The 71,923-nt window shown below is 44.9% G+C and overlaps 3 protein-coding genes across 4 annotated transcripts in view; 1 reads left to right on the top strand and 2 right to left on the bottom strand.

The window, feature by feature from the left end:
* The window catches only part of LOC129859550 (eIF5-mimic protein 2-A-like), a 9,582-nt gene extending 2,846 nt beyond the window's left edge, over window positions 1-6,736 (top strand). For both annotated transcript variants that reach the window (XM_055929441.1, XM_055929443.1), the window contains 5 exons: window positions 3,279-3,449; window positions 4,582-4,728; window positions 5,356-5,494; window positions 5,706-5,828; window positions 5,949-6,736. In XM_055929441.1, the coding sequence (XP_055785416.1) occupies window positions 3,279-3,449; window positions 4,582-4,728; window positions 5,356-5,494; window positions 5,706-5,828; window positions 5,949-5,980 (612 nt within the window). In that variant the 3' untranslated portion in view covers window positions 5,981-6,736. The remainder of the gene's footprint in view (window positions 1-3,278; window positions 3,450-4,581; window positions 4,729-5,355; window positions 5,495-5,705; window positions 5,829-5,948) is intronic.
* A 1,986-nt stretch (window positions 6,737-8,722) lies between these two features.
* On the bottom strand, window positions 8,723-9,662 carry si:ch211-246m6.4 (basic helix-loop-helix transcription factor scleraxis). Its single transcript, XM_055929444.1, has 2 exons — window positions 9,118-9,662; window positions 8,723-8,891 (listed from the first exon to the last, which is right to left on the bottom strand). The coding sequence occupies exons 1-2, from the start codon at window positions 9,616-9,618 to the stop codon at window positions 8,859-8,861; spliced, it is 534 nt and encodes a 177-aa protein (XP_055785419.1). The 5' UTR covers window positions 9,619-9,662; the 3' UTR covers window positions 8,723-8,858.
* Window positions 9,663-16,350: 6,688 nt separating this feature from the next.
* On the bottom strand, window positions 16,351-64,947 carry si:ch211-246m6.5 (von Willebrand factor D and EGF domain-containing protein). The gene is made up of 35 exons (XM_055929440.1): window positions 64,565-64,947; window positions 58,020-58,204; window positions 57,178-57,406; window positions 56,917-56,982; window positions 56,559-56,794; window positions 54,798-54,887; window positions 54,044-54,185; window positions 53,402-53,631; window positions 52,603-52,676; window positions 51,524-51,671; window positions 47,867-48,025; window positions 47,073-47,275; window positions 46,344-46,803; window positions 45,938-46,216; window positions 45,432-45,687; window positions 44,174-44,310; window positions 42,958-43,122; window positions 42,087-42,191; window positions 40,982-41,096; window positions 39,118-39,383; window positions 38,134-38,353; window positions 35,670-35,807; window positions 32,574-32,822; window positions 30,557-30,736; window positions 26,753-27,727; window positions 25,315-25,410; window positions 24,956-25,051; window positions 24,245-24,340; window positions 21,617-21,712; window positions 21,297-21,392; window positions 20,270-20,365; window positions 19,443-19,538; window positions 18,796-18,891; window positions 17,061-17,158; window positions 16,351-16,844 (listed from the first exon to the last, which is right to left on the bottom strand). The coding sequence occupies exons 1-35, from the start codon at window positions 64,662-64,664 to the stop codon at window positions 16,824-16,826; spliced, it is 6,294 nt and encodes a 2,097-aa protein (XP_055785415.1). The 5' UTR covers window positions 64,665-64,947; the 3' UTR covers window positions 16,351-16,823.
* Between the last annotated feature and the right edge of the window lie 6,976 nt (window positions 64,948-71,923).

The following is a 71,923-nucleotide window of genomic DNA, read 5'->3' as shown; positions in this document are numbered from 1 at the left end:
GGTGCCTTGTGAGGATCAGGCGAGGAGTGGCTAATCTGCCTTTGCCATCCGTACTATTAGCCAATGTACAATCGCTGGAAAATAAATGGGATGAACTAAAAACATGTATATTCTACCAACGGGACATTAAACTGTAATATCTTATGTTTCACAGTCGTGTCTGAATGACGACATGAATAACATACAGCTGGCGGGTTATACACGCTATCGGCAGGATAGAACAGCAGCCTCTCTTAAGACAAGGGAAGCGGTCTATGTATATTTGTAAACAACAGCTGGTGCGCAATATCTAAGGAAGTCTCAAGGTTTTACTTGCCTTAGGTAGAGTATCTCATGATAAGCTGTAAACCACACTATCTACCTAGAGTTTTCATCTGTATTTTTCGAAGCCTGCATACCACCACAGACCGATGCTGCCACTAAGACAGCACTCAATGAACTGTATACCACCATAAGCAAACAGAAAAACGCTCATCCAGAGGCGGTGCTCCTACTGCCGGGGACTTTAATGCAGGGAAACTTAAATCAGTTTTACCTCATTTCTATCAGCATGCTAAATGTGCAACCAGAGAGAAAGAATTATATCCTCCTTATTCCTGCGTACAAGCACAAATGTAAGCAGTAACCACCAGTGACCTGGTCAATAAATAAAATTACAAAAGTGGTCAGATAAAGCAGATGCTAAACTGCAGGACTGTTTTGCTTGCACAGACTGGAATATGTTCCGTGATTCTTCCAATGGCATTGATGAGTACACCATATCGGTCACTGGCTTCATCAATAAGTGCATCGACGACATCGTCCCCACAGTGACTACGTACATACCCCAACCAGAAGCCATGGATTACAGGCAACATCATCACTGAGCTAAAGGGTAGAGCTGCCGCATTCAAGGAGTGGGACTAACCTTGAAGCTTATAAAAAATCCCGCTATGCCCTCCCTCCAAACAGGCAAAGCATCAATACAGGACTAAAATCGAATCGTACTACACCGGCAGGGCTCGCAAACTATTAGACTACAAAGGGATACACAGCCGAGAGCTGACCAGTCACACGAGCCTACCAGACGAGCTAAATAACATATATGCTCGCTTTGAGGAAAGTGACGCTGAAACATGCATGAGAGCATCATCTGTTCCGGATTACTTTGATCACTCTCTCCGCAGTCGATGTAAGACCTTTAAACAGGTCAACATTCACAAGGCCACAGGGCCAAACGGATTACCAGGACGTGTTCTCCTAGCATGCGCTGACCAACTGGCAAGTGTCTTCACTGACATTTTCAACCTCTCCCTGTCCGAGTCTGTAATACCAACATGTTTTAAGCAGACCACCATAGTCCCTGTGCCCAAGAACACTAAGGTAACCTGCCTAAATGACTACTGACCCATAGCACTCACATTAGTAGCCATGGAGTGCTTTGAAAAGCTGGTCATGGATCACATCACCATTATCCCAGAAACCCTAGACCCACTCCAATTTGCATACCGGCCCAACAGATCCACAGATGATGCAATCTCTATTGCACTCCACACTGCCCTTTCACACATGGACAAAAGGAACACCTATGTGAGAATGCAATTCATTGACTACAGCTCAGCGTTCAACACCATAGTGCCCTCAAGGCTCATCACTAAGCTAAGGACCCTGGGACTAAACACCTCCCTCTGCAACTGGATCCTGGACTTCCTGGTGGGAAGCCCCCAAGTGGTAAGGGTAGGTAACAACACATCCTCAACACGAGGGCCCCTCAGGGGTGCATGCTCAGTCCCCTCCTGTACTCCCTGTTCACTGATGACTGCATGGCCAGGCACGACTCCAGCACCATTAAGTATTCCGATGACACATCAGTGGTAGGCCTGATCACTGACAACGACGAGACGGCCTATAGGGAGGAGGTCAGAGACCTGACTGGCGCAAGGACAACAACCTCTCCTTCAACGTGATCAAGACAAAGGAGATGATTGTGGACTATAAGAAAAGGAGGACTGAGCACGCCCTCATTGATGGGGCTGTAGTGGGTTGAGCGCTTCAAGTTCCTTGGCATCCACATCACCAGCAAACTAACATGGTCCAAGCACACCAAGACAGTTGTGAAGAGGCCACGACAAAATCTATTCCCCCTCAGGAGACTGAAAAGATTTGACATGGGTCCTCAGATCCTCAAGGTTCTACAGCTGCACCTTTGAGAGCATCCTAACTGGTTGCGTCACTGCCTGGTATGGCAACTGCTCGGCCTCCGACCGCATGGCACTACGGAGGGTAGTGCGTACGGCCCAGGCTTCTAAACAGCTTCTACTTCCAAACCATAAGACTCATGAACATCTAATCAAATGGCTACCCAGACTATTTGCGTTCCCCCCCCCCCCCCCCCCCCCCCCACGCTGCTGCTACTTATTATCTATGCATAGTCACTTTAACTCTACCTACATGTACATATTTCCTCGACTAACCGGTGCCCCCGCACATTGACTCTGTACCGGTGCCCCCTGTATATAACCTCACTATTGTTATTTTACTGCTGCTCTTGAATTATTTCTTACTTTTATTTCTTATTTTCTTTTCTTAACTACGTTGTTGGTTAAGGGCTTGTAAGTAAGCATTTCACTGTAAGGTCTATCTATACCTGTTGTATTTGGCGCATGTGACAAATAACATTTTATTTGATTACCCTGTAAGCTACATGTCATACTAATTCCACGGACACCTGCAGACACGCGGCCTTTCGCCTCTCCGTTGTACTTGATTGAATTAAGGTCACTAATTAGTAAGGCACTCCCCTCGCTTGCTTGTCTAGGTCTTAATTTAAAGGAAAAACCAGCAGGCACTAGGCCCTACTAGGCCCTTTTCCATACGATAGCATTTGTGGCATATCCCATTTAGTCGTGGGACCGATATTAACTTTTCAAATCATCTGTAAATGACTTTAAGCTTCACAATCATTTTTAGATACTTTTGGATGATTTGGACATGATGTGTGAAGAATGCTAATCCGGTCCCATGACTTTAATGCTGAAATGTTAGCATGTTGTAATGGTGTGAAGGATACTACACCAAAGCATGGATATCTGTTATACCTTATCTGTAGACTGCTTACAGGGTAAGGAAGCAAGTATACTTTTGTAATTTGGGTGAACTATCCCTTAAAGACTAGTTGTCTAAACCTCTTCCATGGAGATTGTCTGTTAAACCAGCTTAAGTTTAAATATAGGCCTTTAGATTTAAAACAAAATAAATATTGAATGGGAACTAATTACTTGTATCAATATCTGTCACAGGAACTCTTTCCTGCCAACAAGCGGAGCTGTGAGTATTTTTCAAAGTACTTCACTGACGCGGGACTGAAAGAGCTGTCAGACTTTGCCAGGAACCAGGAGGCCATCGGGTCCCGTAAGGAGCTGCATAAAGAGCTCCAAGAGATGATGGCCCGTGGGGACAACTTCAAAGATGTGAGACTTATTCTTATACCGTGGGTTCAAAGTATTGGGACAGTGACACATTTGTTGTTTTGACTCTGTACTGCATGCAGGACTTGGTATTTGAATTACAATGACAGGTTCAAGTGCAGACTGTCTGCTTTCATTTGAGGGTGTTTTCATAGATCGGGTGAACCATTTGAGAAATTACAGCACTTTTTGTACATAGTCCCCACTTTTTTTTAAGGGACAAAGTGTTGAAACAAATTCACTTGTGTATTAAAGTAGTCAACAATTTAGTATTTGGTCCCGTATCCCTAGCATGCAACGATTGTAGCGTAATATCCAAGTATCCTAGAGGCTGTAATCTCTACCAAAGGTGCTTCAACAAATTACTGAGTAAATGGTTTAGTAACCAGTTTTGCACTGTACAGTTCGTATAAGGAAATCAGTCAGGAAATTGAAATGCATTTTAGGCTTATCTATGGATCTCACATGACATGGGGCGCAGCCATGGGTGGCCCTGGGAGGGCATCAGCCCACCCACGAGCCAGGCATACCCACTGGGGAGCCAGACCCAGCCAATCAGAATGAGTTTTTCTCCACAAAACTACTTTATTATAGACAGAGAAACTCCTCAGTTTCATCAGCGTTCCGGGTGGCTGGTCTCTACCGATCCCGTAGGCGAAGAAGCCGGTTATGGAAGTTCTGGGCTCTAAAATGACTTATGGTAGGGAAATTAACTTTCAATTCTCTGGCAACAGCTCTGGTGGACATTCCTTTAGTCTGCATGCGAATTGCACGCTCCCTCAACTTTAGACAACTGTGACGCTGTGTGACACAACTGCACATTTTAGTGGCTTTTTGTGCTCAGCACACGGTGCACCTGTGTAATGATCATGCTGTTTAATCAGCTTCTTGATATGCCACACCTGTCAGATGGATTACGTTGGCAAAGGAGAAATGCTCACTAACAGGGAAGTAAAGAAATAAATAAAAATGTGGGTGCGTTTGGAGAATATCTGGGATTTTTTATTTCTGGCTCATGAAACATGGGACCAACACTTTACATGTTGCGTTTTATATTTTTGTTCAGTGTGTATATATATATATATATGCTTGATAGCTGGGCATTGTTCATTGACATGTTCCCTGCTGTGTTTAGATAATTGCCTACGTCAGGGAGGAGATGAAGAAGACCAGCATCGCTGAACAACTGATGATCGGCATCGTGTGGTCCAGTGTTATGAGCTGTGTGGAATGGAACAAGAAGGAAGAGCTGGTCTGTGAACAATCTATCAAACACTTGAAGGTAAATGCTTTGTAACTGTAGTCTTCTGCGGTCTTGAACAGGTCTCTTGCCAAAAAGATTTCTCAATGAGACAAACCTAGATGAAGGTTAAATTAGTTGCTGCTTAGTTAACTTCAGATTAGTGTTTTCTGGAGCTGTATTGGAAGAGGAGGGTGGGGTGGTACTAATATGGGCCAGATTGGAGCGTGATTAGGTTTTAGTTGGCTGGTTTTAGTCCAGTCAACCACCTTGTGCCCCCTCCTGTATAACGATTTAAGATTGTTGGGCCAGTAACTGGAAGTTCGCTGGTTCAAATCCCCAAGCCGACTAGGTGAAAATACTGTCGATATGCCCTTAAGCAAGGCACTTAACCCTAATTGCTCCTGTAAGTTGCTCTGGATAAGAGCATCTGCTAAATGACTAAAATGTAAATGTAGGTGCTTATATTGCTGCTATGCTTGCCCCTGACATGTCATTGCAACTAAGGATCTGTTCCTCATTGACTTTACTATTAGTAAATAAAGATTGGATGAATGGAAACGAATTGGGCCTCTCCTTACAGTGTTCACCTCCCAAGGAGCCTCTGAGATCCTCTAGTCTCTAACCCTCCTGTACCCTAACCCCCTTGTCTTTCTCTCTTCTCCACAGCAATACAGTCCTCTCCTGAATGCATTCACCTCCCAGGGAGCCTCTGAGATCATCTTGCTGGTGAAAATCCAGGAGTACTGCTATGACAACATCCACTTCATGAAGGCCTTCCAGAAGATTGTGGTGCTCCTCTACAAAGGTGTGAGCCCTGGTTGAAAGTAGTGCACTATAAAGGGAATATGGTGCCATTTGGGATACAGCCTGTGTGTGTGGGGGGACAATGGCTCTCATGTGACATGTCATTTAGGTACGTTCATTAGGTACCATGGTGTGCCCTTTATGGTGTGCTCTCATTACCTTTGACCCGAACATTCTTATGTCCCTTGTTCTTGCCCCCTCTCCCAACACAGCGGATGTTTTGAGTGAAGAGGCCATTCTTAAGTGGTACGCAGAGGCCCACGTTGCTAAAGGAAAGAGTGTTTTCCTCGAGCAGATGAAGAAGTTCGTTGAGTGGCTGAAGAATGCAGAGGAAGGTAAAAAAAGAAACAACGTTTAATAGTAAAGAGTCACCTGTTTGATAAAGTCATCTTAATATTCATGTTGCTGTAAATTGTAATGTTCTGATTTGTTTCACCTCTTTTCTGTTTTCCCAGAGTCTGAGTCCGAGGACGAGGAAGAGAACTGAGAACTCCACCCTCCACGTGTGCATTTTAAACAGCACAATAGGAGCAGTAGAATGTTTTTGTTACTGGAAGTGCTCGTCTCTCCCAGTCCTATTTTCTTATTTTACCTGTTTTCTTTCACCCCTCTCCAACGTCAACATTTACATTTTAACTCAAGGGCTGTGGTGTGAACAGTACATTCCTTATTACATTTTTTTTTTTAACTTACCCTTAATAGTTCACACGTATTGTGAATTAAAACCTCAATCATAAGATTAACAAATGAAGTGTTGATTTGTTTGGAAAGAAGCAGAACTGAACTCCCTTTATTGGTATTACTATTATGCCGTCTGTGTTTTGGAAATGGAACATTCCACTTGATAAAGATCCTCTATTGATCTTGCTGCATCCAGTCTGATAACCATGATATCCCTGATGCTGCTGTATCTGTTAATATTGCAGTAGTGCGTCTTCTTGCTATGTGACTTAAAGGCACCCTAAAATGACAAGTCATTGCCTTCTCGCCAAAGGATTTACCGGTAGCCCTATCCTCATGTTAGCTCCTTTCCTGACCTTGGCCTTTTGGACAAACCTGTAATGAACAGTTGAATTGGTGATCGGATGAACGTTGTGCAGTGACTCATCTTGGTAGAACCACCTCTTGACCTGACTGACATCCTCTCTGGAAGATGCAATGCCAGCTAAGTAATATTGGTTAATTTCTTTAATCTGATTAAACCAATTCTTTTTTTTAAAGAAATAAAGATGACTAAAATTCATATTGTTCTGATTTATTTATGGTATACATTTCTTGTATGTTTGGTGTGTAGCATTGCAATCAATTACTAAACTTAGGTGCCTGCTGTACTAATACAACTCCACCTGAGGTCCCAAATGCACACACAGCTTAATGTTATTACTGGTTAAACCGGATTTAATGTACTACACAATTCACAGTAAATGTTCTTGAGTGATTTTCTAAGGCTCTGTTTAGACAGGCAGCACAATTCTGATCTTTTGCCCAATTATTGACTAAAGAGCTGATCTGATTGGTCAAGTTAGGGAGTCCACTTCTGAACTTCTCCTACTATGTAAACTTGGCCTAAGAAGGTATTTTACATGCACATTCAACTCATCAGTCCAATATTTATTTTGAAAGTAGTTTAATGATTGTGTTTACAAGTCAAATATATTTTAAACTTATTGTACAAAAATACATTTTTTTTTCTCTCCTTCAAACAGCTTCTCATTGTTTGCTATGTGAAGAGAACAATTGTCTTCCATAAGTTAGGAGAAATTCAAGTATGTTTACAACAATGTTACACATTACAATAGACTTGGAGGTAGGCCTATAATTCTATTAGGTTAATACATTCAGAGGTCTTCATTGAGGTAAAAGTGTATTGCAGTCAGTGTGAAACATCGTTATTTGTTTTGGATAATTCATCCAAATAAGATCGTATTTTTATTTCGCATGATTTTGAAGTAATTTATTATATACGCAAATCAATGCAGTCAATTCTGTTCCTGCCTTTTAAATTATATTGTGCTACGGCTGATGAAATGAACACTGTAAAAGTGTGAAAACATTTGATTAGAGATATTTCCTGATAGTTGCTGGTTGAAAATACAATCTACACAGGCCCTTCTAATCAGCAGGTTTCCATGGGTGTGAGTTTTTGGTTTCCATGGTGACAGCACTATGTGGTTAATTTGTTAATAAACCATGACCAATAAGAGTTCCAAATCCCTCTGCCAATAACGGCTAGTTTTCAGTTTACCCTTCCCACTCAGACCACTCCCAGACAGTCCTAGCAAAATTCTTGCTTGAGAAAGTTTTGTGCTAAAAAATGTCTTTCCCCCCCCCAATTTTGATGGAAATATATTACAGTAAGGTATTTTGTTAACTATAAATGATTTGATGGTGATATAAAAACAGTTGCATTGGGCCTTCAAAGGTGCAACCAATACTGCACAAACACACGCAGAGCTATTGTGTGTTTGTGAATTGTGGAAAGGCTTGTGCAATACATGCAAGTAAACATTTCTCAACATACGGTATAACATTGAGCTCCCAAAAGGAGTGTTTACATATGCATGTTACGTTTTCTTTTGATATACACCATGTTACATTTGACATGGAATATGACTTGATGTTGTGGTAAAGTTTGTAAACACCAAGTCTGGTTGCTTCTGCTGTACAAGTGGGCGGGGCCTACATATAACACTTCATATTTGGATTTAAGCACATTTTATATTTTGTATATTGTTGTTTTGCCTCCCCCATTTAAATTAAGACTCCCTCGAAAGAATTGGCTTATACTCATTTACTAAGTGTACTATCCTGGTTAAAATGAATTTAAATATTACTACTACCAAAGTATATTTGGGACTATTGAATTGAGCTTGAATGGCAGTTAGAATTCATAATTGTCAAGCACGGCACCCTCTCCTCAGTTGGCAAAAGATGAGTCAGTCAGGAGACAAGCCAACCAGTCCACTACTCCACTGACGAACCGCTGCATGGCCTAGGCTTGGGTTACAACCACGTGACTGGCTGCATGGGGGAGGCGAGACTTTTTTTTAGGAGCGCGACACTAGGGCTTACTATTTCTGATACTGAAATAGCCCACTGCCAGGTGGAACCTTACACATTGCGCTCGAGTTACAATTTTACCAAAACACGGTGGAAAAGACGCACATGTAGTGAACGGAAAGTGGGTGTGGGGTGGGGTGGGGGGGGGGGGGGGGGGGGGGGGGGTTGTCCTAAGATTTTGCAAAAATATGTACAAGGTTATATCGTTTTTTTCCCACTCGTAGGTACGTGTAAACATCCGTGTGACTTGGTATACATCCTTGTTGCTTGTTGCGTCCTTGTCTTGACAGTAGTGCGTGCCCATGTCAGATGGCTGTGTGCTTTCCTCCATCTCTGAGCTGTGAGGGTAGAGACATTTTAGTAGTTTACATTGAAATAAAACCATTGAAATACTATTGATTGGGATGGCTGTTATGGAATTGCTCCAATCTTAAATAAAGTACTGACCCATTATCTAAATGTTGCCAAATCCCATCCATTTTATTTTATAGAGATTACATGAAGCCTTCTATGATAGCCCACAGCCTGTCAACCAATATATACTGATTTATTTTGAGGACTCACCGTTTTCCTCTGGTTACTGAGACAGAAAGTGCATATGGGCCTGAGCGGGGGGCTGCTGCTGTTGATGTTGGTGCTGCTCTGCAAGATGCTGTGGTACCCGAGACAGGGCTGTCCATCCAAACACTCGTCCCCCAGCAGCAGCACGTTGGCAAGGTGGGAGATGTAGCTGGACGCCAGGCGCAGCGTCTCGATCTTGGACAGTTTCCTGTCGGCTGGTTCTGTGGGAATGAGGGTGCGCAGCGCGGTGAAGGCCGTGTTCACGCTGTGGGTCCGGTCCCGCTCCCGCGCATTGGCTGCCTGCCTCTGTTTGCTAATGCCCTGCAGACGCCTGCTGCACCCCCTCTCCCTCTGCCTGGCCCGCTCCCGGCCCCCTCCCTGGGGGCTACAGCCGCCGCCCGTCGACTTGTTGTCGGAGCTCTCCTCGCTTCCGCTATCCAGTTCGTCCAGGTCGGAGGGGAAACCGTCCGGCACGGCACCCTGTTCGCTCCCTGTGGACTTCATGGTGGACCTGGCTGGGTGTCTGAGTTGGGGTCTGGGACTGGTTCTGCTCCCGTGTCTGTTTCATGGCGACTGCTTTATAAATGCAGAGTGAAAATAGCACCTGGGACCAGCTGCCGCCGTGTGATCCGGTGACTGGGGGTGCGGGGATCCTGCGCTAACTGGGCTCACGCCATCCCCTTGGCAGAGCATCATGCCATTTCTTGAATAACGGATCCTTTCTGGGCCCGGTCACCATGCATGTGGTCTCTGGAAAAGGAAAGACAGGTGGAGGCTGTAGAGGAGAAGCCACCGGTCGTGGTTCTTTGGGTGCTTGAGGTTTATATATATATAACCCCCCACAGAGAGCCAGAACACTCCCACTTTGCTCCTAACCCCTGCCTCTTGACCTCTAACCCTTCCATGTTTGCAGATCTGTAAGGTGGAAGCAATATGGTGTAAGCTTGACCATTACACTGCTTATACTTATCCAGCCCCTTCAGGTCTGCAAGCATTGAGGGGTCAGGGTGTGACAGTGTGACAGTGCAGATGCACTACATTAACCTTCTCCCACTCTCAGCCCATGTAAACACATGGTCGTGCTGTGACTCTCTACTCCCTCCATCAATAACCTTCCTTTTCTTATCTCCTGCTTCCTGGAAGTCTTTCATCTTCTCCCGCTGATTCAAACTGCCGGTCTAACTAGCCTCAACAACATACACACATTCGCACAAACTTTTATTGCACGCTGTGCAAAGGTCACCAAAGGTCACGAAAAGATGATAATGCAAATCTTGACAGTGAAAACATTCCTCCGGTTTACGCTAGGCCACTGTGTCAGTCAAATGACTGATATTTAGAACATGTTGCATAGTTTCACAATAGGATGTGTGTTCCTAGAAATCCTGTCCGTATTATTTGGGGAAGTGCTACTTCGTTACAGCATGTCAACAACTCTCAGAACTCAAATTCAAACACAGTTCAAACCCCAGTGAAGGAATTACTCCTTGGTCTTAGAGTCATGACACCAGCTTCAGTGCTCTCCGACCAGGACCGTGAGTGAATAGTCCAGGTGTATCAGTCACCCTCCAGCTGTTCCTCCACCCCATGGCAGTCCCCCCATAACTTGTGCCCTCTTTAGCCTTGATATAAATATCTGTGAACGTACAAGTCACGTATATAGTGTTACTTCAGTCAACGTTAAGATCATCGTACCAAGATTTTCATCACGATACCAACAATAGTTTTAGTGTTCCTGAGAGCAATGGGAGTTGTGTGAAAAGAGAATTATACCCACAGCAATTACATATCAATAGGTTTGAATGATTTCAAAGGGCCAACTGAGCTAATCAATGCAACCATATATTGTGGAAATGAAAATATTAAACATTAGTGGAGTTGATTTGCATGTCCTTTGTCAAGTTGTTGTTTTGGTATTTCAGGTCTACACTACGGGTTGTATAGCAATAGACTGCATGTCACCACTAGATGGCAATATAGCACTGGTGTGGAATTACTATGAGCCATTTTGACAGAAGTACTTTTGACAGCCTTTTGTGTAGGTGGGCACCGGCATACATCCACAGGAACGGAGCTGTGTCAGCCGTGTGTGGACTGTGTGTGTGTGACAGCACATTGGAGACTTACTAGTGACAAGTGCGTGACATGTTTGACGTAGCAGCTCTGTCACTAACACCGCTGACAGAGGGAGAAGGGCGAGAGGAGAGGGAACGATAGGTGGGAGAGAGAGGAGAGCGAGAGAGGAGGGAAGCGAGGGAGAGGAGAGGAGGGGGCTGAGAGAGGAGAGGAACAAGGTGCAGGTCTACATGCTTGTCTGTCTGTGCTAAAAGAGGGGTGTGGTTAGGTGTAGCTCCGCTTCTTCTTTCATTTAGTAGGGTAACATTAGCAGCTGCTTCTCCCCTTTGCTTCTGGACCATTATGCAACATTGGGGAACTTTGCACTACCCAAATCACTTTGATTACCACCCATAGATGTGTACAGGCACACTTTATTGGTAACTATGGAGCGTTTAGAAAGATCAGACAATGAGCCTGGGGACTAACAAAGGACAGGGTGAAAAGAGAGAGAGAATAAAATAAAATACATTTGTATTTGTCACATGCGTTGTAAACAACATGTGTAGACTAACAGTGAAATGCTAATTTACGGGTCATTTTCCAACAATGCAGAGTTAAACATAAAAAAGAAATAAAATTGTGACACAAGGAATATATACACAGTGAATAACGAATAACAATAACGAGTAAAAATGACATGGCTATTTACAGGCAGTACGAGTACAGAGTCGATGTGCAGGGGTAAAAAGTAATTGAGGTAGCTATGTATATATAGGTAGGGGTAAAGTGACTAGGCAACAGGATAGATAACAGACAGTAGCAGCAGTGTATGTGTTTAGTGTGTGTGTGTGTGTGTGTGTGTGTGTGTGTGTGTGTGTGTGTGTGTGTGTGTGTGTGTGTGTGTGTGTGTGTGTGTGTGTGTGTGTGTGTGTGTGTGTGTGTGTGTGTGTGTGTGTGTGTGTGTGAGTGAGGGTGGCGTCAGTATGTATGTGTACGCATGTTATGTGCGTGTGGGCGTATGTAGTGTGTGTGTGTGTATGTGTGTGTTGGGGTTTTACTGTAAGTATGTGTGAGTGTGTGGGTAGAGTCCAGTATGTGTACATAGGGTCAATGCAGATAGTCCAGGCACCGATTTGATTAGCTATTTAGCAGTCTTGTTTAGCAGGCTTATGGCTTGGGGGTAGAAGCTGTTCACGGTTCTGTTGGTTCCAAACTTGGTGCACTGGTATTACTTGCCGTGCGGTTGCAGAGAGAACAGTCTATGGCTTGGGTGGCTGGAGTCTTTGACAATATTTTGGGCCTTCCTCTGACACCACCTGGTATGGATGGCAGGGAGCTCAGCCCCAGTGTTGTACTGGGCCGTACTCACCACCCTCTGTAGCGCCTTGCAGTCGGGTGCCTTGCAGTTGTCGTACCGAGTGGTGATGCAGCCAGTCAAGATGCTCTCGATGGTGCAGCTTTTGAGGATCTGACAGAGACATTCAGACAGACACAGAAAGGTAAATGAAGGTTGTAACTGAATTTGTTGGCAAGGAAGATACATTGTCATTGCCGTGACAAAATGAACAGCGTTTTTATTTGATGTGAGCAAATCCGTTATTCCAAAATAAACACATTACCATAAACTAATATCTTTCAGCATCTTGTGAGGGATAAACAGCAGAGAATACAACAGTCATTTCCCTAACAAAGTTTGTTTCGCTTCTCAAAGTTTTAACCGTGAGAGACAATCACTGAGGGTGGATCTCAGGCTTTCCCGTGATATTTACCATCCAGGAGTTGGTGAGGTTGCCACAGAATTATTCTGAACACTATTTCAAAAGCAGAGGCTGCTTGCTTGGGTTGAACTAGAATTAGCTGCCAGTATGCAGAGTACGGGGGATTAGAACAAAGCTACACAAACATCAACTGACTTGCAAAAAGACTAATCCTACTGAGCTCAAACAGGGCAACTAAGACTGATTTTAATGAGATTTGAAAACCAAAGACAAAAGGCTGCCAGAGCAGAATAGCCTGTCATAATTGGCTCAGAGGTGATGCAGTTTGGTGATGGTTTTATCTGTTAATCCTCATTTCCTCCTCATCCTCCACCTCCAGTGACTCACACAGTGAACGTCTGTGGCCCCTGGGCTAGGTAGGCATCTCTCTAACCCCTGTCCTCCTAACTCCTTCACTGCATAATTACCAGGGGGCTCATTTATAAATGGTTTGGTATGCACGTATTTGATCATAAATTGTTCATGGATATTACAAAAGGTGTACCCCAGGGGTCAGTACTGGGACCTGTACTCTTTACTATTTATATAAATTATAATGGTATATCTGTTAAAACTTGTAATATTCATCTATATGTAAACAACACTGTTATAAACTCAGCAAAAAAATAAACGTCCTCTCACTATCAACTGCGTTTATTTTCAGCAAACTTAACATGTGTAAATATTTGTATGAACATAACAAGATTCAACAATGGAGACATAAACTGAACAAGTTCCACAAACATGTGACAAACAGAAATGGAATAATGTGTCTCTGAACAAAAGGGGGAGGGGGGGGGTCAAAAGTAACAGTCAGTATCTGGTGTGGCCACCAGCTGCATTAAGTACTGCAGTGCATCTCCTCCTCATGGACTGCACCAGATTTGCCAGTTCTTGCTGTCAGATGTTATCTCACTCTTCCAGCAAGGCACCTGCAAGTTCCTGGACATTTCTGGGGGGAATGGCCCTAGCCCTCACCCTCCGATCCAACAGTTCTCAGACGTGCTCAATGAGATTGAGATTGGCTCTTTGCTGGCCATGGCAGAACACTGACATTCCTGTCTTGCAGGAAATCACTCACAGAACGAGCAGTATGGCTGGTGGCATTGTCATGCTGGAGGATCATGTCAGGATGAGCCCGCAGGAAGGGTACCACATGAGGGAGGAAGGGTCTTCCATGTAACGCACAGCATTGAGATTACCTGCAATGACAACAAGGTCAGTCCGATGATGCTGTGACACATCGCCCCAGACCATGACGGACCCTCAACCTCCAAATTGAACCCGCTCCAGAGTACAGGCATCGATGTAAAGCTCATTCCTTCAACGATAAACGTGAATCCGACCATCACCACTGGTGAGACAAAACCGTGACTCGTCAGTGAAGAGCACTTTTTTGCCAGTCCTGTCTGGTCCAACGATGGTGGGTTTGTACCCATAGGCGGCGTTGTTGCCGGTGATGTCTGGTGAGGACCTGCCTTACAACAGGCCTACAAGCCCTCAGTCCAGCCTCTCTCAGCCTATTGCGGACAGTCTGAGCACTGATGGAGGGATTGTGCGTTCCTGGGGTAACTCAGGCAGTTGTTGTTGCCATCCTGTACCTGTCCCGCAGGTGTGATGTTTGGATCGACCGATCCTGTGCAGGTGTTGTTACACGTGGTCTGCCACTGCGAGGACGATCAGCTGTCCAACCTGTCTCCCTGTAGCGCTGTCTTAGGCGTCTCACAGTACGGATATTGTAATTTATTGCCCTGGCCACATCTGCAGTCCTCATGCCTCCTTGCAGCATGCCTAAGGCACGTTCACACAGATGAGCAGGAACCTTGCGCATCTTTCTTTTGGTGTTTTTCAGAGTCAGTAGAAAGGGCTCTAGTGTCCTAAATTTTCATTACTGTGACCTTAATTGCCTACCGTCTGTAAGCTGTTAGTGTCTTAACGACAGTTCCACAGGTGCATGTTCATTAATTGTTTATGGTTCATTGAACAAGCATGGGAAACAGTGTTAAAACCCTTTACTATGAAGATCTGGATAGAAGATTATCTTTGAAAGACAGGGTCCTGAAAAAGGGACGTTTCTTTTTTTGCTGAGTTTATACGTCATTGCCCCAACTGTTGACCAGGCTTTTTTTTAGAGCTGCACAAAGCAAAAGGGACCATCGCGCTCTCCCAGAAGCTTGGCTGGTGTGTAAAACCCGTGAATTCAGACAAGCAAAAGATACGACGGTACGCACTCAAAAAGATGTAGCATTAAGCTGACTTATTTTCTTTCATTATTTTCACTGAATCAGGGATAGCCTACACATACATTATGGCTTTGCAGCCTTCTTCAGTGTGTAGGTACAAAAAAGCTGCAAAGTGCGGACCCATCACACCTTTTGTATGTTAGAGCTGCAATCTGACCTTGTTACCTTACAGAAAGCCCTGGTCGTCTTAAAATGTGTACTTATTGCGGGCAAGGCTAAACATATGTTGTTCTCTAGTTCTCACAAGAATGTTTCAGATGGACTACATATTTATTCATTGGACGGTTCTCCCGTTGATCCGGTTCCCGCCTACAAATACCTGAACATTTGAATTGACCAAGTGTTATTGCTTAAAGAAACATACGGACGAGCTCGTTCAAAAGCTAAGATTTAAAGTGGGCTCCTTTTTTTTAGAAATAGATCTTGCCTCTCCCTAAATAGCAGGAAGCAGGTTGTACAGTCAACCTTCTTGCCAGTTCTTGATTACGATGACACCATTTATCAGATTGCAGAAGCCACTACTCTTAAACCTTTGGATGTCGTCTACCATAGCCCCATTTGTTTCTATCACTGGTGACAGTTTTAATACTCACCGCTGCATCCTGTATCAAAAGGTCTGGCTAGTCCTCATTAAAGTCCCATAGATCAATTTATTACTCCCTATTTGTTCACAAATTCCTACTACACAAGCTTCCAACTTACCTAACTTTGTTGTTAACGTATATATATATATTTTAATAAACATGAGATACCAAACCCGGTCACATGGTTGGTTAACTCTTGAGATTCCTCGGGGCTCCACCGAATTAGGTTTTAGTTTTAATTAGGTTTTAGTTTTAATTAGGTTTTAGTTTTAATGCACCTCATTACTGGAACCAACTGCAAAATAGACTGCAATTGGACGCTCTGATGCCGCTTGGGAAAATGTCAATATTGATTGGGGAACAATTTGCTGACTAATCTGGCTGTTTTCTTGATTGTTTCTTGTGCTGTATTTTAGTTTGTTTTCTGATTTTCATGTGTTTGGTCTATGATTTGTATGTGCAGGGCTCCTTTGCGAAAGACACCCTGATCTCAATGGTGACTCTCTGTTTAAATAATATAGACATTACACCAACCACATTTCTTCTCCCATTTTAAGAAACGATTGTACGCAGAATGAGGATCAAGACTATGTATTGTACATAACAAATGGACTTTAATATCATACATTGCCTGCGTTTTATTTGTGAGTAATACAAAACCTATTTGATGATATATACAACAGTGTGAAATTATAAAACATCAGACAACCAATAAATAACAATTCCAAGTGAGTTTTTAGTTTGATCGTAAACTGCAAACTTGATGAGTTTGTTCCACAGTATAAAGGACAGTTTTTTGCTTTGTTTTAATATTTTTTTTAAAAGCCAGACTTTAATAGATAAAATACAGTATTATTAGTTCTAAGAAAAAAAATTATACAAAATGATACATACATTGGTCATGTACAGATCCTAATCTTTGGAATTGTGCCATATATTACAAATTATTTTGAAGAAACAAAAGCCGTGAGCATTGAGCATCCTAATATTCAGTGTGGGGGTTCCATTAGGAGTTTCATTGTCTTGTTTCAGCCCAGCTTCTTCAGTACATAGCTCCCAGTCCTCCATTAGCCTCGTGGAATTGGGAGCTGAAAAACACCACACATATTTTGGCCACACTTATTCCACCGTGCATCCACACAGTCTTGAAATGGACCAGCAAATGCAAAACGCTGGAAAAGCCCCCCATCAATAAGAGATTTCTGACTTTCAGGCGCAAGCCTGGTGCTCAGCTTTCAAATTATATTCCCAATTCCTCTCTTGATTCCAGTCACAGTATGTGTTGGGGTGATGTATCTACTTACCTTATGGGAACACAGGACCCCTGAATACCCTTTCCTGCATGCACATACATTAGGGCGGATACAGCGGCTCCCATAAAGACACTTCTGTTCACAGAGTGCTGTAGAAATGATAGAGAAATCACAATGTGGGAATGACAAATTTGAAATGAAAATCACAATGCAGAGAAGAGAGAATGTGAGAGAGAGGCAGCAGGTGAAGTCCTAAATCAGCCTCGCATCCTAATAACGACACCATCATAACGACAGCGCTGACACTAATCTCTCTCTATTCATATTACCACCCTGAGGATTCTGGGTAAGTCCCAGAGAGGGGCCAAAATGGAGCCATGACAACACAGTTACCATAATCATCCCATCAAACCTCTGAATCATTACCATGCATAGCTAAATGCGTACACTGTGACGGAGTCTGCCTTTGAATTTATGACAGAAATGATTTTATTATACACTTGAATACCCCTGTGTGGACTGAATTCTCTCTGCTTCTTGTTCTGAGTTTATAGATTTTATTGCGCCGTGTATTTGGAAGATTTACTTACAGCTATTAGTGGTTTGATAGAAATAACTAAATAGGGCTGAGGCAGAGTAAACAGAAATGATTAATCATCTTTACGGACGGTGACTTCACTTTAAAGGGAGTTAAGTACTTCTCTCGTGACTCCCGAGTCATTCGTCAAAGTCACGTGTTGGCTGGTTAATGCTGGGATGCTGAACGAGCTTATGCAGGAACTATTAGTGACGCTCTGATGAGATGTAGCTGTTAGCGTTTGTGTGTGTAACAAACACACAGCTGGTTGTTAACGTGGTTAACGTGGACCAGGTGATAAGAAGTTCTTAAGCATGGTGGTGGTGAGACGTTTTAGAGACATATGAAACTGGCAAGAAACGTCAATAAAAGAGAACTATTGCAAAATATACTGTGTCCATAAAATGTATATAGTATGTAAAAGCTGGAAGTAGAAGCCTAAGTGTTATTGTTTATTAGTTTTCTCCAATTAAGGGAGGGGTGGTAGGGTTAGGGGAAAATAATAAAGGAAAATATATTTGAAAATAAATACAGTATACATATATATTTTCCCCCAAAATATGTGGGGGATTGGAAATGATGCAGACAATTACATTGATGAAAGCCACAATCTATCTGCATTATTAAAGCTGATCTTCCCCCTTAGAAAATAAATACATGAATAAAATAAACGTCAATAAAGATTTTTATCAGCGGTAACTTTGGGGGGAATAACCACTGTCTAAACCAGTTTCTCATTAGTATCATAAACCAGCCCAGGACTGTGTAGAACTGGGCTCAGGAGGCAACACCAGAGGAGGCTGGTGAGAGGAGCTATAGGAGGATGGGCTCATTGTAATGGCTGGAATGGGATCAGTGGAACGGGATCAAACACATATGGAAACATATGGAAACCACAGGTTTGACTTCCAGACATTACAATGAGCCCGTCCTCCTATAGTTCCTCCCACCAGCCTCCTCTACCAGCCGCCTCTGGTCTACACCTAACAATGTAATTTAAGTAGAGACCTGGCCTACGCTAGACACACATAACAGGGGAGGAGACAGAACACTTATCACAGAGACAGTTCCACTCTCCACAGGAGACCTAGGTTGGTGGGAGGCAATTAACAGATTTTTTCAGATAGTTAACCTAAACACACCACTCTCTTCGGGGAGGAAGTAAGTGTGTGTGTGTACGAGCAGGCTCGCGTATGTAGGCGTACTTACGGACTTGGCATAGCATGCCCTGCCAGCCTGGAGGACAGTGGCAAGTGTTATGGCCAACACACTCTCCTCCATTCAGACACTTCTGTAGACAAGTGGCTGGCGAGAGACAAACACAACACCAATCAATTCACAAACCACTGCTTGTGAATGAGTTATATGTGGCTTATGAATGAGTTATGTGTGGCTTATGAATGAGTTATGTGTGGCTTATAAATGCGTTATGTATGGCTTATGAATGAGTTATGTATGGCTTATGAATGAGTTATGTATGGCTTATGAATGCGTTATGTATGGCTTATGAATGAGTTATGTATGGCTTATGAATGTTTTAAATGTATTGTGTAGGTACCATTTAAATAAACAGAGTGTTACCCCAAAATCTTTTGCTATGTTGTAATTGTGTTCTTATTGTGTTATAAACAGGCTTGTATAAAGCGGTTTACAAGCTGTTTACATTCTATGCGACTACCTGCTGCCATTAAATGCTTGTTTGTGAGGGCATGACAAAGCCTGCTATCGGTGAACCACTACACATCCCAAACACCATGATTAATTGTTTCCATGGGCACGTGCCTCCACAGCTAGCATGGAAGCATCTGTTTACAGGTAGCGGTGCAACTGTGGGACTCCTACGTGAGCCCACTTACGTTTATCGCACCGCTTTCCTCTCCATCCAGATGGACAGTCACACACATCTGGACCCACGCACCGCCCGCCGTTCATACACATGGGCTCACATACACCTGCATAGGGGAGGGAGGGAGGGAGGGAGAGACTAAAACTTACCAACTCAGCTCATACATATTCACCAGAATAATTATCCACAGTATCTCGCATGGCAGAGAGATTTTCAACTGACCCATGTATTTACTGTACCTGATAGGTGTAATCAATGCCATGGAGAGGACAGACAGTTCTGCAATGAGCACATTGCTGAAGCTGTCAACGGCACTAATAACCCATTAGTAGCAAGTTGGTAATGTATAGCTAAATTAAAACCTTCACGTAAACCCCCCCTGCATGCAGCACTATTCTTAGTCAATAGCACTCCATAGCATCAATCTGACTTTTCCCAGTCTCCACATGAAGCTCTGAAATGTTGGTTCCTGCTCCCTCGGGCGGAGCCTCTTACTGGTTGCATCCATCAAATGCTTCCCTCATCCATATGGCTCAATTTACCCGCCAATATGCTGTACATTAACAAGGCTCTGGAATAACTGGCTCCTCTGTGTTGGAGGCACTTTGTCAGGCTGACACACATATGGTGGTGGGTAATAGATGATGATGATGATGATGATGAGGATGAGGATGAGGAGGAGGGGGGGAGGGGAGAAGGGGTAGAGGAGGAAGAGAGGAGAGGGAGGAGGCGGAGGAGGAAGAGGAGGCGGGTGAGGAGCAGGTGGAAGGGGCGGGTCGTGGAGGAGCAGGTGGAAGGGGCGGGCCGTGGAGGAGGAGGTGGCGTGGCTTTACTCACTTTTTTCACAGCGCCATCCGGTGTATCCCTCGGCGCAGGAGCAGACGCTGTTTCTCATGCATACGCCCCCGTTCTTACAGGCAGGGCTGCAGACAGCTGGGAAACAGCAAGAGGTTGAGAGAGAGGGGAGAGATGGAGAAAGAGAGAGATAAAGAGAGACGTGGGGAGCGATGGGGGTGAGAGAGAGGGAGCGAGAGAGAGAGAGAGAGAGGGAGCGAGAGAGAGAGAGAGAGAGAGAGAGAGAGAGAGAGAGAGAGAGAGAGAGAGAGAGAGAGAGAGAGAGAGAGAGAGAGGGAGCGAGAGAGAGAGAGAGAGAGAGAGAGAGAGAGAGAGAGAGAGAGAGAGAGAGGGAGCGGAGAGAGAGCGGAGAGAGAGAGAGAGAGAGAGAGAGAGGGGGGAGCGAGAGAGAGAGAGAGAGAGAGAGAGAGAGAGAGAGAGAGAGAGAGAGGAGAGAGAGAGAGAGGGAGCGAGAGAGAGAGAGAGAGAGAGAGAGAGAGAGAGAGAGAGAGAGAGAGAGAGAGAGAGAGAGAGAAAGAGATGCACCATTTCAAAAAAGGCGGAGACATCACTCCATTGATCGATACAGTGGTCCGTCCAAACCTGAGGCTTCACGATATATGAGGGACAAAAAGAGTCCCCAGTAGACAGTTACTTAGAGAAATCCCTTGATAATTGGACACAGTGGAACTCTGCCAGAGTCCTTGATGGGCTCCTTCAATTCAAACCTAAACCCCTGTCAATCTATTGGATTAGTTTTCCTTTCATTCAGCAAGTAAATACACAAGTTAAAACTCCCACAGCGGGCCTATGACTCTGTGTGTTGTCAGGATAGTATGTGGACATGGGCGGACTGAATTGTGTGTGTGTGCGGCTCCGCTGGTAAGAGTGTGATACTAGCAATGCCAAGGTCGTGGATTCAATTCCCGCAGAGACCACATACTAAAACTGTATGCAGCCACTTTACTGTGAAGCACTTTGGATAAAAGTGTCTCCTAAGTGCAACAATTAAATGAAGAATGTATTTTACCGTTTTGACACTGGGCGCCGTAGAAGCCCTGGGGACAGCCACATGTGTTCGGACGAAGACAAGTCCCTCCGTTCAGACACATAGGGGAGCACACAGCTAGAGGACAGACACTTCAAGCAATCAATCAATCAACCAACAATTCAACGGACCAATCAATCACACGTGTTCCGAAAGCCCTTCATACGTCTACAGCTGTCACACAGCCCCTTACAGCAACCAAACCTCGAACCCCAAAGAGCAAGCGGAAGGACAGGAAGGTCAGAACACACCAGGAAGAGTTGCTGCTGCATGAGCAACCCTGTCCAGGACCAGAGCAGTACCTGTCTCACAGGAGGGTCCGGTCCAGCCAGGCAGACAGGAACACTCATCAGGAGACACGCACTCTCCTCCGTTGTGACAGTGGCGGTTACACACCACTACGGAACACAGATAGATGGGATAGAGTGAACAACACAGAGATACGATATAATTATAAGGTGCTATCTGGATTTTTGTCAAAACTGAGTTGTTGACATAGCATTGTTCGGTAAAATGTTCTCTACCTACAGTATATAGTACACCCCAATTGATGTTAAGTTAAAAAGAATACAAGATAAAAAAATCAAAAAATCAAACCAATGAGGGTTCGGGAACTTTATAGCAAATTATCTCAGAATCATATTTTTGGCAGATAAAACCACATAATTCCAAGGTCACAATATTACTAGAGTGGCTTATGTCATAGACCTTTCTAACTCTAGCAATACAGTTCTATTTAATTCTGTGGTGAGGAGAGACACAGCATTGGCATGAACACCATTGGTTTGCCATTCAAAGTCCAATCCAATTTCAACGTGAGTAACCTGACAAAGATCCACTCTTGGGATAAAAGCCTAATTAAAGGTATCAAATGATTTCAAATGTTTTTTTGTCACATGCGCCGAACACAACAGGTGTAGTAGACCTTACCGTGAAATGGTTACTTACAAGCACTTAACCAACAAAGTAAAAAACAAACAAAAAAACAAACACAATAAAATAACAATAACGAGGCTATGTACAGGGGGTACCGGTACCGAGTCAATGTGCGAGGGTACTGGTTAGTCAAGGTAATTTGTACATGTAGGTAGAGGTAAAGTGACTATGTATAGATAATAAACAGCGAGTAGCAACAGTGTAAAAAACAAGGGGGGGGGGGGGGGGGGGGGGGGGGTCAATGTAAATAGTCCGGGTGGCCATTTGATTAATTGTTCAGCAGTCTTATGGCTTGGGGGTAAAAGCTGTTAAGGAGCCTTTTGGACCTCGACTTGGCACTCTGGTACCTCGTTCCGTGCGGTAGCAGAGAGAACAGTCTATGACTTGGGTGACTGGAGTCTTTGACCATTTTTTGGGCCTTCCTCTGCCACCGACTAGTATATAAACTCAGCAAAAAAAGAAACGCCCCTTTTTCAGGACCCTGTCTTTCAAAGATAATTTGTAAAAATCCCAAAATCTAAGCAGATCTTCATTGTAAAGGGTTTCAACACTGTTTCCCATGCTTGTTCAATGAACCATAAACAATGAATGAACATGCACCTTTGGAACAGTCGTTAAGACACTAAAAGCTTACAGACGGTAGGCAATTAAGGTCACAGTTATGAAAACTTAGGACACTAAAGAGGCCTTTCTACTGACTCTGAAAAACACCAAAAGAAAGATGCGCAAGGTTCCTGCTCATCTGTGTAAACGTGCCTTAGGCATGCTGCAAGGAAGCATGAGGACTGCAGATGTGGCCAGGGTAAAAAATTGCTATGTCTGTACTGTGAGACGCCTAAGACAGCACTACAGGGAGACAGGACGGACAGCTGATCGTCCTCGCAGTGGCAGACCACGTGTAACAACACCTGCACAGGATCGGTACATCCAAACATCACACCTGCGGGACAGGTACAGGATGGCAAAAACAACTGCCTGAGTTACACCAGGAACGCACATTCCCTCCATCAGTGCTCAGACTGTCCGCAATAGGCTGAGAGAGGCTGGACTGAGGGCTTGTAGGCCTGTTGTGAGGCAGGTCCTCACCAGACATCACTGGCAACAACGTCGCCTATGGGCACAAACCCACCGTCGCTGGACCAGACAGGACTGGCAAAAAGTGTTCTTCACTGACGAGTCATGAGCGTTACACCGAGGCCTGCACTCTGGAGCGGGATCAATTTGGAGGTTGAGGGTCCGTCATGGTCTGGGGCGGTGTGTCACAGCATCATCAGACTGAGCTTGTTGTCATTGCAGGCAATCTCAACGCTGTGCGTTACATGGAAGACATCCTCCTCCCTCATGTGGTACCCTTCCTGCAGGCTCATCCTGACATGACCCTCCAGCATGACCATGCCACCAGCCATACTGCTCGATTTCCTGCAAGACAGGAATGTCAGTGTTCTGCCATGGCCAGCGAAGTCTGGGCCCTTTTGGATTGGAGGGTGAGGGCTAGGGCCATTCCCCCCAGAAATGTCTGGGAACTTGCCGGTGCCTTGTTGGAAGAGTGGGGTAACATCTCACAGCAAGAACTGCCAAATCTGGTGCAGTCCATGAGGAGGAGATGCACTGCAGTACTTAATGCAGCTGGTGGCCACACCAGATACTGACTGTTACTTTTGATTTGACCCCCCTTTTGTCCAGGGACACATTATTCCACTTGTTCAATTTATGTCTCAGTTGTTGAATCTTGTTATGGTCATACAAATATTTACACATGTTAAGTTTGCTGAAAATAAACGCAGCTGACAGTGAGAGGACGTTTCTTCTTTTGCTGAGTTCAGGTCCTGGATGGCAGGAACTTGGCCCCAGGGATGTACTGGGCTGTACACACGACCCTCTGTACGTGGAGAAGCAGTCATGTGTGTGGGTCCTACATAATTTGAACAATGTGTGAGTGATGGCATATTCAATTTGCATGATGAATGATTTGAGATGATGTGTGTTGAACTCACTGGTCTCACATCTGGGACCCACAAAGCCGTAGGGACAGGAACAGGTGCTGGGTCCCACGCATGTTCCTCCGTGCTCGCAGGGCAGACTGCACAGAGCTGTGGGTGGAGATGATATGAATGTGTTATGCATGGGTTATGAATGTGTTAGGACGTTCTTCTGTAGGTAGCCTTCAAATAAAGTGTTAATGGGAAAATATTCATGACGATAAGCAGCCAGGCTTTGCCCTCACGTTTCTACATCAGTCAGCTAGGACTAGGATCCAGTGTCTCACTACAACTTGGTTAACCTTATCTCCATTGCATTGGTGGGGTGGACTCTGACTTTGAGCTGTAGGTGGCAGTAGTGTTTCAAGCCTCTGTCAGTAATGTGTCAGACCAGCTCAAGGAGGGAGGGCTTATCAAATGCCCACAACTGCTTAATTAGATCTGCACTCACTCGCACGCACGCACACACCCAACTGTACAGTACCGGACATGGACCGGCCTTCTCTCAGCAGTGCCTTTCTGTTTTTTACTGATGAGCTTGCTTTCTCTGTGTAACAACAAGCTCCTGTCTGTAGTCTGACACAGCACACAGAGACAGCTCTGATTGGCCCTAACGAGAACAGATAGGCCGCGTCCGATATGGCACCCTATTCCCTACATAACGCACTACTTTTGACCAGATCCCTATGGGCAAATGTGCCATTTGGGACGCAGATGTATAATTACCTGTCTCACACGTCTCCCCGTGGTTGCCTTTCAGGCACTCACACACCCCCGGGGCGACACACTGGCCTCCGTTCCTACACTCAGGTTTACAGATCGCTGAGGAGAAGATTGTAAAGACATCAAACAATACAAAAGGTTGAGCAATGCATGGGAATCAAAAAGAATAATGTCAGAATGATGATGTGGTATTTGGAGAGGCTAAGAGAGAGCGAGCGAGTTAGAGGGGAGAAGAGGGAGGGAGACGGGAGAGAGAGAGCAAGAGTGAGGGGAGAAGAGGGAGAAAGAAGGGAGAGAGAGAGAGAGCGAGAGAGCGAGAGAGCGAGAGAGCGAGAGAGCGAGAGAGAAAGACAGCGTTTTACCTGTTTGACAGTTGGTCCCGGTGTAGCCTGGTTTACAGCGGCATGTGTTGGGAGCGGCACACTCCATGTTCCTGCCACACGCATGCCTGCACACAGCTATAAATAACAGGCAGGCAGGCGACACAGACACACACACACACACACACACACACACACACACACACACACACACACACACACACACACACACACACACACACACACACACACACACACACACACACACACACACACACACACACACACACACACACAGACACACACAGACACACACAGACACACACAGACACACACAGACACACACAGACACACAGAGGCAGCACCATAGGCCAATTACAAGCTGCTTCCATCTATTCCAACTCCAACCTCACTTACAGCATCTGTACAGAAACATCTGTCAACTCAACCCAACCCACGCTGCTCTGGTACAGGGAGCACTCAGCTAGTCATCTTGAAAAACGACCATCATTAGGATGCCTTTTGGAGAGGCTAGAGAAAGGCATCACTTTCAGTCATTGAAAAGGACTGATGCACAGGTGGTATTCAATACAGCCGGTAAATAGCAATGGTAAGGGTCCTCTATAATGGACCAGTGATAATAGATAGCGTTTCTCAAAGCAGTAGCTCTTTCTCAAGCAGTGACACAGTGATAATAGATAGTGTTTCTCAAAGCAGTAGCTCTTTCTCAAGCAGTGATACAGTGGCTATGGAACCCTGACCTGTTCATCGGACGTGCTACCTGTCCCAAACCTGCTGTTTTCAACTCTCTAGAGACTGCAGGAGCGGTAGAGATACTCTTAATGATCGGCTATGAAAAGCCAACTGACATTTACTCCTGAGGTGCTGAACTACTGTGATTATTATTATTTGACCATGCTGGTAATTTATGAACATTTGAACATCTTGGCCATGTTCTGTTATAATCTCCACCCGGCACAGCCAGAAGAGGACTGGCCACCCCTCATAGCCTGGTTCCTCTCTAGGTTTTTTCCTAGGTGTTGGCCTTTCTAGGGAGTTTTTCCTAGCCACCGTGCTTCTACACCTGCATTGCTTGCTGTTTGGGGTTTTAGGCTGGGTTTCTGTACAGCACTTTGAGATATCAGCTGATGTAAGAAGGGCTATATAAATACATTTGATTTGATTTGATAATAGATAGTGTTTCGCAAAGCAGTAGCTCTTTCTCAAGCAGTCATACAGTGATAATAGATAGTGTTTCTCAAAGCAGTAGCTCTTTCTCAAGCAGTGACACAGTGATAATAGATAGTGTTTGTCAAAGCAGTAGCTCTTCAGCAGTAGCTCTTCCTCAAGAAGAGGGATCAACCTTAGGCCTACTTCACAAGCCTCTTCATTTTTTTGCACCTCTAATGTTCCTTTTTGTCTTATAATCACATTGTTCTGTAATCTTTTGTTTTTAAATAAATAAATACTATAAAAATACCTCTGCATGTTTGTCTGTCTCCGGTATATCCCAGGGGACACCTTCCACAGTGGAAGCCCCCGTCCCTGGTGGGTTCACAGGGGACCCCTGGGAAACAGGGCATGTCAGCGCAGGTCAGAGGCCGCTCCCGCTCCACTGCCACAGTATTACTGATCCTGGTCCCACGGTGGAGGTGGGGAGACGTGGCCCTGTGGAGGGGGGGAGTAAGGGGGGTTGTGTGGTGGTGCTTCCGGGCAGGGGTGGTGAGGGTGAGGGAGACCAGGGGTTCCTGTGGGTGGTCAAGTAGGTCAGAGGGGTTCGAGCCAGGCCCCGTCAGTGCTCCGTCGGCAGAGAACTCGGACTCAGAGAGGGAGTAGGTAATGGAGGAGAGGGCTGCGGTCAACGGGGCCACAGCTTTAGGGAGGGTCCAGGGCTTGGTCATGGTGGGCACCACTACCACATTTATGAGCTTCCCTTGGGTTGTCTTCCTGGACCCTGTGTTGGCTGAGGAATAGGGTGGAGTCACCTTGGATTGGGGTGGAGTAACCTTGGGGTAGGTGGAGTATGGAGGAGTAACCTTGGAAGAGGTGGCACTCCGCATGACAGCTACAGACTCTCTGGTTGTCGCCTTGAGTGAGGTAGCGCTGGCCTGGGCACCTGTTTTGGCACGAGTCCTAGTGAGGGCACTGATGGCATGATGACTGCCCATGGTGAGGCTGTTGGAACCTTCAGGTGACATAGGGGTGTATCTAGCAAATAGGGGCGTTGCCGCCTCTCTCCACCCAGTGATTGGCCCTCGGGCAGGCGAGAGGGGAAGGTGCGGGGGGCTCTGATAGGCTCCCCTGGAGACTGGCGAGGAGAGGGAGGAGAGATGTTTGACTGCGTGCCTGGGGGGCAAGGTGGGAAGGTGGAGTTGGGACACTTTACTGTTGCTGTGGTGGTAGAGTTTGCTGCTCTTGGCTATTGTTAGCTGCTGCTGGGTCAGGTGAGGGTTATCTGAGGGGACATGGGGAGATAACGATGTGACACAAAAAAAAAACTCTATACCTATAAGGTTACAGTCTTAGAAAAAAGGATTCCTAAAGGGTTCTTCGCCTGTCCCCATAGGAGAATGGGTAGAATGGGTTCTACATGGAACCAAAAGGGTTCTACCTGGAACCAAAAAGGGTCCTTCAATGGGTTCTCCTACGGGGAAAGCTGAAGAACCCTTTTTCGATTCTAGAGAGCACCTTTTTTCTAAGGGTTAGGGTTGTGGTTGAGGGTTAGGATTGAACTGGAATGTAGACAAGCTGGACTCTCCAAATAAACGTATTACAGCAGTATAAAAATATCTTTGCGTCATCAGACACAGTGCAAGAGAAAACAAAGATGTGGTAAATATCTGTTCTAATCTAATTAACATCTGCTATAAACACTGATGTTGACACAGAACATGGTTGGAACAGAATCAAGACCATTGGACAACTCATGGGAACAATAAAGGTATTTAAATTCTAATTGAAATGAAATAATAGTGTTACCCGGCAAATATTACCCGACACCAGCTTTAATGACATATTGAGAGACGCCACCCAACGCTCCATTGATTTATTGTCCCCACTGAGACTGACTGGAAACATCACCTGTATTGAACCTCACAAAAGATGTCCAAATCACTTCATAGAGGAGTCTGATACACAGTGAGGGAATTATAAACCACACACACACACGCACGCACGCACACACACACACACACACACACACACACACACACACACACACACACACACACACACACACACACACACACACACACACACACACACACACACACACACACACACACACACACACACACACACACACACACACACACACACACACACACACACACACACACACACACACGGCTGGACTGAAAGGGAACTGACTGTGTAGAAAGTCATGACAACAGGGTTGGGTATTAAACACTTATGTGATTTAGAACGGGGGCTGCACAAATTACGAGATGCACTAAAATGATTTATTTAGTACAATTAAGAAAAATGCCATCACACTGGCAGGGTAAAGAAAGAAAATACATAAACATTGCCCCAAAATATTCGAAACACTGTAAACTAGTCTGTGCTCTTCCAAACAACACGGCATGGGTCCTAGCCACTCAATAGTAGGACGGACTAATGATGGGAAATACTTTAACTCTCACTCTAAATAAATCTGTTTACATTTTTCACATCCTCATGAAAGACGAATGCACAAGAAAAGCATATTCCACTGACATGAATTTATCATCTGGAAGTGCCTGCTGTTGACGTGGACAGTAGACACACAGGGACAGAGAGTCCAAAGAAGAAGGGCCAAATACGGGGGATATAAAACAGAACTAAGCTGAGAGGAGAAGATAGAGTGCAAAGCTTTCCATATTTCACTGATCTACAAAAAAAAAGTGATGATGATTAGCATATTGAGCTTATTGATAGGGCAGCTTGGCCTCAGAGCCATATGAAGCATACTGTATGTATTTTTATGGACCTCCAAGGCGTATGATATGTTCTAATGGTCTAGGTCAGGGTTCCTCTATTGGAGACCCGAGTTTGGCCAGTGGGGTTTTTATTTGGCCTCCCAAGTTTTCGGAGAAAATTTAAAGTTGAATTTAATTTATATTTTTATTGCTGGACATAATAGACTGTAAAAACATCAGGAAATCAGCTCCAAGTGATTTTAATTTAAGAAATATGTTCCCAAGTATTCCCACGCATAATAGAGAGACAAGTAATCGTAAACAAAATATAAGCAAGGCTTGAAATTAAATATCTGTTCGGACTTCTTGTGGTCAATTTGCAGTCTACGCTCAATTTTTTTTGTCCTGCAGCCTAATATAGTTGATGATCCCTGGTCTAGTAACCTTAGACAGAAACTAAGGTATGGATGTTGGTGGGGAAGGACGGATGGGCATATTCCGCGACCATCTAGTAATCCAAAGGTTGCGTGTTTGAGTCGTATCGAGGACAACTGTAGCATTTTAGCTAACCCTTCCCCTAACTCTTTTCCTAACCTTAGTTCTCCTAACCTTTTTGTGTTCACATTTGACATAAATTACCCTAACCTTTGTCGTTTGTTCTCCTAACCAACAACGTAAATATGTATATGTAAAGTGTGACATGTAAAATGTATGTACATGTAACAAAAAAGCTGTAAAAACATAAATATATTTTTGTGTCCTCTGAAGGGCGGGATGGGTTAATACAAATTAAGTAATTCTCCTTGGTTGTTAGGATGCAACAAGCAACCTGGTCTCAGAAAAAGACGTATACTACTATACGTTCTTCAAGATGTATGATAACTCATCCAATTCGTTTGCTATTGTACGACCGGGTAAGACGTTTGACGCTATACATCCCCTAAATCGTACGATATTGTACAACCGCTATTCCATTCATAATGTAACCTAATATAATTAAATATACAACACTAAATGGAGGAAACATGTTTACATACCAAATGTTATGATTGCCCTGAGACCAGGTTTAATAGGAATGTAAAAGGCACAGAGGCACTTGAGGACCATTCACACTACATCAGATTGTTTTCAAATAGTTTTCCAACAGTGACAGTAGAATAAATACTAAAAAGTCAATGTGTGGTGCACGTACTTTTTATTTACATATTTTTTAAGGTACTAACGTATTTAGATAGCCTGGTGCCAGGTCTGTTTTTGTCTTGCCGATTCCTATGGTCCTTGGCATAGGCAACAACAGATGTTGGCTATACAGCACAAACAGATCTGGGACCAGGCTAGTAACTATGGCCAGGGAGGTGGTGTAACACTTCAAGCCAAAGTCTTACCTCGAGTGGTTTTGGTGCAGGTGCGTCCGTTGCCATTGAGGGGCGGTGGGCAGCGCCCGCAGACATAGCCCGTGTAGGGTGGACGTCGGTCGATGCACTGGACCCCCAGGAAGCACGGTCGGCTGGCACACGTACCTGTCACATTGTTGTTGTTCCCTGCATGGGATGATAGCCTTAAGCCTGGAACACATAATCACAGTTTTCAGCCCCAGGACATGTACATATATATATCAATTCATTCCCTTCCCCCTAGCCTTCACACGAACAGCGATGTTCACCCTTTGTTTATGCTCAGATGGGATGCTATAATCAGCTGTCAATGCCTCTGCATCGGCCACACCATGCTGTCTTCGTTTGCATATTTCACGATTAGTCATAAATCAAATAAGTACAGCCCCATAGATGTAAACAGCTCACAAATACCACTGACGTACAGTTGCCTACCGGGGTGATATATTCAACACTGCCTGACAAATTTTATGTGGCAGAACACGCAGTTAAATCCAAAGCAGCTACAGTTGCTAATTGCTCAAATGTCTTTGATTAAAATGCAAAGTCTGGGAAGACCAATTATATAAAGGTACTTTATAACTGAAATTAGGGCCGTGAAGAAACTCTTAGTTGGCACTTTGTGTTTTGACGGCAAGAGGCTCATTACGGTGCTTCAGGATGAAAGTCTCGGAGTAATTGATTGATACGCTATCAAGGTCAGAAACCCCTCGGAGTGAGCGAGAGAGAGAGATGTGTGTGTGTGAGACCCCGACTGTGTCCCCTGTCTTCACCTCCAGACCTGCCCTCACCCCCAATCCAGCTGCATCAGCTTCCCTCTACCCATAGGCCTTCACTCCCCTCCTGGGCTCCCCTCTCACCCTCACCCGCAAAGAAGAGTGATGAAAATTCCAATCGCCCTATTAGTCTTAAACAAAGCAATGTACTTTAGAACTAAAACTGCTGGTATCATTGGCACTTTTAGATGGATTCTGTCAAGTTTGACCCATAACTTCGTCCTTGTCCTTTGTTTCGCACCTTGCACAGGCACCACATCAAAACCACCACATCATCAAAAATGTATTATGTCTAGACTATGCTGTATTATGTTGGTATTGCACATTTCTCAGCATATCTCTATTCTGTGACGGATCTATGGAAGAGAGCAGACTGAGACCAAATGACTGTCATTGCAGTGCAGTTAGAAGCTTTGAAACGTGACACTGGCAACCCTTCTCTTTTTCCCTATTTGCGTGCCACACAGCGTTTCTTCTCCCTCTCTCAGTCTAATAAAGCGTTCCGTCTTCACGGTGACAAAATAGGAAAAAGAATGGACCATCTGTCTTTTATTAAGAAGTGATTTATCAGCGTTATGACTCCACATATTAAGGCTTATCGCCTGTGAATTTTGTCTCATTTTTGACTAGGGAGGCAGAATCCACTCAGACGATGGGTGGTTTTATCGGAACGACGGGGTCGACAGGAGATGACATATTTCGCTGTGTGCCTTTCAATCCCATCTCCAGCCCTTTAGTGTGATGATGATGACAGGCAATTTTGCAAGGCCGCTAACTGGGTTGGCTGTAGCTGCCAATGCCAATGAGGTACTCAGTCGCGGAGTAATGTGACACCCCTGATTGGCTGTTATACGAGCCCTGGTGTTAAACAGCCTTTTGTAGGCGATCTGAAGAGTATCACCCAGGGTCTTTTGGGAAATACGAGGTATGGTAGTAGGTGCCAGGCGCACCGGTTTGTGTCAAGAACTGCAATGCTGCTGGAGTTTTCACACTCAACAGTTTCCCGTGTGTATCATGAAAGGTCCACCACCCAAAAGAACTTCAACTTGACAAATGTCGGAAGCATTGGAGTCGACATGGGCCAGCATCCCTGTGAAACGCTTTCGACACCTTGTAGAGTCCATGTACATGTCCCGACGAATTGAGACTGTTCTGTGGGCAAAAGGGGAGGGGGGAGTGCAACTCAATATTGGGAAGGTGTTCCTAATGTTTGGTACACTCAGGGTACTTGCCAGTTTTTTGTCCATTCTTAGACGGTGTATGTACAGCTGGGGCCTTGACAGGTGCCCTGTTGGTCTCTGGAAGTCCAGGCATGTTGGTTTGTGGGAGTCCAGGCTGATTGGTCGGTGGGATTCCAGATCTGCCAGTGTCCATCCTGGGTGGATTGTGTTGGTCTGGTCTGTTGTTGGGTGAGGGCTTAGAGGTGGTGGTGGTAGTGGTGGTGGTGGTGGTAGGGACAGTGGTGATTGACCGTACAGCTGCTATTGTGTTAGAGACAGATGTGGACACATGGAGAGAGTAAGAGGTGGGCTTCGTAACACCTCAGTGCTTTTATGATGCTGGGAGAGATAGATAGAGGACACTTCAGGTTCAGCGCCAAACGTTTTGTCTTATGCTGTCACACAACCAATACTGTTTTTATTAAACATTTCATAGAAACTTCTCACACTCTATTCAAGAATGTTGGTCCACAGTTTATCAGCTTTTTTTTTCTTTTTTTTTTTACAACACTTTTCATCCCACACCTACAACGCTAGAAATCACAGCTCCACAATAGATCTGCGAGCAGCAGATTTGTGTAAAAAAAAACAGTTTTATAAAGAGAAAGAAAAGCAGAGCAGGAGGAGAGAGATAGAGAGACTGTGTGATTGATGACGGCAGAGCGGAGCCATGGCAAGTGAAATAAACCTGGCAGTGTAACTCCTACCGAGGCAGCGTGGCACTATAATAAACAAAGCAGAGGACCACTCAGTCGAAACTCATCGCTCAGAGGGAGAAAAAAGATCAGGGAGAGAGAAAGGCTAAGATGCTTGGAAAAGAAAAGAGGGATGTTGGTGGAAACATGGCATGGCTTTTCGGTAGCAAAATGGTGACTAAGTGTGTGTGTGTGCGCGTGTGCAAATGCGTGTGCGTGCCTGCACTCCTGCAGATTTCTAGTGGTTTACCGTGGACTACAGAAACAAACGTCTGCTGAATGAAAATTGGATTTCCCTCTAGGTGCATTTGTATGTGTGTCATATGGATGGTTCCCCAGCTTCGCCCCTGCTCCCCTTAGCACTGTTCCCCTCGCCCCTGCTCCCCTTAGCACTGTTCCCCTCGCCCCTGCTCCCCTTAGCCCTGTTCCCCTCGCCCCTGCTCCCCTTAGCACTGTTCCCCTCGCCCCTGCTCCCCTTAGCACTGTTCCCCTCGCCCCTGCTCCCCTTAGCACTGTTCCCCTCGCCCCTGCTCCCCTTAGCCCTGTTCCCCTCGCCCTGTTCCCCTAGCCCTGCTCCCCTTAGCACTGTTCCCCTCGCCCCTGCTCCCCTTAGCACTGTTCCCCTCGCCCCTGCTCCCCTTAGCACTGTTCCCCTCGCCCCTGCTCCCCTTAGCCCTGCTCCCCTCGCCCTGTTCCCCTAGCCCTGCTCCCCTTAGCACTGTTCCCCTCGCCCCTGCTCCCCTTAGCACTGTTCCCCTCGCCCTGTTCCCCTCGCCCCTGCTCCCCTTAGCCCTGTTCCCCTAGCCCTGCTCCCCTCGCCCCTGCTCCCCTTAGCCCTGTTCCCCTAGCCCTGCTCCCCTTAGCACTGTTCCCCTCGCCCCTGCTCCCCTTAGCACTGTTCCCCTCGCCCTGTTCCCCTCGCCCCTGCTCCCCTTAGCACTGTTCCCCTCGCCCTGTTCCCCTCGCCCCTGCTCCCCTTAGCCCTGTTCCCCTAGCCCTGCTCCCCTTAGCACTGTTCCCCTCGCCCCTGCTCCCCTTAGCACTGTTCCCCTCGCCCCTGCTCCCCTTAGCACTGTTCCCCTCGCCCCTGCTCCCCTTAGCCCTGTTCCCCTCGCCCTGTTCCCCTAGCCCTGCTCCCCTTAGCCCTGTTCCCCTCGCCCTGCTCCCCTAGCCCTGCTCCCCTTAGCCCTGTTCCCCCCGCCCCTGCTCCCCTTAGCCCTGTTCCCCTTAGCCCTGTTCCCCTAGCCCTGTTCCCCTCGCCCTGTTCCCTTTAGCCCTGTTCCCCTCGCCCCTGCTCCCCTTAGCCCTGTTCCCCTCGCCCTGTTCCCCTAGCCCTGTTCCCCTCGCCCTGTTCCCCTCGCCCTGCAGCCAGGCGGTAGATCACTCTGTATTCAACTAGGCCATGCTCCTTCCATACTCTCCCCCCTCACCACACCTCACATCTCCTCACCTCAGCTTTAGGCTCAGGCAGCACTGTTGATCACTCTGTATTCAACCAGGCCATGCTCTGTGCTCCCTGCTCACCCAGGCCCCACACCTCACCTCACCTTACATTACCTTGCTTCGCCTCAGCTCTGTGGCCCAGGCGATAGATCACTCTCCATTCCACCAGGTCATGCTCCTCTTCCATCTCCCTGCTGCTAGCCAGGCCCCTTACCTCATCACTGTATTCTGCCATGCGCCTTCCTCCCAGCCCTACTCTCTGCTCCCTCCTCTGCACCCTTCCAGGTTCCCACACTTCACCTCTAATGGCCTTTGTCAGTTAGCTGTCACACCTGAGGTGCTGTGGCAGCACTCTGAGCCTGGGGCCAGGTGTCAGGATACACTCTGCTCTGCTCTCCCTCGGGGAAGAAGTGCTTCACCAATTAACTCAGCTCAACCCCGATACCTCCCCCCAAAATGAAGAAGGGGGAGGAGGGAGAGAAGGGGCGAGCCATCACCTGCCCTCTGGTTTCCATTGGACATGCATCCCTGTTGGTTATCATGTGAGCGGTTCAAAGTGCAGTGGCAATTATTCCCATTATTGTGTGAGTAATGATATCCAGATATGGGAATTGGGGAATGCTGAGCTGGAACGTCATATTATTTCTGTTTGTCTATTTGTAAAGATAATAGTGACTGTCTGGTCTTCCCACAGATACACGTGCATGCAGCTTCACATTTCCATCCACTTCCATATTACAGGTGGGAGAAAGTTGCAAGTACCTCTGGAATGTCTTTGTAACATTTCTTCTATTCATATCAAATCAATCCCTTTTCTACATTGATAAACAAGGCCCACAGTCTGTTTCTATGGGAGTGAATTGGCTAATTGATACAGTAATGTAGTAGCACTAGTGATTTGATTGACCATACCGACCTGTTGATGGTAAAAAGTGTTGATAAATACATTTGATTGATCGACCATGCCTACTTGTGCAGGTGGTCCCATCTCTCAGCATGCCGTGGGGACAGCCTCCACACCTGTAGGAGCCGAAGCTGTTGAAGCACTGGACTCCAGGCAAGCAGGGTGTCCTCTCACACTCATTCACATCTTCCTGACAGGTAGCGCCTACACAGAGTCCCAGAGACAGACAGACATTATTACAACAGACAACACAGAGCCAGACAGCCAAAGTCCATTACTACAACAGGTAGCCCTAATACCCACAAAGGCAGAAAAACAAGGTCTGAGCCAAGCTCACAGACGTAGAGACATAGAGCCAAGGAAGCCCAATACAACAACAGAGAGTTCATGTATTTTCAGCCAGTGACGTGCGGTCAGGGTAGGCACAATGAATGAAAAAAGAACTGCAATGAAAAATATATAAATATACATTTGATCAATAATAATTTTGTTATCTTCATTGTTTTTTCTGCATGATAAAATCGATTTCTGATCTAGCACTTTCCAAACTTGCGGTGATCTGCTACAAAATACACAAGTAGGCCAAACTCCGAACTCAAAGCAAGGCACTGACATGACTTGTGCATGCACGTTTCTACCTTATACTGCCAGCTAACGGACGCCAAAAGGCAGGCAGAGACCTACGCTGCCTTTCAAGTGTCAATATGTCCCATTCATCTTCACCGCACTCAAACAATAAATTCCCATGCATATTGGCGTGAAAAAAGCTCCCGGCTGTCCTACGTTCGTTTTACAGCTAGATAAAGTAAGCTGATCAGGAGGGCTAACGTCATTGCATCTGAAACAGTTTTCAAAGTTCCATTTTCGAGCGAAACAGCGGGTGATAAGGGATGGACGACCAACGCAGAAAATAACACAATCATTTCAACATGAGTGGTGTCAACGGAAAGACCGACTCTGTGGCTGCGCTGCTAACAGCCGACTCCACTGCTTCCCCTGCCTGCTTCTTCGCCAGCGATAGCGTGTAGACAAGAGCCGGTTACTGCGACTTGAACAACTTGCATATAGCACTCAACAAGCGTGAGAAATCGGTGTCTCATATCCAAAGCCAGATAGTTCTTAAACGATTTGGCAATCAATGAACAACGGAGATGTTCGGGATGCACAAAAAAAAGAACCGAGAGATTTTCGAAAGACCTAGTTAAATAATGCTCATCAAACTCATCAAACAGGCCCAGGGGCCACTATGTGGCACTATTAAACAGTTAGCAACCCATTTAGAGACCGCCAAATTGTTCGCTTTTTACTCATTGTCTATGAATTGTCTATGTAAAATTGTTTCTTCCGTGTTCTGCAGAACAAAGTGATGGATATGGGTTTCTGCTTTACCAGTATCAGAATCACAACGAAAGCACTGGAAGGGGCAGCGACAAAACGTTGATCGCTTCTATGAGCGATTCAAGCAGAGTTGCAATGAACTGGGCCTGGCAGAATTACGAAAACTCAGAGTAAACAGTCGATCAGAGTAGAGAGGGGGCCAATCTACTGTAACATAATGGACAATATCAATGTTCAGATGAGAGCGAGTGCAACCTGCGGGATACAAACCCAGTTCCCCCACGGGTGCCACCAACGTCTTAAGCCCATTGCTGTCATCTCCATTGCACCGAAACCACCTTTTGATACCGAGGGCCAACTGGGACGGTTACAGTTCAGTCACTGATGACTTTACCCAGAAGTACAGACGGATGGACTTCGTTTACAAGTGCAAGTGTTTATTTACAGGAGTGCCGTCTATTATTATTACATTGTGTGTCTATTGTATGAGGACATAATATATATCTCTCAATCGGTAGTGCTGACGACTAGGCATGTTGCGTTTGTAGCGCTGTCACACGTAGGCCTTTTCGTTGGCATTTGGGTTGCTGTCCGTGGTGCTGAAAGTCGCTTGTTTGTGCAGGGCAGTAGTTGAGAGGGGCACAACCTATTAGGGCCTGTGAACGTGTGACCAAGGGTTAAGCCGCCTACCCGATGCTGTTTGATGGATGGTTGCGGTTGTTTGATGGTTATCTTTGTGATCGTGTCATACCGGTAAACACCGTAGCAAGAATCCGCTTTATGAGTGTGTGTGCATGTGTGAGTGAGTGACTGGGACCAGGGGGGCTCAATAGAAAGTGCCTATACGCCGTCAGACCTCAACGCACGTCACTGTTTTCAGCTCTTAGCTACTCCCAACCCCCACTTCACCTCACCCCTGACCTTTCAACACTAGTTACACAGCCTAGAAGGAGTGATCAGGATGTTTGGAACTAGCCTGCCGCTGTTTGTTAACGCACGGCAGCACAGATCTGTGTTTTCAGCAGGGGTTTTGAATACATTGCAAACACCACTAAGACTCTGGGCTCTTTGTTGCCGCTAGTGGTGAACGGGGAGGGGGAAACGTATCAGATCTCCGACAGTGTCAATACAACGTTCTGGGTTTGTCCGTCTTTGTGAGTGTGCACGCGCGCGTGTGTTCCTGTCGCCTTACCTCTCAGGCCTGCAGGGCATTCACAGAGGAAGCCATCGACGGTATCAACACACACCCCGGCGCCGCACGGAGCCGAAAGACACGCGTCAAAGTCCTCCTGACACAGGACCCCTCCTATCCCCTGGGGACACGCACACAGGTATTCTCCGCTGCCCGCCGGGAAGGCCACGTTGGTGACGCACGTCCCGCCGTTCAAACACCCACACGGTTTCACAGCCACCTGAAGAGACAGACGGGCGGATAGACGGGAAGGACAGACAAACAGCTGTCACATACATAGCTTTCAACGTAGCCAATTAAATGTCATCCTATTCAGCCTGATACAGGAACAGAATCGCTTCATATGGTCTGCTTAATCACAGCGTCTGGCTATTTTCACTTTCCCTAGATCCTCAACTCTTCTCACTGCTAATAAGGAGATGAATACCCACTCTGACTCAACGATACACTCAGACAGAAAACCACCATCTGCCTTCCAGCTCTCTTATAATCACGGAAAGAGATCCTTGCATTACTGTTTTATACCATGGGAGTTGAGGGTGATTAGCAGCATCATATCAACGTCTTCTTTATTGCTGTCCGTGCCAAGCCAGACCTGGGCTCACAGGGTAAGGTGCAGACACGGTAGTTGTCTCACAGCTTTGGGGTAAACTGTTTTATTACCACATGACCAACTATGGGCCTGACCCTGGGAATGACAAAACCCTGGGTTGTCAACTTGTTGTCCCACGCATCCCATGGTAACCAGTGTCCTCTCCAGCTCTAAGCAGACAGACATCACGTCAACAGAGGATAAGCACGTGCTGAGCTATGGTGTGGAGAGAAACACATCCGTGATGAATGCATATGTTGACTGAGGTCTGTTTTCAGGCTTTGGGGGCTAAACCGTGGCGCATCACCCAGCAAGGGAGGGGGGGAATGAGGGAGGTAGGAATAAACTGTTTACAAGACACTCCCTCCCTCAACCACCCCCCCTTCTCTCACCTCGACGGTGTAGCTGCTCTGGGCATTGCACTCGTCGGACAGCGTGAACTCGAAGCTCTGCCGAGACTTCCCCTGTGTCTCCACTGGATGGACTTTCCAGATGAGGAGGCCTGCGGGGGAGAGGCTGGCGTCGGGAGGGCCCTGCTCAAGGAGGAAGAGGAGTGCCGAGCCCTCGGGGTCCGCCGCCGTGAACTGGAACACAAAGTTCTCCCCCGCGAAGGTGCTGAGGCCCCCCTGAGGCTGGTGCAGGTTGGGGGGCTGGTTGACTGGGGGGAGAGGGAGAGAGAGAGAGACAGAGAGACAGAGAGAAAGATAGATAGGTACAGACAAAAGATAAAACAGTAAAACGTATTCTCTTTTTATCCATTGTGGTTGACAGACAGTATTCATTATTGTACTCCAGCTGTTTGAGAGGGTAGTTCCGAGCACACAGGGAAATTGAGGGGGAACTGGTGTACTGTAGTCTACTACAGAGAGCGTCACTGACACTGTGAAGCCCCAAAAGGCTGTCACAACATGTTAGAGTCAGGGGTGGGATGGAGGGAGGAAGGGAAGGAGAAAGGGAGAGAAATAGAGGGAGAGAGAGGGTTGGGATGGCGGGAGGGAGAGGAGAGGAAGTGGGAGGGAAGGAGAAAGGGAGAGAAATAGAGGGAGAGAGAGGGTTGGGATGGCGGGAGGGAGAAGGAGGGGTACAGTCTCTCTACAGGGACACAGAGACATGCGAAGACAGGCTCCTCTGTTGCAGAGTGCATTTAGACAGGTCCTGACAGGTATAGAAACAGAGCCACTGCAGATGGCCTGCTCTCCTTTGATCTAACACTGGGACAGAGACTGATGACACAGCTAATGGGACCAGGCATCTTCCTCAGAACTGAGACCTAATGACATAGACAGTAACACAGGGACAGGCTGCTTCAGAAACACACAGCCCCTGAGAAGAGAGAAAGGCAGGGCCTGTTCAAGGCCTACTAAGAGACTATTTTCTCATTTGTGTGTGTGTTCTTGTGCGTGTGTGTGTGTGTGTGTGTGCATGGGTGTGTTTGCAAGTATAATCCAACAATATAACCTTCAAAGGGAAATCTGTTCAAAGCCATTAAATGAAACTTCCTGACCTATAACTCAACTAAAAGAGAATCATGTCATCTGAGTCATGAAAGTCATAAAACTCCAAAGTTCTCCACTCCATCAAATGTACCCTGTGCCAATCATGATCAATCTTGTCTGACTGTCTGTTATTAATCCCTATTAGACGGTGTTAATGAAGTGAACCATGCAGCGCGAAGATATAGGAAGCATCTGTAGCCCTGGGCGGGCGGGTGTGCTGCAAGCCGGCAGGCAGACTAAATATACCTGAGGAGGGGTAGAAAGAGGGGGGGAGACAGGGGGGGAGAGAGAGAGATTCTCTCTCCTCTCTATACCAGTGTGACAGCCCCCCCACCAAGTGAAAATGAATGACCGTGGCAAGAGCACCGCTATCCATCGTTTCCTTCTCTCAATTCCTCAAGACGGTCACCGACCACTTTAGTCTTTGCCGAGAATTTGAATTGCATTTCTTTGATCCTTCGCGTCCTCTCTCCTCGCCTCCTCCTCAAAACCCATTGGACGAGAAGATCAGAGGGGAGGGAGATCTGACCTTCTCATCGAATGGTTTTTGAAAAGGAGGAGAGAGGACGCAAGGAATCAAGGATATGCAATTGATATTCTCCGATTGACGACATGTTGATCCTTTTTCAAACCTTACATGCCGATCACGGTCACCATAGCAGTTTGCAGTCTGTTGTATCAGTGTGTAGTTTGAGACTTTTCAAGCATATTTTGTTCCACAATATTCAGCAGTCATTTCCAATTGGCGGATTTGATTTACCTTCATTTACGGACCATGTGAATTTGGATGTGTTTGGATTACAGAGGAGGCAGGGGCTGGCAGGATTGGAGTCTCCTTTAGCAAAACACATTCCATCTATATTGCATGTCCTCTCCTGACAGAGACAGAGAGGGAGAGAGAGAGAAAGGTGAGAGAGAGAGAAAGGTGAGAGAGAGAGAAAGGTGAAAGAGAGAGAGAGAGACAAAGGTGAGAGAGAGAGAAAGGTGAAAGAGAGAGAGAGAGAGAGAGAGAGAGAGAGAGAGAGAGAGAGACAGACAGACAGACAGACAGACAGACATTCACTGTTACTACATTTACTGAGTTGATAAATAGGAATAAAAAGGTTCAAGGAAGAGTGTGTGATAGAGATGAACTTGTACAAATTTATGAAGCAATTTTTGTTGTTTATAAAGTGTCATGCAATACGATCTTCTCAATGTTTAGCACTAGGACATGTCTGAGCCTCTCTCTGGAGACCCTAGAAGAATATCACACCAGGAAATGAACAGAAAACAAACACTAACAAATCCATCTCTTCCGAATGTAACTCAATTTGATTAAAAAATAATTGGCAGGAGCAGCTACAGTAGTCCCCTGTGTGTGTGTGTGTGTGTGTGTGTGTGTGTGTGTGTGTGTGTGTGCGTGTGTGCGTGCGTGCGTGCGTGCGTGCGTGCGTACTGTATGGTGTGTGGGGAGGACATTCATAACATCTGTGGTTTAGAACAAACATCCTTGGACGTAGGGAGCTCTGAAAGTGATGTTGTGAGTGTCTGTTTTAGTCATCCTAGAGACAACTGGTATTCCAGAGCTTGGTTTCCACTGTACAGTCAACCCAAGAGTAAAGATGTACCACAACACTTCACTAAACATGCCGCACAACAGGTTCAACAACAATTACCCTGCAGACGTTACGAGACGGTCTGGTTTTCACTTCTCGTTATACGAGTGGTGAAGAGTTTTCCTAATACTGCATGGTTTTTGAGGAGATACACTGCGTCTTTTAGGGGAAATAGGAGTGTGTGTGTGTGTGCGTGCGTATGTGTGTGTGTGGTCGTGCATGCATGTGTGCGCGTGTGCGCGTGTTTGTGTGGTATATAGTAGTTACCTTTAACTTACAGAGTCCGGAGTGGGTTGATTCACACACCTGGCACACACCATCGTAGATTGTTATCAACTTAGGCTCACTGTACTGAGAGCCGTCATTGGTCACCTGAGACAGGAAGGAACAACACTGTAGCCGACCAATACTCAACCCACTCTAGTGCTAACCAGTTCAAGACATTCGTATCATATAGGAGGGCTTCCTTGTCTTGAGCTTGGTTTGGATGGTCAAATGGTTTGGTGGTTTAGCTAAGTCAATCATTTAATATGATTTCAGAAGTTTGAAGCTCATATACTGTAAAAAAAAACAACAACATTAAAACAATTTGATATAGGATTTGAAATTCATGCTATTGCACACTTGGACATTTTCACAGCATCCAATACAAATATACCTCACACTCCTAAGGGACGGGTGACTCAAACTCCCCTAAACCTTGTAGATTAATGGCAGAGCCAGGGCTAAGGTAGGTAATATTGGGCTCATCTTCTAAGCCCACTTACCCAGGCTCACATAATCCACTTCAGCAGACAGACCTGACTTTGGGCTAACCTTGGGGGTGAGGAGAGAGGCCCCACGGCTCTGTCTCCTACATTGAGATTTATGCTAATGTCTTCTAATACGGCAGTAAACAAACAGCGATCCCAAACCACTCAGGGACATGCTGGAACATGATATATAGGCTATATAGCAGGCAAGGAGAATGTCAAGAATAGGGCAAAGCGGAAGACTTCAAGTTGACTTTGAAAAAAGTGAGCCATAATCACAGTTTCTTGTAAGGAAATGAGGTGACTTTCCATGTGCTTTAGTAAAATGAACGGCGCAATGAATTAACTTTATTGATATAACTATATAATACTGTACATAACTTTACCTTGACTTCCCAGCGGGCATAGGGTTTCTCATCCACCATAAAGTCCACAGCGTTGATAGTCATCATACTGTTCAGTGAGGGGACGGAACAATCTAAAGCCTTCGAGCTCAGGAAGGTAGCTCTGGTCCTCTGCTTCTCTCTCGGAACCCGGTCACCATTCAGGTACTAGAGGAGATAGATAGATAGATCACCATCAGAGCATGTGAATACTGTGTGTCTAATGTGTAATTACAATGTTGATCATGACTGACTCCCAGTCCTGTGGAGCAGTAGTTTTTCGACCAACACACTATCACAGCTTATTGTGAAATAGACACAAATGACTTATTCGAAATTCGTGACAGGCACACGGAAAAGTTTTTTCACACACAAAAAAAAGAGTATTGCACAATTTTCATCACAATGCATTTCATGTGCACTACATGATTTTCTTTCTTCATAACGCATTGGTGTACATTACACAAGTTCCATTTTTTGTGGCTAATGTTAGGTAGTCTAGCTAGGTGGCTAATGTTAGCTTGGCTAGGGGTTAAGGGTTAGGGGGTTTAGAGGTTAAGGTTAGTTAGCATGCTAGCTAAGTAGTTAACAGGTTAAATTTAGAAGTTAGGATAAAGGGTTAAGGTTAGGGGAAGCGTTAGCTAACATGCAAAGTAGTTGCAAAGTAGCTAATTAGCGAAAATGGCAAAGTTATCTGTGATCAGATTTGAACACACAACCTTTGGGTTGCAAGACGTTCACGTTTTATGCCAACCCATCCTCCCTGACCAACCTCCCTCCTACCATTTCTGTCTTAAGCAACCTACTGTCTTTATCTGTGATCGTAAACTGCACACCAAAAAAAATATACAGTCCAATAAGCAATTTATGTCTATTTCACAATAATCTGTGATACTGGGTTGGTTAGACAGACCCATTCTCCCACCACCTTCTGCCTCTTTACATAGCTGACATTGGAGTCCTGTTGTAAACTAGCAGTGTACCAGTCTGTCTGAGGGATGATTATAAGGCCTACTGCAATGAGCCCCCCTCCTATGATAGAAAAAGGGAATCTAGAGCACCATAGTTTTGCTGAATTCTTTCAATTAAAAAAAAACTGGTTTGGAGAGATTTCAGCATCCTGTCTGCTTTTTCTGTGTTCCCCACTCTGTTTACTACAGCAACACTTTGGGGTATGTCCTAGTAGGACCGTGACGATCGTCTGAGTTCTTTCTCTCACCATCAGTCGTGTGAGGTGGCAGCCCAGGTTGGGAGAGTCGATGAAGCCGAGGCCGAAGACCCGGACGCTGCGACAGTCGAACGCTCTGATGTCACACAGGCCACTGTTCTCCAGGTCTGTCAGCTCCACGGGCTGACCTGAGGATAGAGGAGAAAAGGATGAGAGGGGAGAGGAGAAGAGAGATAGATCATCAGAGTTGAGGAACGACGGAGTGGAATAGGTTTAAGTGAGGAAGCTCCAAATAGAAAGACTCAATATGCAAGTCTCGTGCAATTACAAGCCCACTCGCTGACAAACCAAAAATGGAAGATTCACCAATCCAAGGGCCCTCGTGTATACATTACGTACGATGTGACAAAAATGGCACGTTGTCCTTGACTACAACACAGTTAGTAAAATCACAGAGACGGTTGCAATAAATACATCACCAGCCAGACACAAAGTCATAGAATTGGGAGGTCATGTTCAAGTACATTGTCATGAAGCAGCACACTGTTCCATAATACCTGCCAGAATGAGTTTGACACTTGGAAAGAGTCACTTTGACTCTGTCTGCATAAAGTACAGTACTAGTGCGTCTGCCTCCTTTGATTCTAGTTTGATTCTACTTTCCACAGAAAACAATGTCATAAGTGATATTCAACTCTTGAAGTCGGTGGCATTTGCTTGGATAAGGTAAGACGCTATCCCCACAGCATAACAACAAACAATCAACACAAAAGAGGAGACAATTCCCCTTCAATGTCCCCTCCTTGATCTGTGCTCTGGCCCGTGGGCAGACTTGATGCTCGCCCGTGATCAGTCGAGCTATTAGCTGGATTTATTGGCGCGCCCTGCCATATTCCCCTAGGACCCTGATCCCAGATCAGCTGCTATAAATCACACAACACACAGAGAGAGGTCACGGATGGATGCCCGGACCTCTACCTGGTGATAAACAGCATCCTACTATCTCCCATCTCTCAAGCAGGGTCTATGTTCCTACCAGAATAGGAGTACTGATCTAGGGTCAGTTTTGTCTTTTAGATTATAATTATATGGACCATAGGGACCTGATCCTAAATCAGCACTCCTCTGTGGATGTGGATTAGGATTACTCACTGTATCCAATATTAAAAATAACGTGAGAGTGCAGTAGTCTAATGTTGCAGACTTAACAACAACATGACCAGTACGCTGATGAAATCCAATTTTAAGATAAGATGTTTTGACGCAAAATTATGCCCAATCTCTGAGCAGTTTGCAAGTGAATACTCACTGATAGCCAGACTGCAGTCGTAGAAGCTGTGGCCAGGATAGCATTGACAACCCCACTCAGTGCACTGGCCGTTCCCATTGCAGAAGTTGGGGCAGCGCAGTGCGGTGAGTACCGTCCCAATGATCCCCTCAACCCCCTCCATCCCAGCCCTGGACTCCCCCAGCTCCAGAACCCTCTGGGTCCGGTTCTCCAATAGCCTCCTCTCACACTCGTTCTCCAGGTAGTGCACCAGAGCCTCCTCCCAGGCCAGGTCATCCTACAACATCAAGTTCAGGAAGTTCAAGGTTAACTGCACTCACATTGCAGTCAATGGAAACTGAAATCCATGGGCATACTGTACAATTGGCTTAACAAAAGGGACCTAGACAAGACCTATACTAACAAGTTACAAAATCAACAATGGTAGTGTCCGAAAGGACACCATATTTCCTAACCCTGTGGGCTCTGGTCAAAAGTAGTGAACTATATAAGGAATAGAGCGTCATTTCAGACACAAACAGAAATACCTTGAGCTGCAGGTCCAGGATGCACAGGTCCACTGCCTCATCCAGCCTCCGGCCCAGCAGCCCTCTACACACTGTCCCCACCGTGGAGTTCCCCAGGGCTAGCTGGCACACCTCCAGGGCCTTGACCGAGGTAAGCCCACTCGGGGTGGGCCACACAGGCTGGGCCACTGGTCGCTCTGCAGACAGGTGGTGGTCCTCAGGGAAGAAATAGGCTAAGCTCTCCAGGTCCGCTTGGCTCAGGGACTGAGAGGTGAAGATGGGCTGGAACTCGTACAGCGCCTAATAATGACAATAGTAATAATAGCAATAATGATAATAATAACAATAAAGGGCCATTGAAATAAACTCAAGGAAACTATACAACAAGAAAAACAGAAATAGAAGAAAAGATTCAAAGAAGGAGCACCTGTCTCTTTGTCTTGGGCCTGTTGTCGTCTACGGGAACCAGGAAGTCTCTTCTGAGTTCCCTGTCAATCTCTCTCTCACTCTTATCACCGTGGTCCCCAAAACCACCGTAGTCCATCATCTGGGAACTCGGCTGTTTGTGTATCTCCATAGGCAGAGCTGGCCCGTTCAGGATGGACACTCCCTGGTGGTCACTTTGTTCTGGCTCAGAGCTCCTAATGTACTCAGAGGTAGTGTCCACCCAGGGGAAGACAGAGGTGTAATCCACGTTGTCGTGAGACTGGCACTGGGCCTGGTGCTGGGGCGACGAGGGGTTAAAGTTATAGTGGCTATCGCCGGTGTGGCCCGTGGTGAAATGCAGAGACATGCTGTAGCCCTCCTGACACCGACAGAAAGGCCGTAGTTCCTCCACCTCCATTACAGGGGGCATGGTGTCAAATAAGCTCTCCCCCGCGGCTAGCCTGACACAAAGAAGAAACAGAGGGATACGGATCAGACAACGAGCTATCTCATCAGACTCTGAATTAGAGTAAGCCTTGGGGATAACACAGGATTTGAACAAGGCTTTCTTTTCTCATGCCAGCTAAAATAGAAAAGGTAACCCAAGGTTGTTACGGAACAACAAAACAAACTAAATGACCAAAAGGAAAGGGGTGGGGGGGAATGTACACTGAACAGTTACAAGCCCAGGGGACCCCTCTCAGATCTATATAGAATCATTAATAGTTACCTCCATTCCTCCACAAAGCGTTCTTGTTCAGTGCTCCCATAGGTGGTGCCATCAGGTCCATGGAAGTCGTTGTGACCGTTCCGGTCGAACGTCCCGCAGAGTCCCGTGGTACTGCTGTAGTCCACACTGGGAGCTCTGATTGACAGGCTCATCCCCCAATCACTGATGTCCGCCCTCACAAAGGCCCCAGACGGAAAGATCAACTACAAAACGGCATAAGAAGGGATAAAAAAATCTGCTAAATGGCATATATTATTATATATTATAAAAGTAAGAGTTAACCTTTATTACACCCGGACGCCAATTCTAACAGATCTTAACGCAACCTGCATATTATAGAAAGAGTTCAAGCATTGTTTTCTTGTGTGGATCAGTGTAGTACAAAGCGGGACTCATCCAAACGACAACATCAAACTCCAGATCTTTCTATCTGGAGAACTAGTGTTGGACATTACATTACATCAATCGTACAGTGTTGCAGATTGCCCCGAGCAGAAATGTGTTTTTCCATGACTTGTAAAAGTCGTTTCATTCAATATTGGGCTCAGTGGGCTCACAAACTCACACATCCCCAAACCTGTCTAGACAGTGAGGGAGGAAACAGCCCATAAAAGTGGCGTTAATGACTTTAGTAAAGAGCTGACGCATACACAAAAATGCTTGTAGAGGTGCTGACTACCTGAGAAAAAACTGTACAAAAAGAAAGAAAGTCACACAAGTGATATATGCTCCCAACAATTGAATGGGTAAACCTACTTGGTAAAAGTAATCACTTTAAATAAACCAATACATACTGTAATTTTCTTCCCCTGGTGAGATTCATGGATCTTGATCCGATACTGACTGGAGCCGCTGGTCCCTCTGGACCCACTGTTATATCCTCCCAGGTTCTTCAGAGAGAGCTGGGGCCTGGTCTCCTGAAGCTGACCGTTACACATGTCCAGCATGACCACCTTAAGGACCACACAATAAAATAAGTAATTGACTGTATTGTGTTATCCTTATAGTTTTCTACTGTATTTACAAGCTGTATATATATATACAGTGGGGAGAACAAGTATTTGATACACTGCCGATTTTGCAGGTTTTCCTACTTACAAAGCATGTAGAGGTCTGTCATTTTTTTATCATAGGTACACTTTAACTGTGAGAGACCGAATCTAAAACAAAAATCCAGAAAATCACATTGTATGATTTTTAAGTAATTAATTTGCATTTTATTGCATGACATAAGTATTTGATCACCTACCAACCAGTAAGAATTCCGGCTCTCACAGACCTGTTAGTTTTTCTTTAAGAAGCCCTCCTGTTCTCCACTCATTACCTGTATTAGCTGCCCCTGTTTGAACTCGTTACCTGTATAAAAGACACCTCCACAATGGCCAAGACCAGAGAGCTGTGTAAGGACATCAGAGATAAAATTGTAGACCTGCACAAGGCTGGGATGGGCTACAGGACAATAGGCAAGCAGGTTGGTGAGAAGGCAACAACTGTTGGCGCAATTATTAGAAAATGGAAGAAGTTCAAGATGACGGTCAATCACCCTCGGTCTGGGGCTCCATGCAAGATCTCACCTCCTGGGGCATCAATGATCATGAGGAAGGTGAGGGATCAGCCCAGAACTACACGGCAGGACCTGGTCAATGACCTGAAGAGAGCTGGGACCACAGTCTCAAAGAAAACCATTAGTAACACACTACGCCGTCATGGATTAAAATCCTGCAGCGCCCGCAAGGTCCCCCTGCTCAAGCCAGCGCATGTCCAGGCCCGTCTGAAGTTTGCCAATGACCATCTGGATGATCCAGAGGAGGAATGGGAGAAGGTCATGTGGTCGGATGAGACAAAAATCAAGCTTTTTGTTCTAAACTCCACTCGCCGTGTTTGGAGGAAGAAGAAGGATGAGTACAACCCCAAGAACACCATCCCAACCGTGAAGCATGGAGGTGGAAACATCATTCGTTGGGGATGCTTTTCTGCAAAGGGGACAGGACGACTGCACCGTATTGAGGGGAGGATGGATGGGGCCATGTATCGCGAGATCTTGGCCAACAACCTCTTTTCCTCAGTAAGCGCATTGAAGATGGGTCATGGCTGGGTCTTCCAGCATGACAACGACCCAAAACACACAGCCAGGGCAACTAAGGAGTGGCTCCGTAAGAAGCATCTCAAGGTCCTGGAGTGGCCTAGCCAGTCTCCAGACCTGAACCCAATAGAAAACCTTTGGAGGGAGCTGAAAGTCCATATTGCCCAGCGACAGCCACACAACCTGAAGGATCTGGAGAAGGTCTGTATGGAGGAGTGGGCCAAAATCCCTGCTGCAGTGTGTGCAAACCTGGTCAAGAACTACAGGAAACGTATGATCTCTGTAATTGCAACAAAGGTTTCTGTACCAAATATTAAGTTCTGCTTTTCTGATGTATCAAATACTTATGTCATGCAATAAAATGCAAATTAATTACCTAAAAATCATACAATGTAATTTTCTGGATTTTTGTTTTAGATTCCGTCTCTCACAGTTGAAGTGTACCTATGATAAAAAATGACAGACCTCTACATGCTTTGTAAGTAGGAAAACCTGCAAAATCGGCAGTGTATCAAATACTTGTTCTCCCCACTGTATATGCATTTTTTTAACCATAAAAGCGGCAACATATTTTTTGCTTAAAAGTGCCAATTGTGGTCTTTCTTTTTACGCCAAATTGACGTCTGTCAGAAAGTACCACTTTTTGTTTTTATTAACCTTTGAAACACAACAGTTTAAATTCCCCAAAATAAGCATATATATAAAAAAGTCATACATTTACAGTCAAAATGTGATATTTCAAAATATACGTTTTGAATGTTTTTCATGTTTTAAGAGATACTTTGATACATTTTATCCATAGCCACTTGTTATGAACATTTGTCTGTTATTCATTCAAAGTGTTTCTGTGGTACTCAGAGGCTGACAAATTGGCGCTACCAAAATTAAGCTACCAAAATGGGTGATATAGGCGATATGGGCGCCGGTGCCCATAAGACTTTTACCTCTAACTCTGGAATGCTATGGGCTATCAACTCAGGTCAATTTGCATATCAAAGATGAGACTCTCAAATTGGTATCGAGATATTGAATGTAAGCTCATTTATGTTTTATTTATACTGGCTGCCACGCCCTCCCAGGGTCCAAATCTGGGGTGGCTCCATAGCAAATCAAAACAAAAATGTACTATTAGTCACATGCGCCGAATACAACAGTGAAATGCTTACTTACGAGCCCCTAACGAACAGCACAGTTTCAAAAAATACAGATAAGAATAAGAGATAAAAGTAAGACGGAATTAAAGAGAGCAGCAGTAAAAAATAACAATATATACAGGGGGCTGCCGGTACAGAGTCAATGTGCGGGGGCACTGGTTAGTTGAGGTAGTATGTACATGTACAGTAGGTAGAGTTAATTAAAGTGACTATGCATAGATGACAACAGAGATTGGCAGTGGTGTGGAGAGGGGGGGGGGGGAGGGGCAATGCAAATAGTCTGGGTAGCCATTTGACTAGATGTTCAGGGGGTATAAGCTGTTAAGAAGCCTTTTGGACCTAGACTTGGCGCTCCGGTACTGCTCGCCGTGTGGTAGCAGAGAGAACAGTCTATGACTAGGGTGGCCGGAGTCTTTGACAATTTTTAGGGCCTTCCTCTGACACCACCTAGTATAGAGGTCCTGGATGGCAGGAAGCTTGGCCCCAGTGATGCACTGGGCCGTTTGCTCTACCCTCTGTAGTGCCTTGCGGTCGGAGGCTGAGCAGTTGCCATACCGGGCAGTGATGCAACCAGTCAGGATGCTCTCGATGGTGCAGCTGTAGAACCTTTTGAGGATCTGAGGACCCATGCCAAAGCTTTCTCCTGAGGGGGAATAGGTTTTGTCCTGCCCGCTTCACGGATGTCATGGTGTGCTTAGACCATGTTAGTTTGTTGTTGATGTGGACACCAAGGAACTTGAAGCTCTCAACCTGCTCCACTGCAGCCCCGTCGATGAGAATGAGAATATCTATATCTTTCCAGGGTACATACATCTACCTCTGTGCCAAATTTGGTGCTTTTGTCTCAAAGTTTACTATTGAGACATTTACAGCTAAGCCACGCACCACTAGTATACAAAAGAGTGATTATGTTTCATTCCACCATTTGACCTCTGTTAGCACTTTTAGGGTTAATTTTCAAATAAATGAAATGAATCTATGAATCATTCATTCAATCAATACGTGATTTCCTCGAAGCATCTTGCCTGATCAATGTGTAAATTGACGTGTGAAACTGTAGTGCTTTGTGTTCTATGTTGTAAATGTGTCTTTTTTATACATTTTTTTGTGCTGCTGTTTTGGCCAGGTCTCTCTTGTAAAATAGATGTTTAATCTCAATGAGACAAACTCGGTAAAATAAAGGTAAAATAAAAGTAACAATTGAATCAATCAACCTCGTTTCCCTCCCTGGCCGCCACTCCACAGTTACAGGACACAGCGTAATGGCGGCTGCCACAGTCCCACTGACGAGCCTGGACCTCGAACGCGCGGTGGAGGCTCTTGTAGAGGATGAAGGTACCCGTCTGCTGGTTCTCATAGCGTCTGATGGGGGGAAACATGTCTTAAAACAGTGATGATAAATTGGACTGATATCATAGCTGTGATGTTCTTACTTACTATACCAAAACAACATTTATGTATTGTGCATCTTGCTTGTGACAATGTTTGTGACAATTTGTTAGAATTGAACATGCGCATCAAATAAGTTCGTTTAAAGTTATTTTACTGGCAAGTTCAAATAAATGGTGAGACCAGACCTAGTTTCAAATAATTATCGTATAAAAAACACTTTTCAATCTAATCAAGCAAAAATGGTATTTTGATTATGGGATCTAGAGATTGCATAAGTACGATGAAGGTGAAGCAATTATTGAAAAAATAATTAGGATTTAAAATGTTCTATCTATTTAGAAGGTTATGGACTGGTCCCCTTCGGACCTGTTCAGTCTGAAAAACATTTTGAACATATTTATCTCTGATTAGTGGGTGTTTCTTGCAATGTTTTCAAGTACCAGCTTTGACCAAACTCTCATGTAGTGACCTTTGAGAGGATAGTAAATAATAATAATTACAGTAAAGAACTTAATCAGTTAGCAGGAGGTGGAGTGGTGATTTAAATAGCTCTTCTTGATCATTAAAATCGGCCAAAACAAGTGATGTGGGGGAAAATGCATAGTAAATGAGAACAATTTTTGAAACACACTGTATTTCAATGTACAAGAAGGTCTATTGTTGGGGAAAAGAATGGGAATGTGACATCGGAAGTCGGTACTCGTCTCCAAGTCTATATGTAACACACTAATATATAATAATAATATATGCCATTTAGCAGATGCTATTATCCAAAGTGACATAAATCGTAAATCCAAAGTGATTTACATATGGGTGGTCCTGGGAATCTAACAAGCAACATTCTCTACCAACTGAGCAACAGAGGACACAGCATGCTAACCACCATGCCCCAGTTACCTACCTGCCATCCAATGTGATGATGTGTGGATCAGTCAGAGAGTAGCAGCTTGCAGTGGGAACATCTTGAACTGTGACCTGTAGAGGTATGAGGAACAAAGCTTAGCGTGACCCACTCTGGTCCTGCTGATTAAAGTGTCGGCAAAAGCACAGGGCTTTCATGTGTGTGTGTGTGTGTGTGTGTGTGTGTGTGTGTGTGTGTGTGTGTGTGTGTGTGTGTGTGTGTGTGTGTGTGTGTGTGTGTGTGTGTGTGTGTGTGTGTGTGTGTGTGTGTGTGTGTGTGTGTGTGTGTGTGTGTGTGTGTGTGTGTGTGTGTCTGAAAAACAGCCCGAAATGCTTTCATATCTCACTGGCTTAAACACAAAACACAGATGTGGCTAGCCTGTCTGCATGACTGGGTGATGACACAACAAAGGGGAAGTCGGGAGGTTCAGGAGGACACAACGGTTTTGCTACATGAGTAATGTTCAGACTTAGTTTAAAGGAAAGAGTGGAAGCCCACGTAGAAAAGCAGTGTGAGTGATTTGTCGTTGGTTCATAACAGTCTTCTCTTTAACCATGTAAACACTGTGGTGCTATGTCATGCAGACATTTACTGCAGTTCTGTTAGTGTTATAAGCAGCTGTTCTGAGGCTTACAGCTACATTATCTCTCTCTCTCTCTGACCTTGAGTGGGGTGGGGCTATAGCCCATCCGGAGGCGGGGTTTGCGAAGAAAAGTGAATTAGAATATTCCAAAGTTCTAATTCCATTGTAGTGTTGTAATGTGCTCTAATTATATTTCTATGGGTCTCCCGGTCGGACCTTGAGGGGTGTGGGGCTGTAGCCCCTCCAGAGGCGCGGTGCGTCAGAGCGTGGCGTGGCGCTGAGTAGGCTGGGGCGGTTGCCGTCGCGGGTGAAGTCTGTGACGGCGGTGAGGGTGAGGCTGGCCCAGGCACACCCCTGGCTCCGGCTGCAGGCTGCAGTAGGCTGCAGCTCCACCTGGCAGGTAGACAGGGCCATGTTGGGGGCCTCCACGCTGGGATCCAGGCTGTCTGGGAGGGCAACAGGACACATAACAGTCTCTGGTTAGTAAATACCCCCACTGAGCTGCAAGACAGATAGCCTGAATATGAAATCAACCCCTAGCCCCTAGATCTGAGAAAGGATTGGATGGGTGTAAACAAACAGGAAGTAATCACATGTTGAGTCTTTTGGTTTTAAACCTCTCTGGCACTAGTACAGTAAGCACTGGCTCACACAGTGGAGCTCCCGAGTGGTCTAAGGCACTGCATCTCAGTGCTAGAGGCGTCACTACAGACCCTGGTTTGATTCCAGGCCGTCATTGTAAATAAGAACTTGTTTTTAACTGACTTTCCTAGTTAAATAAAGGTTAAATAAAAGAAAGAAAGAAAAACAAACACAGAGATGGCATGTTTATGGAAATTAGGCTATACTAATTCTCACCTGAGTCACGGACACTCAGAGTGAGAGTGACTCCACATGGTCGGCCGTGCTCTGTCCCGTAACAGGGGATAGGCAGTGTGCTGTGGATGGTTACAGCATGCTCTTTACCATCCTCCGCAATGTGCAGCACATCTGGAACAAACTGCAGAGAGAGAGAGAGAGAGAGAGAGAGAGAGAGAGAGAGAGAGAGAGAGAGAGAGAGAGAGGGAGGGAGAGAGGGAGGGAGAGAGAGGGAGAGAGAGAGAGAGGGAGAGAGGAGAGAGAGAGAGAGAGAGAGAGAGAGAGTGAGAGAGAGAGAGAGAGAGAGAGAGAGAGAGAGAGAGAGAGAGGGAGAGAGAGGAGAGAGAGGGAGAGAGGGAGAGAGATAGAGAGAGAGAGAGAGAGAGAGAGAGAGAGAGAGAGAGAGAGAGAGAGAGAGAGAGAGAGAGAGAGAGAGAGAGAGAGAGAGAGAGAGAGAGAGAGAGAGAGAGAGAGAGAGAGAGAGAGAGAGGAGAGAGGAGAGAGAGAGAGAGAGAGAGAGAGAGAGAGAGAGAGAGAGAGAGAGAGAGAGAGAGAGAGGGAGTACAGACTTGGGTTCCTGGACAGACTGGGCTCAATGTTCATTTAATTTACAGCTCGCGATGCAGTTCAGGAGGAGTTTAATGCTCAACAATGGATTATACACAACTTAGAGGTCAACCAACAACCACCCCAGCTTCAAACACATTCAGAGCGATGAGGGTTTTAGTCAATTGCATCAGTCATGATGGTTTACCTTAATTCCAGCGTAGAAGCTCTCACTCTCTTTGGCCAGAGATTGTGTCCGGCTGGAGTTACCCAGGAACGTGGAAACACTGCAGGAGAACTGTAAAATAATCCGACGTTAATAATGACACAAGTAGCTACTATCAAGTGTTCACCTGGCAAGTCAGAGACAAAGCTACCTATAACACAAATGAAACAGCATTTTAAATATTTTCCCTTCAAAAAAGCATAAGCCTTAGGGTCATAAAAATGGTCGTTCTAATTTGTGTTGGCTTGTATGTGTAATTCATCCAAACATTTCACTGAGTCATATGGCGTGTAGGCTACATGAGCAATGTGCTAGGGCTGGAGCCGTGGTGTGTTTAACTCAATCCCCAGTAAAGTAGTCACCCCTGATCTAGCCCAGCTGTGACATCAGCATGTGTGGAACAGAGCCTGATGAGTGAGGCCAGGCCTGCCTTGTACTGCACAGCTTGTCATGGATACACACAACTAGCATCGCACGCAGTATCCATCCACACATGGCTTCAAATGGCAGGGATATATGGTAATTTAGCAGACAAAGCGCAAACACAGTAATTGCTATCTGAAGTTTCAAGTTGTATTAGTCGTATACAGGATACACATGGTATACACCGTCCAATTAAATGCTTACTTGCAGGTTCCTTCTCGACAATGCAACAACAATAAGAAAATATAAGAATACGAACATAAAGTAAATGGCTGAGTAGAATAGAATAAACGTTTAAGCATAAGTATAATGCAGGAAGGCACAATTTATAGTCCAATATTTACACGTGTATTGGGGAGGAGTGGATTTGGGGGCAACTGTTTAAATTGTGCAGTATTAGCAATAGTAAATAACAGTCTGGTAGCAGCAGTTGTGATGTGTGTGCAGGATAACAGCTGGAGGTCAGGAGTCTGAACCCTTTGGAGTTGGCACTAGTGTGAGGCAAAGGTGTGTGCTTGCGGTGGTCCTATTCATTGTCTTCCTCCTGTGTGTCACAACACTCTTGCACGGGCCACATTTCTTTACGCCGCCTTGGGACGTAGAGGCGTTGTTACACCCTCTTGACAACAGTGGTGATGTTGTTGCCAATCCTCACAGCCTGTGAGGACTTCAGGAAGTCCAGGATCCAGTTGCAGAGGGTAGTGTCCAGACCAAGGGCTCTGAACTTGTTGTTGGAGCGGTAGGATAATTGGAGTGGGTGCAGTGTGCCTGGCATGCTGGCCTTGACGTGGGCCATGACCAGCCTTTCGAGGCACTTTACGATTACAGGGGTGAGTGTGACAGGGCAATAGTCTTGGTTTTCTTGGGCACTGGGACTATGGTGGTCTCCTTGAAGCAAGTGGGGACTACAGCTTGTGACAGGGACAGGTTGAAGATATCTAATATCTGTGTTAGAAGAAGAGCCTCAATGCCACATACCAGTTGCAAAGAAAGCATTTGATGGGAATCATGTGAAAGTGTCCTCGCAGCAATTAAAAGTAAGACAGACCAACCCTAAACTGAGTCTGATGTATTCCTCTACCCTTCCTGACCTCCTTTCTCTTCGCTGACAATCTGACATACCTTCTTCTATTCTTTTTTTCTACATGTTGAACCCCAGTCAGAAAGGTCAAAAGGTCAACAGGATCCATCCATTGGTTAAGCCACCAAAGATGGTCAACCCCCAATCCCCCATCACACAAACGCACGCTCGTAAGCTCACACACACACACGCACGTACACACACACATCCACATACACACGTCTGGTAGGCATTATTACCGTCTCCCCCAGTCTGAAGTGGACTCCGTCCATCTCCACCAATGAGAAGGTCTCCATGATAAAATCTTTCCTGATCTCCACCTTCATATTGGATGCCAGGTGTCGGGCCCAGACCACCAGATAGCCCAAGGGGAGTTCCGAGGTCTTCACCCCACTGAAAGTGCATCGCAGGTGGACACTGCTGCCCACCAGCTCTGGGATGATCACAGGCTTGTAGGATAATGCAGGGAGACTTGCTGAGCAAGGGAAAGACGAGGGATGAACAAGAAGCTGATATCAAGGACCAACCAGACATGATTAAATAAAGAATCACAATAAATGTGAATAACATTTCTTTGAGCTTGTTGTGGTTAGTTACCTTTGCATTGCCCATTGACTTCCACCTCACCCGTGGGGCATAATTTAGGTCCAAATTCTGTTATGACTAAAAACAAAAAAAATACAGTTGATTTTTTTTATTTCCTCAATTCCACTATGTACTTAAAGGCTTTAGACCAGAGTGAACAAATAGAGCAGCAGACATATCTTAAGGCTAATAACAAATTCCAAATTCCAGCGAAGCAGTCACCCATACATCCCATCACACCAAACTGACAGTGATTCTGTAATTCTAATTCACCTTTGGCACAATATCCCATACACCCCTGGGTGGGCTGCAGGTAGTACAGGAGAAACTCCCCACAGTTGCGTACTGAGATGGGGATGCGGAAGAGGCAGCAGTCCTTGGTGCTCCCGTGGAAGAACTGCCAGGTGGCACAGGCCGAGAGCTGGCGGACCTCCCCTGGGCGGGGCAACAAGCTATCAGTGAGAGACAGCCACACAGGCGCCTGGGTGCCACATCTGTTCATCTGGAGAGAAGACAATGACCCGTATTTACAAAGCATCTCAGAGTAAGTGCTGATCGAGGATCAGTTTTGCCTTTTAAATTGTAATGGATATGAGGGGGGACCTGATCCTAGATCAGCATTCCTACTTTGAGACGCTTTGTGAAAAAGCTTCCACCTGTTCTGTAGCTACTCATTATGCAGTTTACACTCAACTTTTCACTGTCAACAAAAAGCAAACGCAAAAAGCAAGAAGCAAAAACCAAACACAGCTGTATTGAATGAGATCAGTTGTATGGACTCATTTACATGGAAATGAACCATGTAATTCATGCCTTGCATTGGTAACTACAGTTTGGATGTTTATAAAGAATCATCCTTATAATTCTCATAATACACCACAGTTTAAATATTGGATACACAACATGTTCCATCATTAAAACCACTTGATTAAGTACAGTATCTCCTGTAGTGGACAACGTAATTCATGAAAATCCCTTGCACTGTGAAAAGTTAATCATAGTTTTGCCTGTATCATTTATGCAAATGTTAAATAAAACAGGCCCTAAAATGGAGCCTTGTGGAACTGCTTTACACACTAGGGTCAAGACGGCATGGTTTAACAGCTGTAGCTTACTTCCACACAACTGGTGGGCATCTCTGCAGGCTTGTTGTTAATGCTGAAGCGGTACCATCCTGGGGAGAGGGAGTGATCACAGATCAGGTCCTGTATGGCGGTGTTCTGCAGGTCACTGGAGTCAAAGTCCACGCTGCGATACGGGTTTCTCAACATGCGGTATCCTCCCGGGTAGCACTCTGGAGCTGGGGGAGGCAGAAGGACAAAGTTAGTAAGAAAACACGTTACATTCACAGGATACATTTTATTTTTAAGATGAATATATTTGGAATATAAGTCTTTCTGGGTAGTTACTGTGATGTCAACCTGGACTGTGGAGGGAGGAAGGGAGGGTTGGAGGGAGGGAGGGAGTGAGGAAGGGAGGGAGGGTTGGAGGAAGGGAGTGAGCAGGGCATGGTACCAAAAAAAGGTAGCAAAATATGTAATTCCAGTGGCTGTATAACTTCAGTCAGTTCCTTAAAGTGTGGAACTAGAGTTAATTTACTGTAACGTTCAGAGGGAGAGATGAGGAGGGTATATTCAAACAGGTAAAAATAACACACATTCATTTACCTAATTCCCCTCCTTTCTAAACTCACCCCTGGAGGGTTAGACAATAAAGCCAGCGATCCATGACAGGGTCTGAACATACCTCGCAGCTGAAGGCTAAAAACGGAGAGAAAATGACTTTAAAGTCAGACCTCTCACATCCCATGTCTATTCAAGTGTCAAAGAACCTGCACCAATATCACACTTCCCTGTCTGTAAATTGAAAATGGGTCAAAACGACTAGGACTTCAGGATAACAGTCAGAGCTATGACAGAGGAATAGGAAGACCTGCGTTTCTACCTAATGACGAGCATTCTTTGGAAATCCTACCTTGGCGACTACATTGTGAAATCTATGTTGAATGATCAATTACAAAACATGGCATGTAGCACATGTCTTACAGTAACCCCCAAATGACGTGACATATTTCGCATCATTTGGATGCAGCAACAATCTGCCCCCCTGGGCTAATGATGAAGGTTTGTCCTGGGGTGAGAGTTCCCTAGAGACTATTTATGAGGTTACCTCCCTACCGCGCTGTAAACTCTGTTCTAAGGCCAATTTGACTAGGTTTACCCAACAGCAATAGCCTCTCCTTTCCTCTCCTCTGGAAAACATGGCTGTTTAGAAAACCTTTGACCTTAGTGCTTGGAGAGAATTAGTTCCCAGACACAGACACAGACACGGTGTAAAGCTTCCAGACGAGGTGTGTGTATGCAGAGAGATAGAGGATTTGTAAATACAACACATTTGGACGGCAAGGAAATATAATACACATTTTCAGTGCGGCCCTCTGGACCTTGTTGAAGACTGAATGTGGCAAAATGAGTTAGACACCCCTGCTGTATGGAGTAACTTGGTTGGATGGAATTTGGTATTTGGTATTTTATTAGGATCCCCATTAGATATTGCAAAAGCAGCAGCTACTCTTTCTGGGGTCCACACAAAACATGAAACATGACATAATACAGAACATCAATAGACAGCTCAAGGACAGAACTACATAAAAAATATTTAAAGGCACATGTACTGTAGCCTACATATCAATGCATACGCACAAACTATCTAGGTCAAATAGGGGAGAGGCATTGTGCCGTGAGGTGTTGCTTTATCTGTTTTTTGAAACCAGGTTTGCTGTTTATTTTAGCAATATGAGATGGAAGGAAGTTCCATGCAATAAGGGCTCTATATAATACGCTTTCTTGAATTTTTTCTGGATTTGGGGACGGTGAAAAGACCCCTAGTGGCATGTCTGGTAGGGTAAGTGTGTGTGTCAGAGCTGTGTGTAAGTTGACTATGCAAACAATTTGGGATTTCCAACACATTAATGTTTCTTATAAAAAGAAGTGATGCAGTCAGTCTCTCCTCAACTCTTAGCTAAGAGAGACTGGCATGCATAGTATTTATATCAGCCCTCTGATTACAATGAAGAGAAAAACGTGCCTCTCTCTTCTGTGCCAGCTGCAGCTTAACTAGGTCTTTCCTTGAAGCACTGGACCACACGACTGGAAAATAATCAAGATTAGACAAAACTAGAGCCTGCAGAACTTGCTTTTTGGAGTGTGGTGTCAAAAAAGCAGAGCATCTCTTTATTACGGACAGACCTCTCCCCATCTTTACAACCATTAAATATTTATGTTTTGACCATGACACTTTACAATCTAAGATAATGCCAACTAATTTAGTCTCCTCAACTTGTTCAACAGCCACAATATTCATTACCAGATTAAGCTGAGGTCTAGAACTTAAGGAATGATTTGTAACAAATACAATGCTCATAGTTTTAGAGATGTTCAGGACCAGTTTATTACTGGCCACCCATTCCAAAACAGACTGCAACTCTTTGTTAAGGGTTTCAGTGACTTCATTAGCTGTGGTTGCTGATGCCTATATGGTTGAATCATCATCATACATGGACACACATGCGTTGTTTAATACCAGTGGCAGGTCATTGGCCAAAATAGAATAGAGTAGAGGGCCTAGAGAGCTGCCCTGCGGTACACCACACTTTACATGTTTGACAATAGAGAAGCTTCCATAAAAGAAAACCCTTTGAGTTCTATTAGATACATAGCTCTGAATCTACGATATGGCAGAGGTTGAAACGCCATAACACATAAGCTAAGACTTCATCCAAAATGGCACCCTTTTCCCTACATAGTGCAATACTTTTGACCAGAGCCCTACAGACACGTGCATTATGTAGAGAATAGGTTGCCATTTTAGACACAGAGTAGGTGACACACAACAACAGGCTCCCCATCATGATCTGACCTATGACCCCAACCATGGTGCTGCTAGTGAAAGAATGCTCTGTTGTCTCATGAGGAGATGGCCATCAGAGTCCATTCTCAGGGCAGTTGTTTAGTGGTTTAACTCTCTGGCTACACACACACATGCACAAATGCACACACACATACAGGCGCACGCACACATGTGCGCACTCACCAACACACACGTCGTGCTGTGGTGAACTGAAGGGTCAGGGCCCATTCTTTGATTGATTTGTTGTGACAACTCTGCTGAAGGAGCAAATTGGATGTGGGAGAGGAGAAAAACCAAGGAACTAGTGCTTACTTCCCCTAATGGTATAACTACTAGTCCCCTGCACTGTATAACCCAATTACTCAAAACCTTTGAGTAAACCTGTTGCACTTAAAAGGATACTTCAGAATTTTGGCAATGTGGCCCTTTATTTACTTCCCCAGAGTCAGATTAACTCGTGGATACCATTTTTTTATGTCTCTGCGCACAGGCAGTTTGAAGGAAGTTGCTGACTTGCGGTAGTGCAATTGCTAACTAGCATTAGCATACTTACTGGAAGTCTATGGTATCTGCTAGTTCATACTATTAGTTCATACGCCACTGCGATATACAATAAAGACATGACAACAAAAAGACAACAGTCAGTCAGTGGCGGAATAAGTTGAACTAAACATACAAAAACCGGAGAGCAACATCTGTCCGGTGAAGTCCACCAAGCAAATATTGCATGTAACAAACAGTTATATGAACTACAGAATGGTCAAGTAAGTTCATGTTTTCGAAAGTTTACTGAACAGCTACTGATTTATAGCCACGGAGTTTACCGCAAGTCAGCACAAAGACAACAGGAGCACTGCCTCTGCTATTCCAGCACCATTTCAACTTAAACACTTAAACGCCATCAAATCAACAAGGCTATATATGCTTAGTTTAATACACTGAAAACAAACTTAAAGATACCAAAAATGATTTAGTCCAATCAACGTTGTCCTCTCTCTCTCTCTCTGAGTGTGTGTGTGCAAGTAAAACACATTTTTGGGACTTAACCTACTTATCTACTAGTTGAAAGCTAATGCCGTCCTCCTCTCTTTCATGTTGGCAAAACGGTCTATGGGCTCTGTATGCTTTTAGTTTTCGTTTTCAGAGGCTACCTAGCTGAAATGCTTGCTACCCTAACTACCTCGCATGGGGCAACAATGAACCAGCTAAGTTAGCTAGCTAGTTAACGTGAGACGACATCTATCCTATATATTGAACTTCAGTTGTGGCACAATATATGAATTTATGGTTAGATCAGAATTCCCGTCATAATAATTGGCCTGTACAGAGAATTAAGTCAAAACCACAAGTCCAAATTAGTGTGAAACCAAATCCAAACTGGCTACCCTTGGGGGCAATTTGCTGCAGCAGGACAAACCACAGTTGAGGTCAGCTCAACGCTGATTGGCCAATTATTCTTTTATTTTTTTATCAAGGGAGGATTCTCAAATGGGATCAATCAATCAAATGCTGTGGTGGCAACATGTCATACTCTTTTGTTCCAGAAAGCATCAGATACATGGGTAACACATACTGAGACTCAGGGGCGCAATTTCCCTCACTCTGATGATTTCTCTGATGAGATTCAGCCACACATGCGAATTGATCGAAAATTATGAAAACACAGAGACTAAATATAAATATTTTTTATTTGTCAAATATTTTGGGAACCCTGGCTTTCCCTTGGTATCCATGAATACATGCCCGTGAAAACAGATAGAGTCACTGTGACCCTGTAGGGTGCCCCTTTGAGTTGTATCAGCTTGAACATTCTGAGTAACGCCCCCACAAAGCCACTTCTCAAATATAATTTCCCAGTGTGCTTTGCCTTTTTGAGTGAATTGTAGAGTTACCACCCATGACTGTATTTGTTAGTGACAGAGATGTAGCTACTGAATTCATTTAATTTCTGTCCTGTGGCCTTCACCGAGTGAGTTCCTAGGCGAATGTTATCATTATAATGAAACACTATTCAGTATAAATCTCATATGGCCTTATTTTTTATCGCAATACAGTGCCCTGAAACTCATGGTTTAAAGGCCACATCAGGTCTGCAAGTAGGGTTGCAAAATTCCATAAATTTTCCCAAAATTTGATGAAGGATTTCCAGGAATCTCCCAACCGAAAGTTCTGGAAAACCTCAGAAATTTACCAGAGTTTTGCAACCCTACCTGCAAGTCACGTTATGCTGGCTTGCAAAGTGATGTGTAATTCCTACTGGAATCCAGCCAGAGTTAAGATATCCAACAGTTAAAATATTTATTCACCCACAAACTGCATTCATAATGACTGCCAGGGTTAGGAACAGTGTGAGGAGACTACCTAAGCCATTTAAATTGAAACAACCATTTCAGTAACACGTGCAAAAAAATCGAACTAAATAGCATGTGTAGCATAAGTTATTTCATAAATCACTTAATGTACATGCAAAAACACAGATATGAAATACAATTCACAAAAAACTACCTGCAATAGCGCATGCTCGGAAAGAAAAGTACATTTGTTGTCACAACTTTAAAAAATATCAGTACCACACAAACAACTTAAACAATAATGATTTTTAATTTACTTTGGGTTCAATTTACTAGAAGTTTTTGAGTAAAAAATGCCTTGGGGCTTACAGTGTTGGGGAGAAAACGTCCAACTCCGAGTCTACAATTGTCTAAGTTTAAAATGCCATTCATTACTTGATTCACAATCTAACAGTGGCATTCATGTATGTACTGTCTGTTCTGTACTGTCCCACGTAGGCTATATTTATAATGCTGTATTGACATTGTTTTAATGTTGTATTACTGGTTACATAGTTACAATCCTGTAAAGCTGCTCCCGACAAAACTCCTTATGCATATCTACTTATCTACTTGTTGGCTGGTGGCGAGTGACAGGTATGCAAGGCTTTAGAACTAGACACCAAATGACACAGCCACACAACATCGAATTGTGTCCTCCTCGGCAACTGGCTACAGTGCCAAGTTCTCCAGCAGCTTGCATTTCTAAAACACTTAGGCCTACAGTATTATGCATTATATACAACTTACATTATAGGCCTACTGTAAGAAAGAGACCTTAGCAACACAGTGCCAATTTCTCCAGCTGGTTTTATTTCTAGAACACTTATAATAATAGGGTCCAGTGCATTATTATGTAAGGTGTCAAAGCATAACAATAGCCATAGACCTATACAGAACTATACCATACTATACTATGATTGTTTAACAGTATTTAATTTAGAAGTAGAGCAACAAAAGGCTGGTTTGGGTACCAAGGGAGACATTTGTTCCACCTCCCCCAAAAGCAATCCAGACTGTAACTGTATGGCTATAATGATTTTCAGCCCTGCTATATTGTCTGCGGATGTGTCCAATACACTGCTGCTTTCTTACCATATGGTCCATACCGCCATACCACACTGCCTTAAATCTGATGCAGCTGTCTGACAATGGAAAAGTTTGAGAAAATGTTCTGATCCTCTCAAGTCTTATCTATGAATTTTTGTTATGAAAAAGTATCTGGAGGAGTGAAAGAACACTGAAAATACACGTTGTATTATTCCCTCGATCATAATAAATAATCAAACTGCAAAGCTCTCATCAGTCAACAATTGTGCGCTAAACTAAATTGTGTTATATTCCTTTTTTATTAAGGGCAATAGTCGAGGCATTCACTTCTTACTGTACTTTTTTAAAACGTTATGATTTATTCGACTTACCTAACTGGGCAAGCGCTCTCAACTGCATCAAACAGAGAAACACAATGCGCAGATATCCCGGGACTGACGCATGTGAGAGGCTGCAAACTGCGCAATCCATAGTAGCGGTTCACAATTTCACCGAAGGAAAATATGCCACAAATTTTCACAGATGTTAGATCCCATTTGAGAATCCTCGAAAGTTTTCCAAATGTTCTTGAGTGACGAAATAGTTATCGTTTAGTTGTTTCAGAGCATCGGTTCAGAACCGTGGCTCCTCAGGTTGTAATAAAGGTAGATCCGTGGGTAGTTTTAGAGCGTTCTTTTCTTTTCAACCAACTTTTCCAATCAAGACACAACAAGTTGCTCAGTCTTACTAGGAGGAGGGGGGACAGCACATCCCGCCTTCAAGTCCCCATACCCTTGGGGTGTAGGTGGACCCTCTTGAAGAATCCATACTGTAACAATAGTCTTTGGCAAATTCAACACCTCCTTGACCAACAGGGACAAAAGCCTCAAATATTTTTGTAGGATATCTACACTTTTTTTGTGAATAGAAAAGTTATTACGGTTACACTATAATATAGAAAATGATAATTTACCAATTTATGATATTAGCTCAATGATCATTCAAATAATGTAAATTGATTCCAGCTTGTTGGTTTGATCTCAAAACTGATTTAGCCCACTGAGCTAAAGTCTAGACATTCATTCTGGGAACTAACATGAGTCTTGGGAACTATTCCCACATGCTCATTTTTCCATCTGATTTAGAATGCTACAGCTATGTTGTTTATTCTCACTCTGACTGACCAGCCAATAACACTGTAATCCAATGTATGTGAGCAGAATAAGCCCTTTGCCGCCTGGAGAGAGAGATAGGGTCGTCGCACTGTCGATGCTGTGCCACAGAATGTGGCTCTGTCCCAATTTATAGTCATTGCTTTGTCCAGATGCCATCTATTAGACTTGGCTTGCCCTCATTCTAGCCTGTTCTGGAAGTAGAGCTGGGACTCTGCTGAATGGCATGGCCCTGCTACGACCCTGCAGTGGCTCTGGATTCTCCCAGCCTCCCCCAGACAGATGCCTTGGATTAATGGTTGGAGACAGTGGCCTGGGGTGGTCTAGCAGTCACTGTGCAGCCAACGAGGCACACATGTATGCCAGTGCCAGGATGGGTTCAGCTGTCCCACACGATCTCTGTCCAATAAACGTAGAACAAATACAGTATGGAGGGAAAGGGGTTGGAGACATACTGAAGGGCAGGTGCCTCCCTCTTCTTCCGTCTGCCTCAAATACGATTCCACAGACAGACTACCATGAGTCTGAAGTTGTGTCCAGGCGGTCTCCCTTAGCCAGATGCTACATGCCCCGTCTTAAGGGTGAGAAGCTGGAAGGCAGGTGCCAACTTCCCCTCCTGTCTGCCTTTGGATGAACCATCCTGGATGGAAACAGGACGAAAACATGCTTGGACTACCTGAATCAGAATTTCTTTTTTTGTTGCAAATTGGTTTGTTGGTGCAGCGGTTCAAGGCGTTGTATTGCAGTGCTAGAGGCATCACTACAGACCCGGTTCGATCCCAGGCTGTCTCGCATCTGTACTCGACCGGGAGACCCATGAGGCGGCGCACAGTTTTTGGCCGGCCAGGATGTCCTTGTCCCATCACGCTTGAGCGACTCCTTGTGACTTTGGTCGCCAGCTGTACGGTGTTTCCTCCGACACATTGGTGCGGCTGGCTTCCGGGTTAAGCGAGGAGTGTGTCAAGAAGCAGTGCGGCTTGGCGGGGTCGTGTTTCGGAGGACGCATGGCTCTCGAGCTTCGCCTCTCCCGAGTCCATACGGGAGTTGCAGCGATGGGACAAGACTGTAACTACCAACTGGAAATTGAGGAGAAAAATGTTTGTTTGTTAAGAAATGCGACCCAGGAGCCACCCTCCTGTCTGCCTCACCCAGGCCTGGATTCGACAGCTCTACCATGAGTCAGACTATATATCTAACAGCCTATCTACCATGTGTCATCCCAAATGGCACCCTATTCCCTACATAGTGCACAACTTTTGTGCACATAGGGCTCTGGTCAAAAGTAGTGCACTATATAGGAAATAAGAGGCCACTTGAGACACAAGCCTTGAGTCAGACGTTGTGTATGTGACGCTGATGTGAGCAGGTCATTGGGTCAAAGACGAGATGAAGCCTAATAGAAAGTTGACTGTCCTGGAGCAGGCTTTACTGGGATTGCTGCTAATCTTTACTACTTTTGCTGAATGTGGACTTCACAAGTCTGGTAATACTCACTGCTGCTGTCGTGGACTTGAGTCAGCCAGTGAGGATGGAATAAATGGATTACAAACTGATGTTCTGAATAATGGCTTAATTGAAGCAGTGGTCAACAATGTCTGATACGGTGGTAGAAAAAGTACCCAATTGTCATACTTGAGTAAAAGTAAAGATACCTTTAGTAGAAAATGACTCAGGTGAAAGTGAAAATCAACCAGTAAAATACTACTTGAGTAAAAGTCTAAAAGTACTTGGTCTTAAATATACTTAAGTATAAAAAGTTTATATAATTGCGAAAATATAAGTATCAAAAGTAAAAGTATAAATCATTTCACTTGTATTAAGCAAACCAGATGGTACGATTTACTTGTTTTGTTTTATTTACGGATAGGCAGGGGCACACACCAACATTCATCATTTACAAACTAACCATTTGTGTTTAGGGAGTTTGCCAGATAAGAGCTAGTAGGGATGACCAGGGATGGTCTCTTGATAAGTGTGTGAATTGGACCATTTTCTTGTCTTTCGAAATGTAAGTATTTTTCGGTGTCAGGGAAAATGTATGGATTAAAAAGTACATTATTTTCTTTCGGAATGTAGTATTTCGGAATGTAGTGTTTTTACTTAAGCACTTTACACCACTGGTCTTATAGTAGGTTATATGGACTTATAGTAAAAGTAAATACTGTTCTTTCAATGACAAAGACTGATCAGGTGAATTCAAATAAAATACAATAAAGTGTATTTGTCACATACACGTGTTTAGCAGATGTTATTGTGGGTATAGTGAAATGCTTGTGTTTCAAGCCCCAACAGTGCAGTAATATCTAACAAGTAATATCTAACAATTTCACAACACAACACACAATACATACAACTCTAAAGTAAAAGGATGGAATTAAGAATATATAAACATTTGGGTGAGCAATGTCAGAGCAGCATAGTGTAAGATATAGTAGAATACCATAGAATACAGTATATACATATGAGATGAGTAATGCAAAATATGTAAACATTATTAAAAGTTACTAGTGTTCAATTATTTAAGTGGCCAGTGATTTCAAGTCTATGTGTATAGGGAAGCAGCCTCTAATGTGCTAGTGATGGCTATTTACCAGTCTGATGGCCTTGAGATATAAGCTGTTTTTCCGTCTCTCGGTCCCAGCGTTGCACCTGTACTGACCTCGCCTTCTGAATAATAGCGGGGTGAACAGGCAGTGGCTCGGTTAGTTGTTGTCCTTGATGATCTTTTTGACCTTCCTGTGACATTGTGTGCTGTAGGTTGTCCTGGAAGGCAGGTAGTTGGGCAGACCGCACCATCCTCTGGAGAGCCCTGCGGTTGCGGGTGGTGCATTTGCCGTACCAGGCGGTGATACAGCCCGGCAGGATGCTCTCAATTGTGCATCTGTAAAAGTTTGTGAGGGTTTTAGGTGCCAAGACAAATTTCTTCAGCCGCCTGAGGTTGAAGAGGTGCTGTCACGCCTTCTTCACCACACTGTCTGTGTGGGTGGACCATTTCAGAACTTGAAGCTTTCCACCTTCTCCAGAGTCCTCACCTCCTCCCTGTAGGCTGTCTTGTCATTGTTGGTAATCAGGCCTACTACTGTTGTGTTGTCTGCAAAGTTGATGATTGAGTTGGAGGTGTGTGTGGCCACGTAGTCATGGGGGAACCGGGAGTACAGGAGGGGGCTGAGCACGCATCCTTGTGGGTTACCCCAGTGTTGAGGATCGTCGAAGTGGAGGTGTTGTTTCCTAATTTCACCACCTGGGGGTGGCCCGTCAGAAAGTGCAGGACCCAGTTGAACAGGGCGGGGCACAGACCCAGGGCCTCGAGTTTAATGATGAGCTTGGAGGGATACTATGGTGTTGAATGCTGAACTATAGTCAATGAACAGCATTCTTACATAGGTATTACTCTTGTCCAGATGGGATAGGGCAGTGTGCAGTGCAATGGTGATTAGATCATCTGTGGAACTAATGGGGCAGTAAGCAAATTGAAGTGGGTCTAGAGTGTCAGGTAAGGTAGAGATGATATGATCCTTGACTAGTCTCAAAAGCACATGATGACAGAAGTGAGTGCTATCTGTGCGATAGTCATTTAGTTCAGTTACCTTTGCTTCTTGGGTACAAGAACAATGATGTGGGGACAGCAGACTGGGACAGGGAGAAATTGAATATGTCCATTAACACTCCAGCCAGCTGGTCTGTGCATGCTCTGAGGATGCGGCTAGGGATGCCGCCTGGGTCGGCAGCCTTGCGAGAGATTACCCGCTTAAATGTCTTATGTCGGCCACGGAGGAGAGCCCACAGTCCTTGGTAGTGGGCCGCGTCGGTGGCTCTGTGTTATCCTCAAAGTGGGAGAAGAAGGTGTTTAACTTATCCGGAAGCAAGACGTCATTGCTTCCGGACAACGTCGTTGCTGCCATCTATCCACATGGCTGGTTTTCCCTTTGTAGTCCGTGATTGTCTGTAGAACCTGCCCCATACGTCTCGTGTCTGAGCTGTTGAATTGCGACTCCACTTTGTCTCTATACTGTCACTTTTGCCTGTTTGATTGCCTTATGGAGGGGATAACGACACTGTATTCGGCCATATTCTCAGTCACCTTGCCATTGTTAATGTGAAGGTTTGTGCTTTCAGTTTTGCGCGAATGCTGCCATCTATCCACGGTATCTGGTTAGCGTAGGTTTTAATAGTCACACTGGATACTACATGTCCTATACCCTTCCTGATAAACTCAGTCACCGTATCAGTGTATTCGTCAATGTTATTCTCAGAGGCTACTCAGAACATATCCCAGTCCGTGTGATCAAAACAATCTTGAAGCGTGGATTCCGATTCAGGTGAAAGCTATGATCCCTTATGGATATCACTTGTTAAATCCACTTCATTCTGTGTAGATGAAGGGGAGGAGGCCTGTTAAGGAAGGATTTTTAAGTCTTGAGATAAGTAAAACATGGATGATGTATGTGTGCCATTCAGAAGGTGAATGGGCAAGATAAAAGATTTAAGTAACTTTGAACGGGATATGGTAGTAGGTCCCCACTGGTTTGCTCAACAGTTTCCCGTGTCCATCAAGAATTGTCTACCGCCTAAAGGACACCCAGCCAACTTGACACACCTGTGGGAAGCATTGGAGTCAACATGGGCCAGCATCCCTGTAGAACGCTTTCGACACCTTGTAGAGTCCTTGTAGAGTCCAACTCCTAATGTTTGGTACACTCATTGTACAGCAGTTTTTCAGAAAAACCTAATAATTTCTAACCTTGATAACATTGGGATACGATCACCCATGCATCTCTATTTATGCGTAGAAATACTTGGGAACAGATTTCCCGAATCAAAATCACTCTAAACTGATTTCCTGGTGATTTTACAGTCGTTTATGTCCACCAACGAATCTATACGAAACTACAATGTAGAAAAAAGAAAACATGATTAAAAACCCTGGAATGAGTAGGTGTGTCCAAACTTTTGACTGGTACTGTATATTACAAAAAATATATATCTATGCAGTATACAGTTGAAGTCGGAAGTTTACATACACTTAGGTTGGAGTAATTAAAACTCATTTTTCAACCACCCCACAAATCTCTTGTTGGCAAACTATAGTTTTGGCAAGTCATTTAGGTCATCTACTTTGTGCATGACACAAGTCATTTTTCCAACAATTGTTTACAGACAGATCATGTCACTTATAATTCACTGTATCACAAAAACAGTGGGTCAGATGTTTACATACACTAAGTTGACCGTGCCTTTAAACAGCTTGGACAATTCCAGAAAATTATGTAATGGCTTCTAAAGCTTCTGATAGGCTAATTGATATAATTTGAGTCAATTGGAGGTGTACCTGTGGATGTATTTCAAGGCCTAACTTCAAACTCAGTGCCTCTTTGCTTGACATCATGGGAAAATCAAAAGAAATCAGGCAAGACCTCAGAAAAAAGATTGTCGACTTCCACAAGTCTGGTTCATCCTTGGGAACAATTTCCAAATGCCTGAAGGTACCACGCTCATCTGTACAAACAATAGTACGCAAGTATAAAAACCATGGCACCACGCAGCCATCATACTGCTCAGGAAGGAGATGAGTTCTGTCTCCTAGAGATGAACATACTCTGGTGCGAAAAGTGCAAATCAAACCCAGAACAACAGCAAAGGACCTTGTGAAAATGCTGGAGGAAACAGGTACAAAAGTATCTATATCCATAGTAAAACGAGTCCTATATCGACATAACCTGAAAGGCCGCTCAGCAAGGAAGAAACCACTGCTCCAAAACCACCAGACTACAGTTTGCAACTGCACATGGGGAAAAAGATTGTACTTTTTGGAGAAATGTCCTCTGGTCTGATGAAACAAAAATAGAACTGTTTGGCCTTGATGACCATTATTATGTTTTGAGGAAAAAGGGGGAGGCTTGCAAGCCTAAGAACACCATCCCAACCGTGAAGCACGGGGGTGGCAGCATCATGTTGTGGGGGTGCTTTGCTGCAGGAGGGTCTGGTGCACTTCACAAAATAGATGGCATCATGAGGCAGGAAAATTATGTGGATATATTGAAGCAACATCTCAAGACATCAGTCAGGAAGTTAAAGCTTGGTCGCAAATGGGTATTCCAAATGGACAATGACCCCAAGCATACTTCCAAAGTTATGGGAAAATAGCTTAATTACAACAAAGTCAAGGGATTGGAGTGGCCATCACAAAGCCCTGACCTAAATCCCATAGAACATTTGTGGGCAGAACTTAAAAAGCGTGTGCGAGCAAGGAGGCCGACAAACCTGACTCAGTTACACCAGCTCTGTCAGGAGGAATGGGCCAAAATTCACCCAACTTATTGTGGGAAGCTTGTGGAAGGCTACCTGAAATGTTTGACCCAAGTTAAACAATTTAAAGGCAATGCTACCAAATACTAATTGAGTGTATGTACACTTCTGACCCACTGGGAATGTGATGAAATAAATAAAAGCTGAAATAAATCATTCTCCCTACTATTATTCTGACATTTCACATTCTTAAAATAATGTGGTGATCCTAACTGACCTAGGACAGGCAATTTTTACTAGGATTAAATGTCAGGAATTGTGATAAACTGAGTT

Source organism: Salvelinus fontinalis, chromosome 7 (genome assembly GCF_029448725.1).
Source record: "Salvelinus fontinalis isolate EN_2023a chromosome 7, ASM2944872v1, whole genome shotgun sequence".
Taxonomy (NCBI): Eukaryota; Metazoa; Chordata; class Actinopteri; order Salmoniformes; family Salmonidae; genus Salvelinus; species Salvelinus fontinalis.
The sequence above is the reverse complement of the archived record's forward strand: the minus strand, read 5'-3'. Positions and strand labels throughout refer to the sequence as shown.

Coding starts and splice junctions, on each gene's coding strand:
- si:ch211-246m6.4 (XM_055929444.1), bottom strand. CDS start 9,618: ATGAAGTCCACAGGGAGCGAACAGGGTGCCGTGCCGGACGGTTTCCCC. Junction 8,892..9,117: donor TCAGTAACCAGAGGAAAACG/GTGAGTCCTCAA, acceptor CTACCCTCACAG/CTCAGAGATGGAGGAAAGCA.
- si:ch211-246m6.5 (XM_055929440.1), bottom strand. CDS start 64,664: ATGGATTGCGCAGTTTGCAGCCTCTCACATGCGTCAGTCCCGGGATAT. Junction 58,205..64,564: donor GAGAGCGCTTGCCCAGTTAG/GTAAGTCGAATA, acceptor TGCCTCCCCCAG/CTCCAGAGTGCTACCCGGGA. Junction 57,407..58,019: donor TGCCCACCAGTTGTGTGGAA/GTAAGCTACAGC, acceptor TCTTCTCTCCAG/ATGAACAGATGTGGCACCCA.